This window comes from Camellia sinensis, chromosome 7 (genome assembly GCF_055761805.1).
Source record: "Camellia sinensis isolate YWXY chromosome 7, ASM5576180v1, whole genome shotgun sequence".
In the NCBI taxonomy this organism is placed as follows: Eukaryota; Viridiplantae; Streptophyta; class Magnoliopsida; order Ericales; family Theaceae; genus Camellia; species Camellia sinensis.
The window spans coordinates 168371749-168443837 of NC_138967.1; the positions used below are offsets into that span (position 1 = coordinate 168371749).

Sequence of the window (72089 nt, forward strand, 5' to 3'; positions counted from 1 at the left end):
CTAACCATATCATCACAAAACTTGATTAGTTGTGATGCATCTCCTACAACTACAATCAGAAAAAGTTGTACATGTTTACCACAACTTCTTACACATTTCACTGTTAAAATTCAAGATATACAGAGCCCAACGAGGTCGAGAAAATCACCTCACAAGAGCCAAGAAGTAACCAGCATTGGCATCTACTTCAGTATTAACTCTATGCATCCCCACTATAGGATTATGATCAAGCTTTCGAATAGAAACACGACGGTTAAGGTTTAGATTAAACCTCCTCATCCACCATCTTCCACATTTATAGCTGATTCAAAGAACGTTACCTCTCATGTGGATGGAATATCTGACAGTGCACACGATCCAGCCCTTAGTTGGATCCGGCTCATGCTAAGCTCCATACTTCTCTGAACCATGTCTTGAAGCAACCTCTTGGCGGTTTCGGCAGCTTTCTCCGCTCCGTCTACCCGTGTGGCAATGTCAAAAACAATTCTCTCCAAAACCGAGGAAGCCAATATCTTTTCCGGAGGAGAGTCCCTAAGTAAGTCCAAAAGCGTCCGAGCTCTCTCCTGAGCTTCTGGTGTACCCTCAACGGTTAATCGCAAAAGGCCCGGTATTGCACCTTCTTTGAGAATGAGTTCCCGATATTTGTCTCGGCAACTTTGGCATAAAGTGAGTAAAGCTCCGACTGCATGTTCGGTGCTCGCAAGAGATCCATCTTCGACTGTTTCGACCAAGGTTAAAATCCCACCTTCTGAACTTGAAATTGCCAACCGACCTTCTTTGGTTTTGGAAAGTATTTCAAGTAGGACCGTAGTTTTCTCGGCAAACTTGGAATATTTCTTGCATTCTTTGAGAAGGTTGATGAGAGGGGAGACTGCTGTAGCGTCGAGGACGAGACTGGGGTTCTCAGAATCTGTGGACAGATTGTAAAGGGCAGTGACAGCATCAACTCTTCCTTGAACACTTCCCGAGCTAAGGATCTGAACGAGAAGAGGGGCGGCTCCGGAAGCTACTATTGTTGGCTTGTTGGGCGTGGCAGCTGAGAGTGACAAAATTGCGGCGGTTGCTAGTTCTCTTAAACTGCTGTTCTGCAGCTTGAGGAGCTCAACAAGAGGGGGGATAGCACCACATGTCACTATCCTGACCTTGTTTCTGATAATACATGAACAAAAAGGAATGAATGACATCCATCAACCACAGATATGCAGCTCAACACCACAAAAAGGGTAAAAATAATAAATGAATTGGCAACACTAAGGTAGTAAGTTGACTGCAAATAATTATAGGCACCAAACATGTACAAGGAATAAGTTCTATATCTAATTAGGACAGCACCATCATGAGAGGTATCAGATTCACAAAATAATATCATGACAAGGACAAGATTGAAATCACCCTTACTTTTTCCTCATTTTTCATTATTTCATAATTAATGACTGCTGCAAAAACTCAAAGTGACTTCAATGTTGCGTGCCTCCATTATCTAAATATTTCCTAGAGCTTCACACATTTTAAAGTCCACTTTGACCCACACATGGGAGCTCTCAGGATATGTTGATGCTTCATAACTTGACAAGAATACATGCTACCTTTATATTGGTGAGTGGTGGAAATATTGTGTAATACCATTATGATTGCCATCCTAAATTTGCAAATATTTGATTTCTTTGCCTCTCCTTTTTGCTCTATTTACCTTATTTGAATTTTCATTTTTTTCCCCCTTGAAGAATACAAAAGAAGCTATGGCCTTCAGATGGACCGTTTGGGAGAAAAACAATCATGTGTGATTCAACATCCATGGAGACTTTTAAGTATTATGAAGTAGAGTGAAATTTTGAGAAGGCCTTCTTAGCAAAGATGTAACTATCAAAGTCATGCCATGAAGCCAGACTCTACCCAGTCTTAAAACTCATGAATCAGATAAAGATGTAACTATTAAGTCAAAATTCCCTTCAAGGGAGGAAGCTTCAATGCTGTGTCAGGTATTTAAAAATACCGTATAACCTCCTCACCCTGATTTTGTGCCAATTATTTTGCATTACGCATTTTAATACTATCAACAGATTCAATTAGTATATATTCTTTCCAATCATTAATGTTTTGTTCCTCGTTAAAAGAAAAAATGGGAAGTGTATCAAGAAAAAGTCAAGGCAATGAAAACAAGAAACATAGTTTTCAACACAACAATTATTTTAAAATTAAATAAAACTGAAACACACAAGATTATGGAAAGCAAGCTGGCCAAACCAAAGCAATACCACATATTTTAACTATTTTAAAAGAGGAAAAAGTGCATTTAAATGGGAACAACTTTAAAAAATTGCACTTTCATGGAGGTGCAAGTGAACATATGTCGGGTGCAAGTGAAAGCTGTGACATGGGACGCAGCTCTTACTTGCTCTGACTTGCATCTTCATGAAAGTACAATTATTTTAAGTTATTCTGACTTAAATGCATAAATTTGTATCTAAAAAATGAGTTCATATTCATCTTTCAAATTCGAGTGACTCATATTCAGCTTTCAAATTACAGATCAGACTTACCCAAAAGAAAAGAGATAGTACCAGAAAAAATTCAAGTGACTCATATGAAGCTACACCTCCATTTAGGCATTGGATTCTGCTTATCTTTCCAACCCTGTAAAGCAAACTTTGTAGCCACAAACCCAACTATTAAAGACAACCCAAACAAAACAAGCTTCACTATCGCAATCGGAACACAATCAAGATCTTCAACCACTCATAAACCCCTACAGTTCTCGGCGTGTGGCTCAGCAATAGATCGATTGTGGAAGTCGCGGGGACTTCAAGAGGCCTAGCACCAAGAAACTCAAATGGGTTCTCAATCCCCAAATGGGTATTGTTTGGAGGATCATTTTGAGTTTTGGGTCGATTTGGAAATTGGTTGAGAGATTCGGAACTCTGATCGACAGTTATGCTCACTTGGGACTCATCCAATCGCCACAGTTGGAAGGTTGTGGTGGAGAAGAGGGATAAGTTGGATGGGTTGTCAGAGACATAAAAAAATAAATAAATAAATAAAGATTCGTTTTGAATGCACTATAAAGAGCATTACAGGAAAGAACTATAGGGAATCCGAACTCTTTACTTTTACCAGGAAATGACGTAAAATGTTTTATGCTCCGTTTGAATTTGTGGAGTTGGGCTAGGTGGATTTGAAATTTTGAGCCCAAAAACCTACATTATTTGTTTGGATTACTAATTGATTTAAGGAACGAAACCCAAACAAATCCCTATGTGGATCTTAATAATAGAATCTGTTGATTTTAAACAATAGGCACTATTTCCTGAATCCACTCAACGGTCATTTTTAGCACTCACAAGAGACCCAACAGTTGATTTCTCCAGCTCACGATCTCTATCAGCAACAAGCCGTCTCCATCAAAACCCATATAAGCTACCACTATCTCCAGCCTCTCCTCTCTATTCTCTCACTCCCCCTTAAGTTTCTTTGCAAGATCCAAACAAAACTCTTTCCCTATCACATACGCACACGCGCACGCGCGCGCACACACACACACACACACATATATATATATATGTGCATATGTGCGTGTATGTCTTGTGTTCAATGTTGTGTGAGTAATGTAGTTCAGTATGATTTTCCTATTTTAGTAACTGCATGCATGCTTACATGACATAAACAAATATGTGTATACATGCACACATAACATTTTTCAGGGGTTAAGCGTACACGTATTTGTATGAAATTCTGGCCATCATTTGCATGAAACCATTTTTCCAAAACCTAATCTTTTTATTATCTAATCAATTTTTCAAAACCAAATTAGACCCGGGTTCCTTCCACAGAATTGATGTAGCTTGTTTGCACAAAAACCCTAGTTGCCTAACTATTCAATTCCAATTCCCAGCATAATCAATCAATTCCTTTACAAACCCCCAAACCCTTTCACAAATAAAGGTCATATATATCTGTTTTAAATCTAAATCTTTCATTTTTTCTAGTTCACAAGAAATGAATTCATTACTTTATAGGTCCCTCAAACAACAAATTCCTAATAATTTAACAAGCAATTCATTTCGTTTCCATCCGTTTCTTGGCATCCAAACAGAGAGAGAGAGAGAGAGAGACTGACCGTTCGTTTCGGGCGGCGAGATTGAGGAGGGCAAGGAGGGAAGCTTGACGAGCGTCGAGATTGGGAGAGAAGAGCATGAAGACGAGAGGTTGTATGACTCCGGCGGCGGCGAATTTGGAACGAGTCTTGACAGAGGACTTTCTCACAAGCTTCCTGATATCTCTGGCGGCTTGAATCTTCACATCCAGATCGCCATTGATGAGCTTCTCTGACACTTCTTCAATTAGGGTTTGCTTCTTCTGATTCCATATTCCCTCTTCCTTCTCCATCACTGCCTCCTCCTCTCTCTCTCTCTCTCTCTCTCTCTCTCTAAACTCTATACAGAAGAGAGAGACTAATCTTTTTTACTATTCTGTGTTTGGTTACAGTGAGTCCAGTCCAGGACAAACACAAAAAGCAAGATGGACACCATTTATGTTCGTGTCCGCGACTTACCCACTGTCTGGAGTGAACTCGTGCAAAATATCGCCTAATTTATTAAAATTGTATTAATTTGTATTGTTTTATTTGTTAATTATGAATTAAATTTTGAAATTTATAAATTATTGCATAATTCGTTAAAATTCTACTGATCGGTGTCAATTTGTACTGTTTTATCCGTTAATCGCAGATTAAATTTTAAAATTTATAAATCACTTTTGAGATCGTTCCGTTCCGCTATAATTAATACATATATATATATATATATTTTTTTTAACTTATAATGAAATATCAAAGTTAAAATAAATGTGAAAAAAATTAATATGTGAAATTTATTACAAATTAATAGTTATATATATATAAAATATTATGTAAAATTAGTTTGTGTTATATATATAAAAAAATGTTATGAAAATTAATGGTATATATTATGTAAAGACTTAATAATTGGTTAGAATATTTTTTAATTTACCAATCCGTTTAAAACCGTTCAAATTACAATTTGTTAATTTGTCAATCTACTAATCCGTTATTCAATTTATAATTTTACTCTAAAACTATCTGAATCGCACCGCGCACATCCCTAATCAAGAGTGTAGATTGAATCTCCGCTTATGTACAAATTTACAACTTATTATTATATATGGTTACTAATATAACATTACTCTCTGACGCCTTTAGATTTTTAACATCAGTGATCCCTGATAAGGCCTTTTTAGGATGAAACCTTTTTTCTTTTCTTTTTTCAGATTCTTTAAAATGAAGTTTATAATTTTTAATTCAATTTAGTAAAAAATGATTTAAAATTTAAGAATAATAACAGGGCCACGAGTTTGTGGTTTAATTTTAAATTTTTTAACCCGAGTTTGAGATGGGATAAGACTTATATATATATATATATAGAGAGAGCCTTTGCATTTTCAATCGAGACAAGGGCTTGGGCGGGGTGTACTAGGAAGGGAAAATGTTGTTAGGATAATTTAGAATCATAAGAGATAAAATCATTAAATATATATATATATATATATAAGTTTGCTTTTTCAACTTAATAATTTGTATTAAGTATTTAGTTAATTAATAATTAAAAAACATATGAGAGAAATTAAGTTTCGTTAATTGATTATTACATCATTAGATTTGATAAATAAATTGAGCTTTTGAGCTAAAATAGCAATGTGCAACTGGAAAATATGTAAAATAAGTGTAATAATTTAATAATAATTATATTATATTTTAAATATAAGTCGCAAGAAAAAATGTACCAAGTAAGGAACACGATGAGGAAGCTAAGAACTCTTGTCTAAAAGTATTTTTAATAAAAAATTAAATAAGTTTGGAATAATAATTTTATTGAAAATTACAAGAAAATTTTCACTTTCGTTGTGTTTGGTCGGAGGATTTAAGGAGGGATTTGGAAAAGGAAAAGGAAAAGTTAGGTGAAATGTAAATAAAATATACTTACATTTCACCTAGTTTCACACACCTTTTCCCTTTCCCTTTCCAAATCCCTCCCCAAATCCTCCAACCAAACACAGTTAAGATTTTATTCAATTTTTAAAATTTTATGACATATATTTCACATCAACTTAAAATATATTTTTATGAGTTTTCTTGCCTTTATTTTATTTTATTTTTGTTGGGGGGGGGGGGGGTGGGGTTGAACATTCATTATTAAGTTTTTAAGGGATTTTAGAATTTAGACTAAAATGTCTTGAAAAATAATAAATTGAATATTCATTGAAAAAAATGTCACTAAAGATAAAAAAAATTAAAAAAATTAATTAAAATGTATTTTGTCTTAAAAGTTTAGAATGTTTAAATTTATTTAGCATTAGAGGTGGGTACACATTGCATGTATATAATTTGTAATTAGATTAATAACTATAACAGTTATTTAAAGTAATTTATGAAAACTATTATATTCTGGAAACACTTTTAGAAGAAAAAAAAATGTGATATGTATCCTAAGAAAAGTATTTACTTTATATATTAGTATAGATAATATAAATGATCATAAAGGTAAATTATAAAAAAATATAATAAGCTTCATAATTTTAACATAATTACATTGTCATTTTTAGTTAAATTAAATAAATTAAAACTAATGCAGATGTTTGAAAAATACAAAAATAAAAAACGTGAAGTATTTATAGTTGTGTGTAAAAGAAACAACATTATTTTTTTATTCACATAATTAATAAATTATTGATAAAAAATTAACTATTATACAAATTAAAATTAAAAATAATAATAATTTAATTATATTAAAATTGTAAAATTTATTATATTTTTTTAAAAATTTTAGCAATTCCCTCTTCTTGTGAGTATTGTAAAATAAATAGTTGGTTGGGACTGTATAGTCATGGGATTGCAAATATTTGTCATCATGTGAGACCACGCGATAGAAAATTGAGGGTGTCACCATGCTAGATGATGAGAGAGGTTCACATGCAAATTTGCAATGGGTGGCCCAATGCTAGTGTAGTGTAGTGTCTTGACACGAAAAAAAAAAAAAAAACTCGTTTGTGCATTTAAGGTTAGAGTGATTTGACAATCAAGGCCACTTAGCAAATCAAAAACTGTCAACCAATTAATTTTTATTATTCTATTGCAGGCAACCAATTAATTAATGGATTAAGGTTTTATTTTGCTATGGCTAAAAATTTTCATCTTATTAGTGTTTGGCAAGTTGGTTTGTGGTTAAAATAGTCACAAAAGATAAAATAAATTATTTTAATTACAACAAATAAAATATTACATTCAATTCATAATCATTACACTCTCTCTCACAAAAAAAGTCAAAAAAATCAAAAAGTCAAAAAACTTTTTATAAACCAAGCTTTTTTGCTCAAGTTAAAATAGTTAAAAAAGTCAAAAAGTTAACCCACTTTCTAAATTGAGGCTTGGTTGGGTTAATTGTACTAAAATATTTGTAATTATTAACAAATATCACTATATTCTTTCATTTATGTATCTGTATATTTTGACATTTTTAATTATAAAATGTCACTTTCATTCTCTATAGACTATCTCCAAACGGAGCATAATTATATAATTTTTATAGTTATAGGGTTAAAATTTTCATAGATAAAAGGACAAAGTTACATTCGCTAATAATTTACGGATTCTTGATGTAGTTAACTCAAAAATATTAGCTCAGAACCCCATTTTAACCACCGTAAAGAACCATTAAAAAAGTCAAAAAAAACCAATATAAAAAAAAAATTAGTATTTTTAGCTTCAAACTTTTTGTAAGCTTATTTTTAGACAACTCTCTCAAAGGAAACCTAATTCAATTGATCAAAACTCTTGCACCTTCATAAGAGGTCAGTTTTAATTCTACTACTCCCCTGTTGATCTTCTTTTTCACTTTTAGGGTCGGATTTGTATTCCAATGTACTAAAAAAAAAAAATTAAAAATCTAACGTGTTAATATGGTGCTCTCGAAACATTAAGATAAATAATAACGAAATAGGTAGAACTGACTTGAACCATCTCGATCAAATTGGTGGAAGACAAGGTTCACTATATTTATCTCCTTTTGATTTCTCCTATTTGGTATGAAGAATTAAGATTATTGATTGTTCATAAGATGCATTTGAATCATATATTCAAAATTTATTGTTATCACAAACAAAGATTTTCTCACATAATATGGGTAAAAAGTAGCTTTAGTTTCTTCTTTAATCGTACTCATCAGCATATAGATAACATGAAAAGAGACAACAAGATGATGTTCAAATTCTCATCTAAGAGATGAAAACATTGTCCATTTTTTCCAGGAAAGTGTTTTCCCTAGAAACAAACACTAAAAGTGACGAGAGGTGGAGGACGGTTTTGCATTGGAATTGCTGCCAGACTTTTGGTGATTCAGATGTAAGTCTTTGTCACAGAAACAAATCGACGACATTGTAGGAACCAAGTTTCAATTAGAACAGCGAAAATCATGTGATTTCTTCGGATAAGATTATAGACATATGTTCCCTTGTTTTTGTTGTATTTTAATAATTTTACAGACACTAAATAAATAAGTAAATAAAACAATGATAGTCGTACACATCTGACTTTGGCACCTGTCACTGTTGCACCAACTTATAGGACCTAGTTTGAGAATTCTCATTCTCTATCCAAAATATATTGTTGTTCTATTGTGACATGAAAATAATGAGGCATGGAATACACATGTATCGATAAGATTTTAAGGGATTTATTAATGATAAATTATAAGTACATAGAATCGGATACAATCTTTTTACATGGTTGGATCCCACAAAATATGTAGGTCGTACCCCATGAAAGAATAATGTCTAATTCTTTGTTCAAATGTTGTATACTTACAAAAACTATTCATTAATTGGATCCACTTTTGAAAATCTAATATGTCTATATTTAAATTTGTGATCGATTTCTAGGTTGGGTGCTGCTCATATGAGAAATGTATCAAAAATCAAACTATGCTTTCTGATATTAAAAAAAAAAAAAGAGAAAAAAATGTGTAATAAACAGGAATTATCAACATGTTCTGTTTGAATTTTTGTGAAGGCTCAAATCTAGACCCATCAAAATAAAAGAAAGCATTCAACAAATCAACAACAAAGCAAAATAAGCATCAATCGTTGGCGCCCTGAATCTCTCTGAATCCAAGTCACATGACACACACCTGCGTTACACTTCTTTAATTTTTTTTGGAGTCAATTATGGTTGGTATTGTGTCTGTAGAATTACTGTATACATTTTGCAAGAAGAAAAATGTTGAAGAACAGGTGGGGGAGTTCTCACTTCCTAACCCAGTTCGGGAATTCTCACTTCCTAACCAAAATATGTTGTTATTCTACTGTGAACATAGAAATCAGATATAGAATACATATGAATCGTCAAGATTTTTTAAGATTTATTAATGAAAAATTGTCAGTGTACGGAATCGGATACAACTTTTTCATATGACTAAGTCCCACCAAATATGTAGGTCCTACCATATGTAAGAATATTATGTCTGATTCTTTGTTCGGATTTTGTGCATGTACAAAAAATGTTTGTTTTAATTGGATCCAGTTAAAAATCTTATATGTCTATGTCTGATTTTGTGACGGATTTCTATGTTAGTATACTTATTTGTTTCAAACCCATCAGCTAATCAATGTTTTGAGTTGGTTCCTTCTTTTTGGAACCTGTTTTGTTAAATTATATGTTGGGTGCTTCTCATATGAGAAATGCATCAAAAATCAAACTATGTACTTTCTGATATAAAAATAATAATAATAATAAATAATATTTTTTTTTATAAAATGTGCAATAAACGGGAATTATCAACAATATGTTCTTTTTGAATTTGTGTGAAGACTCAAATCTAGATCCAAAGTCTACAACATACTTGTACGCAATAGATAATAATGAGTTGCTCTGGACTAACTCTGCATTTGCGTTTTGACTCTTCTTCGAACTTTTTTTCAACAACATATATGTGCTATTATTGAATCATGAAAAAAACCGGAAGTCTAGTTAATCTGTACAGAGAAAAAAATTCAGATTAGACCCATCAAAATTCAACAACACATCCACACACACACCAAAAAAAAAGCATCAATCGTTGGCGCCCTGAGTCTCTATGATCACTGTCAGTGTCGGGTTCCATGTCACCATGTTCCGTACCCTCCTTTTCCCTCCTCCATGCTGACTTTCCGAGCCCTTCTTTGGATTCTCCTCTCCACCTCCCTTCTTCTCCATTGAAATCGAATCCGAGTCATGCTTCGTATCAATGCCAAAGAATCGCACGCGACGAACCCGAATACCAGTTTTTTCATTACTTTTCAACGTTGCGACGCTTGAAATACCAATATTACTTTGTTGGAAGGACTTGCTAGAAAAGTCATCTTTCTGACGGGAAACAACCTCAACTGAGACATCAACGGAAGATTGGGAGAGAGAGTGAGTCCAGCGCTCTCCGCTGCCGGGCTTCCGGATTCTTTTCCGGAGCTTCTTCAACGTCTGGCGAGGAACGACGAAGAATTTTTGACCTGGGACGAGGATCTCTTCTGGCCGGACCACTGCATCCCACGGCCGCCGGAAAACATCCGGCCGGGCAAGTATAAAAGAAGGATACTTAGCCGTAATCCGGTTTGCCGGGATGGCCATGTAATAGTTCTCAACACGGCCTCCGGCATGGATGATCTTCAAGGCCGAAGACCTCTCTTCTACTGCCGGAGTGGCGGCAGGTTTTGCCGGAACTAGGCAGCGCGATGATGACGGTGGCGGCTTATGCTTCCGGATGCCGAACAATTTGTGTAACATGTTTGGAGTGGCAGTTTTTAGCAGTTGAAATATGTAGAGCAAAAAGTGTTGTACGAGAAAAAAAGCTTAAATTCTTTATAGATTCAACCATCGATGGATTCGAGAGGTGGCTTTTTTAATGAGCCAACTAATATTATAATAAAAAATATAATATTCAGAGGAAATTTGAAGATAAAATCAAAGCAGGCGAATTAGACGAGACTCCAAAGAGCAGGCCATGGATTTTTGTTGTTTTGCTTTTGTAGGTATGTTTTTGTTTCCAACAGAAGAATAGGCCAACAATTTTTTTGAAAAACATATGCCCAATTTTCATTTCACAGACCACACCACTCACATTAACCATTACAGAAAGGCAAGGAAAAGAAAAGAAAGGAACGGAAAAGAAACAGATTCTGAAAACTTCCCTCTTATTGAATTGACTCACCTCTCTGTGTCTTGATCGGTAAAAATGAACTTCCCTCTGATTTAATCGACTCACCACTTCGCATCTTGGTCGGTATAAATGAGTACGTCTCTAAATCATACCCTGCAGATCGGATATTTACTAATTCAGGGAGGTAAAATAAATTAGACGTTAGAACAGTAGAAATAATATTTGATTTTTGTTGGATCAGGAACAATTTACAATCTCCAGGTTCAACCAAAAAATAAATTGAGAAATAAAATTTCAAGCAAAATCTCAAAATCAATTGGAATAACTGAAGGAGCTTTTGCTTATACCAAAATCAATTACAACAATTAAAAGTACATCCTTTCTTGCTATCAAAAATCACTTTACAGGTAAGACAGCGAAAGATGAGAGAACAAAAAACAAGAACCAGAAAAATCCTCTAAAAAAACCCTAATCTTACCTTCCACAGTCCTATAAAAAAAAACCTCAAATCAAAGGGAGGGGGAAAAGAAAAGTAAAAAAGTTTCTCAAAGTGGACATTTCTCTAATAAAGTTGGAAATTACAAAAATGCTTCGCCATTGTGAGCGGAAAAATGGTAAAACCACATACACAGCAGCAAGAAAGGGAAGACCTGAACATACCCCTCTGATCAACTAACTTAAAATGGTTGCAAATCAGTTACAGTAGGATTTCACCTTAAATATGCTCCACCCAATCAAATCTTTCTATAGATCGACACTCAATCCAGGCCTATCTTGTACCTTTCCGTTGTTTTTGTCCATTCCAAGTCCCAAAAAAATCTCTATATTGGGCATTGCAGTTCTTGATTTAGCTTGTTCTGCAAAAAAAATAAATAGCTCCTTCCTTCAGTAGTTATTGCGCCAGTTAATTTGTGCATGCTGAGGTTGCTGATAAACACTGGATGTGGGTCCCACAATATCGGCAGCTGAAGCCATGGTCTGAGACTGTTGAAGAAGAGGGTGAACGGTCATTGCTGAAACTGCTTGAGCGGGGTGATAGATACTGGTGAAGGTGCCATGGCCAGCCTGCGTTGGGGCAAAAGTCACTTGACCCTGAGGAAGATTGTAGAATGAACTAGGCTGTAAGCCAGAAATGTCTCGGGCCGGCGCAGCGATCCATACTGCTGAACCTTCGCTCTGCCAGAGAAGGAAAAAAAGGAGGGAACAAATTTACCACTACTGAAAAATAAATCTTCTTTCAGCTCTAGAACTTAGTTGGAAATACCTTAAAATATGCAAACATATACGTGTATGAAGAGATGGAAAAAAATGGCAAAATCATTGAGGTAACAGCTTGCATCTTCTTTCTTTTCTTTTCTTTTTCTTGGAGAGAAGAGGAGGGGTTGTGGTTAATTTAAGAAGCACGGACACTACCATAGAGGAAGCATGTCGTGTCCAATAATCGTGTCAGACACCAATACTCTTCAAACACTTCTAAAAGCATGTTTGACACCTTTTCAATGTGTCTTAATTAAAAATTCAAATTCATCATATCAAACACTTTATTGAAACTTCACAAATACATTGGCAATACTTAAACTCTCTGAACAGGTCCTCTGTGGTGAATCTCTTTATAATAACAATATTTTGTATTCTTCATAACACAATTTATGAACTCTAAACATGTTTTACAAAATATATACATCATGTGAATTATAATATTGTTTTATAATTGTTTTGCATTCTTTAGAATGTAATTGTTACATGAATGATGTCATGATGTTTAAGTTATGAAATATATGCCTGTTAATGTAATTAGTGATATGTTACATGTTTTTCATGATCTTTGAATAAATTATTCATATACATGACATAATAAATTTGTTTCAACCTAATTTTTTTTTGAAAATCCACGAATACAATCATTTCTAATTTATAATCTCATCTCACCTATACTCATTTTATGCACATGTTATTTATTAGTTGCCCACCAGTTTTCAAAACCAAAACAAAATAATAAGCTTAATCATGCAGTGTAATTAAAACCAACCTGCTGTCCTGTAATGTAGACATTATTTTCCTTGAACTGGGCTGCAGCAAGATCCTCATTGGCAGTTGAGTTTCCGGCTGTTGAAGCGGTACTGGGATTATAACCAGCTGGGGAGGAGCCGTATGGTCCATAGTTTCCCACCACTCCACCATGGGTGGAGTTTCCCGTATTACTTCCCACTTTGTATTGTGAAAGTGAATATTTAGCAGTAGCCCCTGGAGGAGCCGGATATATGCCGCCAGCCTGGGATTGCTGAGGGAACGCACCGTTGCTTAAAAATTGATGGATGGCCGGAGGGGGAACATAAAAAGGCGAGAAATAATGACCATATGGAATGTAGTTTGGAGGATAATGAGGTATAGGCATCCCTGTAGGCTGTCGAAAAACGGGGAGCGGTTGCTGTGTTACGGCTATTGAGCTCTGCACAACCCCACCAGCTTGAGTCACATGAGGAGTTGGACCTGCCATAGACAAAACCATAGAATTCCCACCCTGCAATTGGACATATGTAAGCATTAGAAATGTACATGAAGATATTAAAAGATAAGGCTCTGTTTGGTTGTGAATTCAAATCATGATTCCACACCTTAATTCAAGTATGGTGTTTGGTTAGTGTTCTCAAACGATGATTCCAAAACTCTGCACAGAACACCTGCGGTTTTCTGTTTTGACAGATGCGTTTTTCTTTTTTTTTTTGAAAATTTTGCCTAACGGGATGTCCGGCCGGTTGACCGGAATAGTGATTTTTTTTTTTTTTTTTTTTTTGCAATTGATTTATATAATCGAAAAAAATATTTTCTGAAATTTTAAAAAATTTTATGTACTTTAAAATAATTTTGAGTTGTATGTTTAGTTATGAGTTGTAAATTTTTGTATCACATATCAAAGGTTACATCAACAATTTTCCACTCAAATCAGAACTCTTTTCAAAAATATTTTCAAAACTCTTTACCAAACAAATTTTCTACACTCAAATCATAATTTCACAACACACAAACTCCAAATACAACTCATACTCTCAAATCACATTTACAAAACTCTACCAAACGCTACCTAAATTTCTAGTACACATTTAATGCATATAAATCTCTTACACACTAAATAGAGAAACCAATATAATTTGATCAAATCCTTGTACTCTTGTTAATGTATTTTAATATTGTTTTTTTTTTTTAAAAGTGCACAAAACATATCAGAGCACAAGAGCTTGCAGAGTTGATCCAAATGATTCCCACAAGATGCTTCTTAGTAAGGAGAAAATGTAATCCTCAAACTCAACCAACTATATTTCCAGGCATCATGACCAACAACAGAGCAGCCATAACCAAATTCAGATTTTTAAAAACAAAAAACACTAGAATATAAAATGTTAGGAGCACCTTCAAAAGATTAGCGAAACAAAAGGAAAGGACATTCTCAAAAGAGAAAATGTCATAGCATTCCTTAAAAGCTAAAAAGATTGATTACTATCAACCAGTGTTTTTTAAGGCGAAAAGCGAGCCGAGGCGACAATGTCTCCTAACGCCTAAGCGCGAGGCGAGGAGACGAGGCGAGGCGAGGCGAGGGCTTCATCAAATCGATGCGACCACAAACGATAATTTTTTAAAATAAATAGTATAGACAAAAATATAAATAATTTCAAAAACCATCATGCATTTATCATTCCAAATACTATATATCCATATCCAACAAAAATATAAATATTTTCAAAAATCATCATGCATTTTTTTTTTTCCCCAGTCAATTCTTCTTTCTGGGCAGGGTATGCATTAATAATTAAAATAAAGAAATTTGAAATTTAACATAAATAAATTTTTTCAGCAAAATAATTAAAATTTCAGCAAAATAATTAAAAATTTTCAGCAAAATTAATTGAAATTTTTTCAGCAAAATAATTGAAATTTTTCAGCAAAATTGATTGAAATTTTTTCAGCAAAATAATTATACAATTAACACAGCAAAATAATTGTAAAATAACACAGAAAAATAATTAAACAAATCAATTGAAAAAAAATTTCGTTGGAAAAAAAATAACACAGAAAAATAATTAAACAAATTAAAATAACTAGGAAAAAAAAAAAAAAAAAAGCGGTCCGACAGTGTTCTTGAAGACGTAAAAAAAATGAAGAAATGAAGAAGAAAAGAAAAATGAAGAAAGGACGAAGAAAAGAAGATGAAGAATCAGCGACAGCAGGAGAGGACAAAGGGAAAAAAGGAGAAAGGAAGAAGAAGAGCAGGAACTCGCCTCTGATAATCGACTGGAACGATGTCCGAAGAAGGAAGAAGAAGACCCAGGTGAAGTCGACTTAGGGTATACCTTTCAATGTCGACTGGAACGAAGTCAACTTAGAGTTTCGACTTCTTATTTAGTAGAAAACAATTATAAGGTGCAAAGCAGGTCCACAAATTGCACAAAAGTCATCCAAATGAAGGGCCCAGATCATTCGAATTGAAATCAGGCAAAATCTGGTGAAGCGTCACTTCATATCGCCTCTCGCTTCATCGCCTAAGCCTCGCTTCATGCGCTTCTCCTTCGCCTCACCATTTCGCCTCGCCTCAGTGTGTATGAAGCGCTACACCCTCGCCTCACCTCGCTTAGCGCTTAGGCGCACCTTTGATAACACTGCTATCAACCATGCCAAAGCTTAGTTCAGCAACAAATTTGATGTGTAGCAATATTCACCCCATTAATATCTGCTCCAATCAGTGAATAATCTTATTACACTTCAAAAAGATAGAACAACGTATGATCCAGGCAATCAATTTGATTTTTCACCAATTTAAGTAAAACTCTTTAACTAGTTGCAGGTGTATTCAGATCTCCTACGTGATGAGCCATGATGGATCCACATCATGTTGCTATCTCAAATACTTGGGTTCCACACGTAAAACCTCCTTCAGTGAAACAAAGACCAACCACAACTCCATATGCTCCTCTCCAGGGTATCAGGCATAATGCATTTTCCACTAAGGCATTTCTAGAGCTGCTCATGAAGACACACTCGCAACAAAGCCCTTCTGCTTGAGATCTAGGGCCAGTAATCCAAGATTGCTTTGCAACACCCCCTCAGCTCAACCAGAGATTCTTCACTCTAGCGTATCACCTCTGCGAGTGGGGATTGAGATCAACAAACGTGTCTTCCATTTTCGTCCCTATTACTCGAAACATATTATTCAAGCTTTTAGAACAGTCATGAAGCTTACGAGGGAAAGCCATGAGATCTTAAATATTGTGGCCTGCCTTTCTACTTTGTTCATAAATAGTCTAGGAATGTGAGATTCCCATGGGAGTGTGGGACAAGATTCCCACACAGTTTGGGAACCTTGTGCTGCCTTGAATGGCTAACTATAATAACTTCCCATATCTACCCACCAAAATGACAGAATGAAGGAGATATGAAATAAGATTCCCACTACTCTACATTCCCTCCATCCAAACATAAAATAAGTACACCTTCATGATAAGTATCTAGGAATTCTTGTATATGCTTAAGAGAATTAAATTCTATTGGAACTATACTTCTGACTTGGAGCTCTCCTGAACAATTTCTTATATCATTAACGAACCAAAATATATATACGACATGAGATACAAGAGATGTGCGTCGTGGACAAACATATGTAACATATGTATCACATCATAACTACAGATAATGACAGTGTACAGGTTTTTGTCACCCAGAAAAACAAATTCTCCTACATGTAAGGCAGAAAGACATCAGCAGCACATTAACAAGTCCAGAGATTCGAAAGTTGTAAACAAAATTAGCATGGTACTCACCGAACAGACAATATATATATATATATTTTTTTTTTTTTTGGATAAATAAGCAAATATTATTGAGAAAACATTAAGATGATGCAACAAATACAGGGAGACCACCCCAGATTGGGGAGACCACAAAAATAAAACAAGCGCTAACCAATCACCTCATCTAAAAAGTCTAAAAGCACAAATAGATCCGGATCCACCCTACCCTCCAACCAACTATATATAACTAAAAGAAGGCAATTCTGTAACCAAGAGACACCATGAAGAACCTCTAAAAAGGTGCGTCTATTCCACTCCAACCAAACTAGCCACATTAAACAGAATGGTGCCAATAACCACACCCGCTGACGTCGACGCTGAGCCGGACGCCACGCCAAGCCCAAAGCAAATCCAACACCCCTTTCGGTTGAACCGAAACAACCCCAAAAAGTGAGCAGACGAAACCCCACAAATACGAAGCCACTGAACAATGAAGAAACAAATGGTCCACCGACTCAGCATCATCACAACATATGCAACATTGATTCACTAAAACGTGCCCCCTTTGCATCAAACTATCCAATGTAAGATTCTGACCTAATGTTGCCGTCCACATGATAAAGGCAACCTTAGACGGAACCCCCGGAACCCAAATACTTTTCTATGGAAAGATCCTACTACAATTCCCCACTAAACCCCAATAAAATGATGCTACTGTGAACCGTCCCTTTGTCCCCACCCCATTCCACACCATGACATCTTGTCCAACCCCAACAGTCCCCAAACCATATAAAAAATCCCACAACTCCACCAGCTGATCAACCTCTCAATCTTGGACCTCCCGCCGTAATTGAATATCCCAAACCACCGCACCTCCACCTCCCATATAAGAAGCCACCGGAGCATCCCGATCCGTCACATTATGAAAAATCAAAGGAAAACGAGTCTCCAACACCACCTCCCTACACCACCTGTCTTTCCAGAACCTCACCCTAATCCCATCCCCCACCTTAAACCCTATCCACTTCCAAAACTCGACCCTCCCCAGCCAAATCCCTTTCCACAACCCACACCCATAAGTACAGGACACATCCCTCGAAACCCAACCCCCTCTTCCCACCCCATATTTAGAAGCCATCACCTGCCACCACAATCTGTCATTCTCCAAAGCAAAGCGCCATAACCACTTCCCTAGCAAAGCTCTATTGAAAATCACCAACCTCCTCACCCCCAAACCACCAGCCTGACAAATCCGCCCCCAATCAACCAAGTGATACCTAAAATCATCACCACCACTACCCCACAAAAAGTCCCTTTGAAGCTTCTCCACCCATTGCGCCACTGACACTGGTATAATATGAACCGACATGAAATAAGTCGGAATACTACTCAGCACACTCTTAATCAAAGTCAACCGGCCGCCTTTCGAAAGATATCGACACTTCCAACTCGCTAATCGACATTGAACGCGTTGCACTACTCCATCCCACACCCCTTTCGCCTTAAAGGAAGCCTCTAACGGCAAAACCAAATATGACACCGGCAAAACCGAGACCTTACACCCCAACACCGCTGCCATAATGGGCAACCTATCAACCTCCCCAACTGGAATAAGCTCCAACTTCTGCAAATTGACCCGAAGGCCTCAAAACAAAGCAAAACACATCTCAAATAACCAACTTGCTCCGCTTCCGCCCCACAAAAATCAAAATCCGCATAGAGCAAATGCAATACCCTAATAGGATTCCCAACCAACGAACCCACAGCAAATCCGTCCAAAAGACCTTCGCACACGGCTCTATCTAACAATCTACTCAATGCTTCCATAACTAAGATAAATAGCAATGGCGACAAAGGGTCCCCCTGCCGAAGACCTCAATATGTCTGAAAGAATCCCACCGGAGTCCCATTAATCAACACATACATCCGCACTGTCGATATGTAGAACTTGATCCACCGACACCAAGTCTCCCCAAAGCCCATCCGAACCAAAGCATACAATAGGAACTCCCATTTAACGTTGTCGTACGCCTTCTCAATATCCAATTTACAAATCAAACCAGGACGCCCCTAACGAATCCAAAAATCCACACACTCATTAGCAATCAAAACTGCATCAAGAATCTGTCGCCCCCCGACAAACGCATTCTGGGACTCGGACACCATAGCTTGTAAGACTCCTCGAAGTCTATTAGCCAATACTTTAGCTAATAACTTATATACACTCCCCAACAGACTAATAGGCCTAAAATCACGAACAACCTCAGCCCCCCTTTTTTAGGAATCAAAGCCAAAAAAGTAACATTGAAACTTTTCTCAAATTGCCCAGACACCAAAAAAGCCCCCAATGTGGCCATTACATCACCCTTAACCACACTCCAACATTGCTGGAAAAAAGCCATTGTGAAACCATCCAAGCCTAGAGCTTTATCCCCACTCATAGCCCGCAAGGCCCCAAACACCTCCTCTTCCATAAAAGGATGCTCCAACCTCTGCCTATCCTCGCCCAGGATCATATCAAACTGAACACCTTCCAGCCCCGGCCTCCATGCCCCTTCTTGTTGCCAGAAAAGATACTGATAAAAGCCCACTACCCCCTCCCAAATATCCACATCTATGTGCAGCTCTCGGCCGTATCCTACTGATCTAATTAACCCTCCGATGAGCATTCGCCATCCAATGGAAGAATTTTGTATTCCGATCCCCATCCTTCAACCACAGACATCCATACTTTTGTCGGAAACAGACCTCCTCTAAACGAGATATATAAACAAAATCCTATCTAGCCGCCTCCTTTCGGACACCATCATCTGTAGACATCCCACCTTGAACCTCTAGCTCATCCAAGGATTGAAATAAGGACACCACCGCTGCTTTTTTACCCTCTAGCCGACTAAACACGTCTTTATTCCACTTTTTTAATTCTGCTTTCAGCAACTAAGAGAACCAAGAAACATGTAACTATTCCACCATCCACAGACCAACTCCAAGAGGCCCTCCTTTTGCAGCCACATATTCTCAAAACAAAAATGTCATGGGACCACGACGAATCCCCCCACTATCAAGCAAAATAGGCCAATGGTCAAACACAGGCCGAGGTAAACGGATTTGAACAACCTCAAAAAAATGCGCCTCCCAGCCCCCAGTAACCAGAAACCAGTCAAATCGAGACAAACTCTACCTATTTGACCAAGTGAAACTGCCTCCCTAGATAGGTAAATCAACCAAGTGCAATTCATCAATAAAATAACAAAAAGCCCTCATTGCGCCCGAGCTCCTAATAGTCCCCACCTTCTCTAATGGCAAACAAACAACATTAAAATCACCCCACACACCATGGTACATCCCAGCAAAACGCTATGTTCTCTATCTCCTCCAAGAACATACCCCGCTCAGAATTTTGCACATGCCCATACACCCATAGTTATCAGAATCCCGATCCGGATCTTACGATCCTACGATCTTACGATCCATTTGAGTACAATCGATCCGGATCATGTAAAAATCTCCTTATAGGTAGGATCTTTCGATCCTGGTAGTGGGATCTTATAGGATCGTGGAATCCCGATCCGAATTCGATCCAATTTACAAGCCTTGTTTTGTATTGTATGACATATTTTATTGTAAATTTTATATTTGTTGTCTAAATACCAATTTATGTGGTCAAAATAAATAATAAAAATTAAGTAGTATTGAATCAAATAGACTAAGAACAACAAATTAGGAAACAAACATTCAAATATTGCAGTAATTTAAGAAAATTAAATAGTCGAAAAAACAAACTTAGCTTTAGCGGAGTCTAAGGAGGGTAAGATGATTGAAACTTTATCCCAATTTTTCGAGAAATTATTTTTGTAGCTCGAATCCGCTCCACCAGGGATGCTAACGACAAACCTTATCATTCGACTAAGCTACTCTTTTGAGTTCTCAATCTATTTTCATATTCAACTTTGTTAAATATTTTTTCTTCACTTTTTATGCATTATTGTAGATTATAAAGTATTTTGTTATAGAATTCTTCTTCTTCAAATTCTTTTTTGATGAAATACAAAACGTTTACCGTTGAGTTTTCTATTGCATAATATTATATGTACATTATATATAGAGTATTATATTTTTCACATTATCTTCACTTCTTTTTAATAGAATATAGGCTCATTTTGTGTATACTTTATAAGAAATATTTATTTAAATTAAATTATTATGTAATTTGTCTTTTTCGGTAGGATCTTACGATCCTCGATCCGATTCTACGATCCGATCCTATAAACACTTCCAACGATCCAACGTAGGATCCCGATTTTAACAACCTTGCATACACCCCAGTAAAACCCCATCGAAAATTATCCTCCACATATCGAAACAAACAGGATACAAAAAAGCCACCAACCTCCTCCTCCTCCTCCCCCTCCCTCACCACCACCCTTCGATCCCAACAAAGAACCCCACCCGCTGTGCCCAATGAGGGCAGAAATGTCCATTCCACAAATCGCCCCCCCACACCTCGTGAATCAACTCCGCCCCTACCACTGCCATCTTCGTCTCTTGTAAACACACAACGTCAACTTTGGCACTCCGCAACACTACCTTCACTGCCACCCTCTTATCCTTATCATTCAAACCCCGCACATTCCACGATACGATTTTTAATTTCATTTCAACAGCAATGGTCCCCTTCGATCTCTCCTTTCACTCTGTCCTGCATTTTTCACTCTATGATCATAATTCACAATACATTCCAAATTTTTCAGCTCTCAATTACCTTTACAAGGGGTCACAGAGGCCATAGACACCCCTTGACTGAGTGGCCCTTGTCGCCACGACGCCTCTACTGCTGCAAACAATTGCATTGCCTCCTCTTCGTGGCCTTCAAATGATAAACCCAAACAACGGCTGACTTCACTAATACGTTCCAACACCTACTCAGACACAACCTCAGCCGAAGGAATCTCATCCCCAGTCAATTCATCGCTAACACTGAACTCCCTCTGTTTCTATCTCAGACATACTGCCAGATCTCTTTCCTCCACTAAGGGTTGCAGCACCATGACCTGCGAGTCTCCACGACTGTCGTGCCCCTGCCCACCTCGATCGTCCCAAGTTGCACCTCTGGGCATCTCTGTTTCAGCCTGGGTCTCCCGTTCTTCCGACTCCGAACTCTCCGATTAAGAGCTAGCACCTTCCACTTCCGCGATCAACTGCAACCCTGGTTCAGCAGCAGATAGGTCTCGACGAACCACCAACTCCAACCCCGACGGCGACTCAGATCATCGGCAACGAGCACTAGCTTCTAGCGAATCCACCTAACCCATCGCACCTGGGTTTGTATCGCACAAAACACTACAACCCGCTCCACTAGCAAGCCAACCCACATTAGTAAAATCGGATTGAACTTTGGGCTTCCCAGAATGACCCAAATCACCCCTTATTGGGCTTAAGTCCAGCTAAAGAGCCTACTCCTTTAGCGTCCTTGGCCCACAAGTGATGCCCCTTATTATTAATCACAGCCCACCTGCATTGGCCCACTACGCCTTTACTAGCTTCCTGGGCCTTGCTCAAGCCCACCTACCCCCCCTTGGCCCCCCTGTGATAGCCCACATTCACCCCCACATGCTGGGTGTTGTAGCCCCGAAAACCCATGGACCTCTTATTCTTCCTAAATTTTTGCAAATATTCAGTCACCCCAAATCTCCACAAGACTCCATGCGTTGATGGCCCAAAATCCCTCCTTTCCATGTACGAACCTGATACCCCCACTTTCCCGGTCGTCGACGACCTCAGCTCCACCACCGACTCGGCCTCAATCCATACTGGCAACGCGAACTGCCACATCCCCCAGCGGAGGGAGACTTGCGCCGGCAAATTCTCAGAACATCGCACGCGTAGCTGAATTGAGCCCAGATCCACCGACGACACATCAGCCTCCACAAAGCCACCACACCGATCGCCGAGAAAACGATACACCTCTTCCCCACGGAGATAAATCGACAGACCCATCACCCGAATCCAAACACTCTTCTCAAGCCTCAAGTGCTGCCTTGAAGTACAGAGAGCCAATAGGGACCACCACACCAACAGTAGATCACATCCCTCCACCGTCCACCTCCGACGCAGCAGTGTGTCCGCCTCACCTTTGGAGGAAAAAACGAACTAAAAGGTTGTGTCTCCCAATAGTCGCACCTCTACCTTCCCCAAATGCCGCCACCAGCGCCTAACCCAATAGAAGATAGTCACGAAACTCAAACCTTTTCCACCCATCCCCCCCATCTTGCCTACCAGCAACCTATCCAACATCCGGAACCACTTCACCTCCACCCCAACACTGACGGCCCCTTCAGATTCTTCAGTGGTTGATGACAGTGACCCAAAGTGGAACATCACCTTCCTCGAAGCAATAGGTCGCGATACCCTCGCATCGGTCAACCCGAAGCCATCGATGACCAGCGCCACCCCTTCCCAACCATCACTGAACTCGGACATAGGTATGAAAATTTGGTCGCGCCGCTTCCCTGTTGTCACCACTACTTGAACCGACGACCCCCCTCCTTCCTCGCCTCGAACCTAAAGTGCTATAGTTCGATTACCCCCACTTAGACGACCCAAAAACCTGAAGTTACCTGGTTCCGTAGATGCTAACTTCAATCAGGCCACAATCCAACGAGCCTCCGAGTCATTCAACAGCACCGCCTGTCGAAGCCCCTCCCCCCTCTTAACAATGGATAACTAGTGTTTCCCAATCACTCCCACTGACGTCTCCTCAAACTCGAACGACCGGCCGCCGAGGAAAAGTATCCGCCGGCATGGCCTAACTTCTTTCTTAACTGGGAATATTACCTTCTTAAAATCGCGGACCCATATCAATCTATGTTTTTTTGCCTAATATTAATAAAATTGGTTGGTTTTTTTCAATGACTCATCACTGAACAGACAATATAACCTCATGAATTCATGATATTAACAAGTTCATCTAACAAACATTTTCTGAGTAATTTCTCCACCACGTAAATATTTTCGTGAAAGAATTGGAAGGAATCTCATAATATTTTCTTGCAGTGGCTAAAAAAGTCTAAGGTTCTTGACATGATGTACAAACCTCTTGAGCAGACTGAGAAGTCTGCGGAGACAACACTGTAACATTCCCATTGTACTTGACTGTAACTCCAGGTGAATGAAAGGGAGAAATGCAGCCATCACTATCAGTGCCAGACCGATAAAATTGGGCATAACAGCTGGCTGCATCGAATGGTTGTGGAACCTATACACAAAGATATGGAGCCATTGCAAAACACTCTTAGAAGTAGATTAAAACTATAAATTAACATCCATAAACATAATTATATATCTTGAGAAATTTATAATTAGAAACTAAAAATTAATGTTACCATTTAGAAACGAAACATTACTTGATGCAATAACCCTTTTATTAACCAGCCATGAGCAAGTTAACGATATATAAAAATGAGATGCATTAAATATAGTTATCTTGAACAACAAACAGCAGAAGGAACACAAGAACTAAAAACTTACAACAAAGCTTGGGAGGCGGGGAACATCACGTGCTTGAGACTCAGAGCTTTCAAATGGTGCAAGCTGGCTTCCAACCATTGGCGGCATGAAACCAAAACTGTAGCTGGGAGAAGTATGAATCATTGAATATTGATGGTTTCCAGGCAAAGCAGTCTCTTGCTTAGACTCACTGTACTCTGGAACCGCAGTGGATGAGGTATCGCCCTCACCAGAGGATAAATTTTCCGGTCCATGTGCAGGTGATTGGGGATGATCAGGATAATCACCTTCCTCAGTAGTTTCGAGTGCATTTTGATTGCTGAATCCAATGATAATATGAGTAAAAAAATGGGGAAGCACAATACTTACAATTCAGAAGTTCACAAAATGTTAGATATCCGTGTACAGAATACACTACCTTAAGGGGACAAAAATTCAAAATCTTTATTAGATCTACACACACAGCTTCAGTAATCTAGAGCAAGGAATTATTTGTACAGTAAAACATCCTTGTCTGAAAAATCATTTCCTATCTGGCCACTGGTAGACTGTAGAATCATATAACCATTATGCAGAATATTGGAATAGATTAACTAAAGGCCAATCAGCACCCTAGGTTGGCAGGGATTGCCAGAGTAGAGAATTTTCTACATCAAAAAGCAAGGGGATGTTAACTAAATCCCCGAATTTCCACTAACCAGCCAAGAAAGACCAAATCCACATAGACTAGCAACTCCACTGCATCGTATGTGTATCATGTGACTACTCATTCCCAGCTCACAGTTATGATGATGTATCAGTAAGTATATAAAATTTCTTACATGACAGCTCAAACTAAAAAATACACTAATAATATCATTACTAATATAATATCGTAATGAAAAATAAATATTATTTGATAACTAATAGCAAGTCATCATTTTACGATGAGGCCTCTTCATTCTTGCCCGCCCAATGAAAATGACATAGTAGTGAATTAACTTGTCTTGGGCACAGCTTAAAATTCGGACATGGTGGGTGTCAAGTCAAAACGTAATTAAAACATGATAAAATTACTATAAAATTAGAGGTTCTTCCTCTGGTCTATTCAATCCCATGAGATAAGTCAAGGGTGTCCAGTTCTTCTTAGCTCCAAAGATAAAAGGGAATTAAAGACATTGACATCCATCATCTTAGCAAAACCAAATCAGAAAAGAGAAGAAACTAAAATTATCAAACCTGGAGGAGTGCTCCTCTGTCTCTTCAACACTCTCAGAAGTTTCAGATAGAGGTGTAGGGTTTCTGTCATTCTCAGACCCACTTATATTGCTTGGGTTTAAACTAAAAGTAGCATCAAAACTTCCAAAACAAAAACCAATTTTTTCAGTTTCAGGGACATGGAGATGATTTGGGATGATAACATGTTGAGCATCTGAGAAATGTAACTCCTCTAGCTTCCTCTGTAGCCTTGAAGTGGCTTCTTTTGAATCAAGGACACTCAAATCAGGGCATGACTGGGTATTAGCCTCCGCTGTGGTAGGAACCTCAGATGAACCAGCTGTCCCAGGCCCTTGAGCAAGATTTGAGTTTGTTGGCTTTGGTTTCCACTCCTTACTAGGGCCCACTGTTGGAAAATAAAGGAACTATTAGTTGATTGTGGACCTTGACGAAGACATCCAAGACATAGAGTAGCAATTGATATGCTTTTTTAACTTACTTAAATAACTTCTTTAATAAGATGATCCTCAAACTAATTGGCATACACTCTATGTATTCTTATTTTCCTATCATTTATAGATTGTTCCCATTTCACATTTCAATTACCTTAGAGCCTTAGGGTCAATAAGGAAATGGTTCACTGTTTTTTGGGGTTGCCAAAAGGATATGCCTAAACCTAAACAAAAGGGATGCATCTGAATTTAGTAAAGCCCCAAAGCAGCTAATCTCTCCCCTATGTAGGGGGGATAAAAACCCTTCAGTAGAATACTTGAATACAGATGCCCAGGGTAAATTTAAAACTCAGCTACAAACGCGACTTATTAGAATAAAGGGCTCATGAGTACAAGACTAACAAATGTTTAGATTAGAAGCTTTAAAAGGGTTGGCAAAATCTTATTATCTGTAAAAAGAAAATTAAGATAACAAGACAAAAAAATAAAAAATAAAAATAAAAATAAAAAAATAGAAGAAGAGGAAGGAGAAACTATCAAATTGTAGAGGAGAAAAGTCACATTCATTGTACTAATATGATGATGTGCTACTAAATTTTACGATTTGTATTATTCAAATATTACCACAAACCTTCCAAAGAATCTAAGTTAACAGAGGTGCCACCTCCAAACACCTTCAAGCAATACCCAATGTAGTAGTGGTAGTAACAGCGGAAGCAGTAACATAAAATGTGTCTAATATACAAAAGTACCTTTTTGAGGTCCAAAAACTTGTTGCAACCTGCTATTGTAATTAGACGAAGACCTAATAACAGAAGAGCCACCATGAGTAGAAGACGCAGGTTGTGTAGAATCTGAAAGTTGTTTATTTCCTGCCCCCATGGATTTGTTTGGCATCTTTTCTTGCATGGAGGAACTCCCAACCTCAGAAACTGCTGTTTCAGTCATTAACGAAAAAACAAAGGTCATAAGCTTCTATTTCAAGTCAGGTGAAAACAATGTGATAACAATATGCTTATCCAAACAAGATTTGCAAAGTCCTGACCAGCAATTGATTTGCCCTCAGAAGGGACAAGAGAAATCTGTTCAACCGGAGTTCGCTGGCTTCCCACCTCACGTTTAATTGCACCCATAGCACCGGGAAGTCGCGAATCATGAGATGGCACCAGAACAGGATCTGAAGCCGAGAAATAGTCTCCAGTAGAAGGTGCCTGAGTCCCAGCAGTTGAGCTGCCATTTGAGCTTGTCATGGGCTGCCGCTGTGTGTGCCCTGTTCCAAATTCAACGCTGGGGTTTTCCTTTGCATCAACCAGGTGCGGAAGTGGTGGTGGACCCCCCAACTTACTAAAGCCAACTGCTGAACTACCTTCAGACTGGCTAACCAAACACCCTGAAGACAAATTACCAGCATGCAGAACACCAGCGCTCCCAGGAGCCACGGCAGTGGGACCATTAGGTATGACAGAGAGAGTGCTGCAAAACATTAGAACAAAAGGCTTGTAAGATCTTTACCGCACACAATCCAAAACTACATTGTTTGTTGCAAGCACAAATGGACTTGAAAATTTTAAGGACTGTTGGGTCAAGTCAAAGTAAAACATATTGTAACATTGTTCAAACATTTATTGCAGAGAGTAGCACCTTGTGGCAGGAGTGATTTCTTTACTGTTAGTCTCCTGAGAGGTAGGCAAATATGACAACCCAACATCCTTATCTGCAACTTGATTGATAACATTTTCCTTTCCAGGAGCAGAGTTTCTGCCACCTCTAGCATCTGACAAGAGGAGTATATGAGAAAAAAAAGAGCTGATGTAGACATGGACAAATAACTGACAAACTACATAGGAATGTTGCAAGATATATGATCATTGCAAATTTATACATAAAAAATGCAAAACATTTATATAGGAGAAAAAAAATTAGAGGGATACCCCCATGTATGACACATTTTGTACCTATGTCTCATTTGGCATTGTATTTGTAGCTTGGAAGCACGTCTTGGCTGTCAAGGTAGTATATGTTGGTTTACATGTTAAAGCACTTCACAATGAAAAGAAAAAAAAGGCCAAAAGCTCTTTTTGGAAGCCATGGCAGGCAACCCTAATAGGCTCTTGGTAAAAAAACCTAAAGGATCAACCCTCTCAAGTAATGCAATTGTGGCTGTATGACCCTTTGTGTAGGATGATTGACAGAGCTATTCAAGAGGAAAGGCTTAAAGTGTCCTTCACCTCAACCTACATTGCAGATAATAAAAATGTGGCAGTTGTTGATTATGTTATTTTCGATGGCCAACATGTTTTTTGGGGCATCTCTTACTTAAGGCAACTACATTGGGGGTGTTCATGTAACCCATGGACCCGCCCAAACCACCCGACCAGGGCCAACCCGGGCTCTTATGGACAGTTTCGAGCATCAGCACAGGTAGAAGTAGTACACACCCAGCCAGCCTGTCCCGACCAAATAAATATTGATATATATTTATTTTTTATTGCCTTGGTCTTATCTCCTCAGCCTGTCAAACAGACAGGTTGTTACACTTCCTCCCACTTCCCACGGTAATACATTCTAGGTCTGTCAATTTTCTAGATCCATTAACACTCACCTCTCTCTTCATTCTAAGTATATTGATTTTCCATAACCATTAACATTCACCGCTCTCTCCCTATCTTTATTCTAAGGCCTCGTTTGGGAACACGCTAATTTAGTAACTTTTTGGCTATTTGGCTAAAATATGAGCTAAAAAAAATTAGTATGTTTAGGATGACTTTTTGGCTTTTTACGAAAAGATGTGCAAAAAGTAAAGAGAAAATAGAATTTTTGACTTTTTGGTATGGGTTGTTGGCTTTTTGGTTTTTTTTAGTGACTTTATGGCTTTTTGGCTAAAAAAGTCACTTTCCAAACGCGGCCTAAGTCTCCATTTTCCATAACCATACACACACTGTCCATAACTGTTCACTCTCTGTCTCTCATAAACCCTAAGAAGTCCAAAAAACGAAGAGACCCTATGTCCCTCTTCATTCTCAGATCTGGTCTCTTCCTTTTTCTCCTCTTCTTCTCTCCCTTTGAGATTCAAACACGTACTCATCTCTCAGTCTCTCCCTTATATCTGCTTCTCTCTTTTCCCTTCCAACTTCAACGTGGTGATGACGACGATGATCAATGGTAATGGCGGCTTCCATGTGTGGTGGCAACGGAGCCAATGAGTAAGGGTGATGGTGATGGTGATGGTGATGGTGATGGTGATGGTGATGGTGATGGTAAGTTCCCTCTCTCATCTTTTCCCCCATTTTCTCTCCTTTTTGCTTTCTTAGATCTATATATATATATACTAGTTGACATAGGACGTGTTACAATATGTTTAAGTTTTGTATTTTGATAATTTTTTAAAAATTTCAACTAGTGTTTTATGAAATTGAATAGAATAAATCATTAGATAAATGATAGAATTATGTGGCATGATATGTATCATTTTTTATTTGTTATACACCCAATGATGTCGACTCCAATTCTATTATCATATCATTTTGGGTGAATTTATTAGTTTTTAACATTTCTTCCGAATTTATAAAACAAAAAAACAAAAAAAAAAAACAAAATTATGGTGCATAGATTTTCTCAACAGATAAATATAAAACAAATACTAAAATAATTCTCCCATCTTAAAAAAACTACTAAGATAAGTCACTGAACCAATAAAGAAGCAAAAGAAAATACATACATACACAAATAACTAATTTTATTAATACATAAATCATACTTGCATAACAAATGATCAATTTTATTCATAATTAAATCATTAAGTAAATTAAATTAATATTATTCAGTTAACCATTTTGCTAATAAATAAATCATGAAGTCAATTAACAACTTTTCATGATATGAGAAATATTTTTTAATAAAAAAATTTGATAATTTATTATTGCATAGGAGAATAGTTTTTTTTTTCCCCTTGAGTACTGTGTTAAATTAAAATTTATAACAAACGATAGTTGTAATTTCTAGTATTATAGGACAGATTCATATTTTAAACAAATTTTATGGGTGTATTTGTAATTTGTTAAAAAATAAAAGATTTATATTTCATAATTAACCAAGAATAATTGCGTAATTACGAAAAAACCTATTTCATAATTGACCAAGAATATTTGCATAATTACGGAAAAACCTGTTGCATAATTGACCAAGAATGTTTGTATAATTACAAAAAAACCTTTACTCAACATGTAAACTACTATTAGTAAATTATTTAAAATGAAAGGGCAAAATAAGAAGAAAAAAAAGACGAGCCATGGGGAAGAAAGAGCTTCTTATATATATATAGATATATATATATATATATGTATTTATATTTGAGTTTTACAGTTTTTTATTATGAAATTCTTTTTTTCACAATTTTTTTTTCCACCTTTCTCTACCAGATGTTTGAAATCTACCGAACCGACCGCTAAACCAAGGTCTTTCATTCAGTCGATTTCGGACAATGAGTCGGTCAATAACGGATTACTGCTTTGCCAAATTGATGGTGCCGGTTCAAATGGCGGACCAAGGGTGTACCCTAGCCAAACCGACCCATGAACACCCCTAAACTACAAGAATGGGAGATTGGTGAACTTGAAGAGGTCCTTCCCTGTTACACAATCCAGATCAAGTGGAATGGGTCTAGGTCCAGCAGTTTGAAGTGAAGTCTTTCTATGAGCTTGTGTTGGGTGACAAGGGATGTGTCTTCCCTTGGAACGGTGTTTGTGGGTCAAAAGCTCCCACTAAAAGTAAAGCATTTTTTGCTTGTACTGCGGCACATGGGACAATTCTTAACATTGACAACCATAGGAGACAGATTAAGGTAAATTGATATTGCATGCATAAGAAAGATAAAAACCATCTACTTGCTGATTGTGAGATGGCCAAAGTCTATGGCGATTGGGCTGGTTGGGGTAGATTGGGCCATCCTAAACGAGGTGGAGGATCTCTTTTACTCATCGATAGGAGCAAGGGTTGAGAAAAGAAGGCGAAGGCCATTGAGCAAGGGTGTCGTTTGCTCTAATGTGGATTATTTGGCGAGAATAGAATAGGATGACTTTCAAAGGTGTAGAGATGTCATACTTCAAGCTTCAGAGTTAGCTTTTGTCTATTTCGTACATTTGGTTCTAGGATGGTTGTGAGCCCTCCTTAGATCAATTTTTGAATTTTGTAGAGTCTTTTCAGTGATACTTAAATAATGGTCTTGTCTTTCTTATAGGTTGAGTGGGCCTTCCCCTTTTGGTTTTGTGCACAGGTGTCACCTCCTTGGTGCCTTTTTAAATGAATGAAATACATACATACTTAAAAAAAATTACTAAATTTGGGTTCTTATGGAATCTGGGTTACTGCGGTGTTTGATAAAGATTATTTTTTTTAGTTTTAGACATATTTAGAATTAGCTTTTAGTCCTAACTAGTTTATAAAACCTATATTTAATAGAAAATAGAAAATCCTTTTCCTAGTAGGAAAACCACGTGGCTTCTATATAAGCAAGTCTTTGAAGTACAATTAGACAAGTTAGTAAATAATGTTTCTCTGCAGATTTTAGCACTTTCAATGGTGAGGTTAGACTCCAAACTTTCTTAATTTGTTTCATATAAAGTAGCAGAATTTCTTGCTGAAATGAAATGTATAACAGGTAAGCGAAAATAATAAAAATTGCAATGTCCGTATATATACACAAATACATGCATGCATGTGTATATTATATATATAGAGAGAGAGAGAGAGGAGACACAAACTTGCCCTTGAAAAATAATTACTTGGGGCATGGAAATAATGGCAATGGCTAAGGCTATTTTTCTATTTCTTTTGATAAGGGAGGTGACAACTTGTTACCCTAACTTTGGAGATATCAATTATGTCAGCTAAAAACAAACAAGTGTAATGTGTCCCTCAAAAGTTGAATATAGAATCATGAACAAAAGAGATTGCCAAGCTTTCAGTTTATATGGGTCAAGCAAAAAACACTCTGATCAATTTATAGTTATTTCAACAGGCAAGGGCATTTCAACAAGCTTGAATTAAATCAGGTTCAACAAAGCAATCACAAAAAAAAGCAACATAATTCATTTATAGTTATTTCAAAAGGCAATGGTATTTCTCAACAGGCAATGACATCAAAATAGTGGATTACCATTCAATATGTGACGAGAATAGTTCCCCCGCCCACCTCTACTCCCACGCCCTTGCATACCAGTTCTCCACCTCAATTCTGTAGGCTCTTTGTTGCTCAAGTTCTACAGGAAATATAAACACAAAGAGACCAGAACACATATGAAGGACAAAAACATGGATCAAAAGAACGTGACTAATATAAATACTTGTCATATGCACTATGTACAAGAGAAAGAACAATGGCATATATCTCTCTAAAATCCTATTTCTAGCCACAGTAATTCCAATTTAGGCATTTAATTTAGCATCATAATAGTATAGGGTCATGCTAATGACAGCCATGGCTGTTGTTAAGGTAAGGGTAATGCCAAAATAGTTAGAATCCCAATGCACTTCTCACATATTTCCAAACACTTTTACATATTTCTATATACTTTTCACACATTTCTATCCAGCAACTCAACTCTGCGTATGTAGTAGTTAAAGTCATTCAACAAAATAGAATGGGTGTTTTGCATCATAAACCATGGCTGCATGGCACCTTGACACTGTCAATTTATTATAAGAGAAAGATGGCAGATTGCACAGGATTGTTGCACTAGTAAAATAAATAAATCATTATTAATTAAACCAAACAAAATATAATTTTTAATTTAAGTCCTATAGACTAGGTGAAACCCATGCTCATTTTTGTCCAAGACTACATTTGGGCACTTGTCAAAGAATCAACAAAAAAAAAGGGCACAAAACCAGAGAAGTTCGATATAAAAAAATATGTATCATAAATAAAATAAAATAAAATAATAAAAAGGCAAATAGCTGGAGAAGTTTCATGATAAACTCATACAGAGACAGAAACATAGGCAAGTCCCTACGAATGGATTTTTGGACAAGATTACTTTGTCCATAATCTCGTCTATCTTAAAGCATGGCACTCATTTTTGTTTATAAATTATACATACATATTAATGGAAAATTTTGGTAAATTCATCAATATAAAATGCAACACTAACAATTCCACTACAAACTCATAAAATTATCATACCTCTTTTCTCCGATCACGTTTCCGTTTAACCTCATGGAACGTATCTGTAAAACCATAATATGCTTTTGTTATATTGCTTTAATGGGAGGATTAAAGTAAAAATAATATTAATAAAACAGGAATACCCATTACAACATATAATCTTAAATTCAATAAGATTCCCATTCAACGAAAGCTAAATAGACATAGCACAGTTTAAAGAAAAAGGAAAAACAATTGTGCCATAGGAAACATCAGAGTTAAACAATGCACAGAACAGTCTTGTAGGATGAGCACCCTATGTAACTATTAAGTGTTACGGGTAGTTTGGTCTTTATGTATTATTCTTATTAGTATATATAGTTGTGTGTAAGAGGGAAACCTATGTTTTTTTAATCAAATAATAGAGCTGTTGTTTCTCCCCCTCTCTATCTCGGTTGAATTTCTTCTTCTCCTTCTCATCTATACATTCAACACGGTATCAGAGCAATATCTTCCTCCTAGAAGATTGTTCCTCTCCTTCCTCCCTCCTTGAATCTGGTACGTTTCAAAAAAAAAATTTCCAATATGCTCGAAAATTAATGGGCATTCTTCCTATAATTTTATTTTGATTTTTTGATTATTATTAATTGTGTTTTCCAATTTTTTTTTGTTTTCTCGTCAAAAATGGGTATTTTTTTAAACTCACTGGTTGCACCCTTTTTGATTGATTTTTTCCCTCCCTCTCACATCCTAGGGAGCCGACTGCCTGTCTAGAGGGGTGTGATGTCCTTGTTTTGCTGTATTTTGGCTCTACCTTGGTTTTTTCCTAAGTTTTGGATGATCTGCTTCAATGTTTGGGCTCCTAGTTGACCTGGTTGCTTTATTCTGAGATTATTTTGCACCGTTTTAGCCTTAGAAGGTTCCTTCTTGTGCTGGTTAGGTGTTGTCAGGCTTTGTTTTGAGATACTGCTTGTGTTTCTACCCAATCTCTCTCTTTTCTCATGGCTGAACGCAAGGGTCAGTACTCTGAGGACAAGGAGGACAGTGGACTGAGTCGTGGTATGCCTCTTTGTGATAGTCCTTCTCTCTCTCCAAATTAGTCTGGTCAAGCTTAATGGCACCAATTACTTGATTTGGTCCCGCTTCTGCAGTCTTGCCATTGCCGCCCGGCGTTTGACTGGTTATATTACTAGTAGTACCAAGCACCCTACTAAGGACAGTGCTTTATCTGCTCAATGGATTTCTGAGAATGCTTTACTGATGACTTGGCTGATCAATTCTATGGAACCTACCATTAGTAGGACTTTTCTCTTGATGGATACCACTCACAAGATCTAGATAGATGCCTCTCAGATGTATTCTCAACAGGGTGATGATGCCCAGACCTATGAATTGAGGAAGAAGATTAGGGGCTTGGATCACAAGAATCGCTCTCTGGCAGGAGCTAGATTTCTACCAGAGTTTCCAGCCGGTTTGCTCCACGGATGCCACTAAGTTTCGGCAGACTGTGGAGAAGGAGCGGGTGTATGACTTTCTTGCTGGCCTGAATTTGGAGTTTGATCAGATACGAGTTCAAGTGTTGGGTCGCTCTCCGTTTCCCACCTTGCGTGAGGCTTATGCACTGGTTCAGCAAGAGGAGAGTTGTCGTAGTGCTATGGTGCATGCCCCTGTTCAAGATCGGTTAGCGATGGTTGTCGGCCCCAATTCACGTGATACTCCACCTTGTCAGCCTCAGGATGGTGGTAAGGGTCCATTGGTTGATCGGGACTGGTTGAAGTGTGATTATTATGGGAAAGATAGACATGATAAAGAAAACTGTTGGAAGTTGCATGGTTGGCCTCCTCTAGGCCGTGGTCATGGTCGTGGTGTTCGTCCTCAAGCACATGTTTTCGAGACTACTGCTAGTGCCTCGGATGATGTTGGTTCTATTTCCCAAGATGAGCTTCACACTCTCAGACGTTTAATTGCTCAACTTGATGCTTCATCCACCTTAGCTCCTTCCTCTTCTGCCTGTTCCAACTTTGCCCACACAAGTATTTCTGCTAGTGCACTTAGTACCTCTTCGTCGTCTCCTTGGATCATTGACTCCAGTGCTACCGATCACATGACAGGTTACTTCTAGTTTTTTCCATTCTTATTCACCTAATTCCGGGTAAGATAAGATTAGAGTGGCTGATGGCACTTTTTCTTCTATCTCTGTCAAGGGTTCTGTTCATTGCACCTCTTTACTTTCGCTTTCACCCATTCTTCAGGTTCTTAATTTTTCCACTAACTTACTTTCTGTTAGTAGCCTTTCAGGAACTGGCTACGGGGAAAATGATTGGCAATAGTAGAGCACAAAGTGGACTGTACTTTCTGGATGCCATTCCTACATCAACTTTGTCCTCTCGGGCTCTTCAATGCACTTCTGGCTCCTCTCTCTGTCTTGTTCATCAGTCGTATCGCCGCTTGGGGCATCCTTCCTTTAGTATTTTAGAGAAACTTTTTCCTTCATTAGTTCGAGATTATCCAAAGAACAACTTTGTTTGTGATGCTTGTGAGCTTGCTAAGCATAAACGTACTTGTTATCCTTCAATTAATAAAAAAAGTACTTTCCTTTTATGCCTATTCATACCGATGTGTGGGTCCTTCCCCTGTGGTTTCTACCTCTGGTTATCGGTGGTTTGTTACGTTTATTGATTGTTATTCTTGTGTGACTTAGATTTATTTACTTCGCACTAAAAATGAGGTTTTCTCATGTTTTAAACTTTTTTTATAAAATGGTATCCAATCTCTTCAATGCTACTATCAAAATTCTTAGAAGTGATAATGAGACTAAATATGTTGATGGAGCTTTCAGGGGGTACCTCCAGGAACATGGCATTCTTTATTAGACTAGTTATGTTGGCACTCCTAAATAGAATGGAGTTGTTGAACGCAAGAATGGCCACCTCCTTGAGGTTGCCCGCTCTCTCTTGTTTACCATGAACGTTCCTAAGTCTTTTTGGGGAGATGTTGTTCTTACAACGGCTTACCTTATTAACCGTATGCCCTCTAGTGTCCTCCACTTCCAAATTCCTCTTGAGCTTCTTCCTGTGACTTATCCCACTTCTTCCCTTCCGCCTCGGGTGTTTGGTAGTGTCTGTTTTGTTCATCTTCAACCTCGTACTCATGCGAAACTTGATCCTAAGGCTGTCCGGTGTGTCTTTCTTGGTTATTCTGCTACTCAAAAGGGCTACAAATGCTATAACCCTCACTCTCATAAGCTGTCTATTAGTATGGATGTCACCTTCCGTGAATCTGAGTCCTTTTTTCTTGTCCTCCGCTATCTCCTCGGGGGAGAGTGGTATTGATGAGATTGCGGATGAGACGGCATCATATCAGCATGAGTTGTCTTTTTTCCTTCCTACTCAACGGGCTATTATTTGTGGTGAGTGGGAGCCTAATAGTTCTATTGATGAGGAGTCGAATATCGGTGGTCGTTTGGACAGAGTTGATTTTAAGACTTATTCACGGCATCAGAAAGAGCAGGCTTCTTTTGTGCCACTAAGTCAATCATCATCTCTTATGCCAGTTCCACACCCAGTTTCCACTGACTCTACAGGTAATGATCCTCAGCCCATTACTTCACTTGTTGTTGATAGTCCTGTTGCTGATGATTTGAGTCTCCCTATTGCTCTCAGAAAGGGGGTTAGAGCCTGTACTCAACACCCCATTTCTAAATTCGTGTCATATGATTCGTTGCCTTCTCCATATCGTGCTTTTGTTTCGTGTCTTTCTTCTGTATGTATTCCGCAGGATTGGAAAGAAGTCATCACTGATCCTAAGTGGAAGGTAGCTATGGTAGAGGAGATGCAAGCTTTGAATAAAAATAACACATGGGAGTTGGTATCTCTTCCTAATTGGAAAAAATCAGTCGGATTTAAGTGGGTGTTCGCCATTAAGTACAAACACAGATGGGACGATTGAACGGTACAAAGCAAGACTAGTAGCCAAGGAATTTACCCAGACATATGGAATAGACTATCAAGAAACTTTTGCCCCGGTAGCAAAGATGAATTCAATCCGAGCTATTCTGTCGTGTGCTGCTAATTTGGGATGGCCTCTACATCAACTAGATGTGAAGAATGCCTTTCTTCATGGGGATTTGGAGGAGGAGGTACATATAGATGTACCTTCGGGATTCTCATCTTAGTCTACAGTTAGAAAAGTTTGTAGATTGAAGAAGGCCTTATACGGTTTGAAACAATCTCCTAGAACGTGATTTGGTAGATTCCTAAAGGCAATCCTGGGTTTGGGTATCAGCAAAGCAATGCAGATCATACCTCGTTTGTCAAACGCAATGTACAAAAGGTAAAAGTACTTATTGTGTATGTGGATGACATAGTTGTGACAGATAATGATGAGGAGGAGGTGACCCATCTCAAGATGCTGTTAGCCAACGAGTTTGAGATAAAAGATCTTGGTCCTTTGAGATACTTTCTTGGGATTGAAGTTGCCAGATCTGATAAAGACATCTTCATTTCTTAAAGCAAGTACATTCTAAATCTTCTTGAGGAAACAGGCATGTTGGGCTGCAGACCAGCTGAGTCGCCAATTGAGACTAATCATCGTCTTTGTAGTGGGGTTAGTGAGCTTGTGGAGAAGGAAAGGTACCAAAGACTTGTAAGAAGACTGATATATCTATCTCATACTTGTCCAAATCTAGTGCTAAGGCAGAATACAGGGCTATAGCACATGGAACATGTGAACTAATGTGGCTTCAATCTTTGCTAAGTGATATAGAGCTTGATTGCAGTGATCCCATGACTTTGGATTGCGACAACAAGGCTACTATTAGTATTGCGCACAATCCTGTTCAACATGGCCGGACTAAGCATATTGAGATTAATAGACATTTCATTAAGGAGAAGTTGAATAAGGGTGTGGTATGTATGTCTTTTGTTAAGTCTGAAGATCAATTGGCGGATGTTTTTACTAAGGGTCTTAGGCCTCGTTTGGGAAGCGGTCGGTTTAGCCAAAAAGTCAAAAAGTTACTAAAAAAATCAAAAAGTCAACAACCCATACCAAAAAGTCAAAAATTCTCTTTTCTTTCTACTTTTGCACATCTTTTCGTAAAAAATCAAAAAGTCATCCCAAACATACTAGTTTTTTTTAACTCATATTTTAGCCAAATAGCCAAAAAGTTACTAAATTAGCCTGTTCCCAAACGAGGCCTTAGTAGTAAAATCTTTCACCCTATTTGTTGCAAGTTGGGCATGAGAGACATCTTTACACCAACTTGAGAAGGAGTGTTAAGTGTTAGGGGTAGTTTGGTCTCTATGCATTATTCTTATTAGTATATATAGTTGTGTGTAAGGGGAAAACCCTATGTTTTTTAAATCAAATAATAGAGCTGTTGTTTCTCTCTCTCTCTCTCTCTCTCTCTCTCTCTCTCTCGGTTGAACTTCTTCTCCTTCTCATCTATACGTTCAACAGTAACAATAGTTTGATGATCCCAAGATAATCATGAGCATCAATTGCTCATATCATAAATGAATCAAAAACTAAAAATCATTTAACCCACACTTAAGAAGATTTGTATTAGAGAAGTTAGAACAATCCCTTAAACAATGCCCACTCCAAGCTAGAAAAAAAAAATATGATAACCGTGACCTTCATCTGATACCATCTTAGATAAGCATTGAACAAAGACCATAAGTATTAAGTAGTAATATGCCTGACTTTGAATTGAAACTAAAGCCTAAAAATCATGGTAAAACAGACTTCTTTGATCAACTATCGCCTAAAATTGCCCACCGAAACCCGCTACTCAAGCTCTAATTGGGTCCAGCTTGCTGAAAGCTAGTTCAAAATTGGATTTGTCATATACACAAGTCAAGCTTAAATGCATTTTGAGCCCATTGGTTTTCTGAGCCCATCTTGAACTAAGCTGGACAACCCTGCATATACCATAACTGTATAAAAAATAACCTAAACCAAGCTACCTGAGCTCGATTCGATTAAAGCTCCTTTGAGAATGACACAAAGATAATCAAACTAAGCTTGATCACTTTTTTAAGCTTGTTAAGTTTTCAAGTTTGAGCAACCCACTTGTTAGCTCAACTCGGCTAACTATCCTAATGTCACTTTTCCAAAATTGAACCAAAAAAAAAAATAAAAAAAGTTACCTTGAAAAAAATATATATCAACAAACTGTGAAAACCCATTAAAGCCAATCAAAAACCCAAATCAATAACCATTGAAAACCCAAATCAATTCACTCTATAATAAAACCAAATCAAATCGAATCGAATCGAATCCCCAAACAAATAGCACTAGTCAGTTAAATCCAGCAAACGCAGATCACAGCCCAACATGATTATAAATCAAGATCAAACCCAACAAACAAACAAAAAAAACAAAGAGCGCCAAACGAAAACGAGACGAAGAAACAAACAATCAAAGGAAGCAAACCCTGAAGGAGGAGCTTCTGGGCGGTCTCGTTGGGATCCATGGAACATTCCTTGAGCATTGCATATATCTCCTCTTCACTGTGATTGCCCGTGATCTCCTTTATGTTTTGGATCATCTTCCGAACACTGTTCGGGATTGAAACCCTAGCCCCACTGCTCATCTTTACAAACCACGAATATAGCTCTATATATATAACACTAGATGTATCAATCTATATATATAAAAGATTACATTTATGGAAATTGAGAAGAAGAGAGATAGAGATGGAGATGGGGAGGAGTGTGATTGTTTTGATGAATGAGATGTTGAAGAAAGGAAGAGCAGACTTGGAGGGGTTTTGAATTGATCTTTCTGTGTGAAGCATATGGAGAGAGAGAGAGAGAGAGAGAGAAGAAAAATGAAAAAAATTAAAAATAAAAATAAAAAGAGAATGGAGGAGAGGGGAGCAAATGGAGTGTAGAGCAGTAGGTTTTTTATTTTATTTTTTATTTAGGGTAAATTACATTGTCGCCCTAAGGTTTATATTTATTATAGTTCTCTCCTTTCTCTGAGATTTAAAGTTTCATTACAGATTGCTCCTTCAGTCAGTTGACAATTAAGTCAACTAACAGATTTTGCTGATGTCAACAATTTAATTTGTTTAAATACTAATTTTGCCCTCATTAGATAAATTACATTGATACCTCTCACATTTTAGAAATTACAATCCCCTCTCTAAGGTTTAAAGTAGCATTATCAATTGTCCCCTCGGTTAGTATTAGTTGAAAAAAAAATTATTTAAAAAAAATTTGTTAGCCAGATTTTTTAATTTCTATTTAAAAACCAACGTAAACTCATTTTTTGAATTTACTTTTTTTTTCCTCAAATTTACAAATTGAGACAATCATTTATAAACTAAAAAAATTATCAAACAAGTTTTTATGAAAGTTTTTAAAATTTTTGTAAATATAAATTGAAAATTGAAAACGAAATGCTAAACAGGCCTCAGATGGTAACAATAGCGTAAAATTAACAAATAATTAAATAAGTTACCAATATAAGAAATGACTTATCAAAAGATTCTTATGTTATATATGGTTTGATGTTTAGAATTTTTAAAAAAAATTAAAAATTAATTTGGTTAAGAAATAAAAAATAAAAAATAATTATCATTTTTATATAATTTTTATCTTTCGAGTGGTTAGAAATAATTTTTTACAAATTAAATATATTTCTTCATATTTATTTTTATTAAATTATTTTTTTTTTTAAATATCAAGGGGGATCCGTATTAAATTGAAACCTTAGGGGGTGTCAATGTAATTTACCCTTTAAAGTATATGTATAGGTTAAGGGCAAATATGTCATTTTAACTTAAAAGTTAACACCATCAAATAATTACACTGACAAGGGGGTCAATGTAATTTCCCAAATGTGAGGGAGAACTGTAATAAACATAAATCTCCAAGGGTGTCAATGTAATTTACCCTTTTATTTATAAGGGTAAATTACAAATACACCTCTGAAATTTTCTTAAAATATGAATTATCACATATAGTTTAGAAAATTATAATACGTCTCTGTCATAATTTTTTATTTAACAGAATTAATTAAAAAGGTAAAATTTCTAACTGCTCACCTATACAATAATAAAATTATCAATTGAAATAAAATTTTAATATTATTAAAAACCGTTAATTAACTTGATGATTTATTAATAAAATGACATGTTTGTTATAAAATTGAAAATTTTAAGAGGCATAATGTAATTTCTAGAATCACAGAAAGTAATTTGTAATTTAAGTGAATTTTAGGAGCGTGTTTTGTAATTTATCTTAAATATAAAGGCTTTTTTTGTTTTTAATGCAACAATTTTTTTATTTTTTTATTTTTTATTTTTTTCATACGGATGTTAAACCAAAAGAATTTTACCAGCTCGAACATCCAACCTACCTTTTTATATTGGGTTGGTTATTGCCCTATGCAATGCAACAATTGTAATAAATGATACTATGTAATGCAGTTTATCTAATCAGTCATTATTTCTTTTTTTTTAAGATAAATTATAAATACATCTTTTTAAATTTATTTAAAATACGAATTATTTTTTGTAGTTTAGAAAATTACAAATATTACTTTGTCATAATTTTTTATTTAACATAATTAATTGAAAAAGTGAAATTTATAACTGTTCACCTATACAATAATAAAATTATCTGAATTTTTAATTGAAATAAAATTTTAACATTATTAAAATTGTTAATTAACTTGATGATTTATTAATAAAATGACTTATTTGTTATGAAATTATAAATCTTAGGGGCATAATGTAATTTCTAAAATCACAGATGGTAATTTGTAATTTAAGTAAACCTCAGGGGGTGTGATTGTAATTTATCCTTTTTTTTGAATAATTTTATATGCATCAATTAGTGTACTAATTAATATATCAATTGATGATGTGACATAATTTAAGATATTTTTTATATTTGTAATTTGTATAATGAGTGGGGTCAATAATAATGTTATAATTAGTGTTGGTACGTATACTAATTGGTGCAAATAGCATCACTCTTTTTTTTTTTTTTAAAGGTTAAGGCACTATTTGGCATAATTATAGACGTGTACTTTTTTATTTTATATATTTTTTAAGTTATATCGCCTCTCTATTTTTTTGCACATCTTTTTTTAAAAAAATCAAAAAGTATATTTATTTAGATCATCCCAAAATCCTCTAAATTTAGGCTCTTTTTCTCAATACCAAGCCCTTGTTTGGAATGAGCTAATTAGCTTGACTTTTTTATTTTTTTATCTATTTAGTCTAATTTAAAAAAGTTGTGTTTGGGATAAATTTAGACTTTTTTGGGTAGTTTATTTGATGGTTTTGTGATAAAAAAAAGTACAATGATAATAGTTTAGATGTGACATTTTATTTTATTGACTAAATTAGTCTGTTTTGTCTCTATGATAATTTAGCCAAAATAGCTCATGCCAAACGAAACATAAGACATCTTTACATCTATCAATTCCGTATATATTGAACTCCTTAATTATGAAAATCGTATAAATATATCATTTTTAGAAATGGTCCAGAAAAAATGAAAGTAATACATTTTTATAATTAAGAGGATCAAAATATGCAAGTTCATAAATGAGGGGTAAACTTGCTAATGTTGAGGGCCCTTGTTGTAAATAACTTTTTTTTAAAAAATTTAGAGTCATTATTTGGTGCAACTTTTTCTTATGGTTTATTAGACAAAAATAACTTAAATAAGTTGAAATTTTTTTATTATCGCAGAGTTGGGAAATAAGTGCTTCTGGTTTCTATTTTTTAATTGAGGAGTGTAAAAATCCACATTTAATTATTCTTAAAAGAAAATTAATTAATTAATTAATTATATCCAAAATTTATCTAAATTTTATATATATATATATATATATTAGCGTAAAAGTTAGCTTTAAATTAATCTAATTCAGTCACTAACAAAGACATTATTAAGAATAATAATTTTGTGAGTATTCAATATTTGTTGTTTAAATTATTTTAATTAGAATTCAACATGATAATTATTCTTATTAAATACCTTAATTAAAAAGCTTAGTGTATCAATTTTGAGAAACCCATACAAATACAAATACAAAAAAAAAGAAATCAAAATCATATTGCTTGGTGACAGAATAATGCCACTTGTTAGTGTAAGAACCCTCACCTCATCATGCTTCTTGGAGTTACAAGATATGAAGTGACCAGAGAATGATGAAGAGAGAGAGAGAAAGGAAAAGCCTCAGCCCTCACCCTCAACATGTTTGAATATATATGCATACTACTCTTTGATTAGAGAAGGCAAAGGAGACTTGAAAAGAAAAAAAATATCTGCAAAGTGGAGTAAGTTAACAAGAAGAGAAGATTAAGAAAGTTTCATAGTTTCCTACCATTCCACTATCTCATTTTAACCTTACTACTAAACAAGAAAACCCTCTCAACCCTCTCATTTTTTTTAATTGTTGAAATTTTCAGATTATATTCATATGATAAATGACTAACTTATAGATAGAAATTTATATATATATGTATGTAAATTTTGTGATGTGTATATCAAATATTTGAAAATATTGATAGTCTTAAAGTCATGGTATTATTGTGGAAATAGGCTTGCATGTATAGTTTATACCATTAAAGAGAGGATTGAAGATTTTATTTGGCCCTTGAATCTGCCAGAATATTTATACGAATTTTTAGACAATTTTATACTCAAAATTTTGAGATGGAATTTCTTCTACAAAACTGTTTAGAATGATGTCTACTTCATCCATGCATTTTTGAAACAATTATTGCATTTTGTACGAATTTATACGGATTTTTAACCAAATCTGGAGCTATAGACAGATTTTACTATGTGTTTGAAAAATCATTAAAAATTTTATATTAAACCAAATCTGGTAATTTCTAAACAAAAAATGAAATTTGAGAAGTCTAGTTTCATAATAAATTTTTATATTATGGAATTGATTTATAAATTTAAGTATGGAATTAATTTAAGAAAATGTGATAAATTTGCGTCATAAACTTTCTTGGAATTTTTAAGAATTATTTATAATTTATTTTTGGAAAATGCTTTCTAAAAAATGACCATAACATATCTATTGAGTATTCTGTATATTTATATGAATTTTAGAGTAGTATAAGTAATTTATTTATAATTTTGTTTGCGAGATATACATTCTGAAAATTTTTGCAGATCAATGAGGAATAAAAAATTATCTCTTCAATTGTTTATTTGGACTGAAAATTTAATATTGTGTTAGTCTAATCTTGTAGATTAAAAATCCATACATGTGTGTAATTATGATTTATTTATTCTTTTTTTTTTTTTGTATCTAAATTATTATTTCATATCATGGTTTAAATAAATTGTTTATTTAAATTTTGTGCAATTATTTATTATTATGTGACATGTGTAATATTTTATGTTGAGAATTTTAATGAATTGATATAACATTATTTGTAATTAAAAATTGAAATTATTTGTGATTAATATCAAAACTAACTGAAATAATTAACGCCATATACAAAGTTAACAATTGACGGTTAATAGCAGTTGTTTAGGGTGAGCCCTGATTTTAAAGAGTGTACGAAATTAAGGGTTGACGGTTAATTCCGGTTGTTTAGGGTGAGCCTTGGTTTTGAGAATTCTCACGTAAATTGTGTCGCAAAACTCTAAGGTGGCACGGGACTTATTTGAATTCTTTTTGGTATTCGGTTTTGGAATAAGGTTGGATGTGCAAGTGGCACATGGGGAGGTTACGCACCCCTAGCAGACCGTTTTCTTGGGGCAGACCACGGATGTCACTACTTGGGTATATAACTCCGAACGTGGGCATCCTTGGTAGTTATGGTTGGTAACACTTGAATATTTGATCAAGAGAGGGTTTCAAATTAATCGTTGCCATACTTAGTGGTTGGTAAGTTAAATCTCGTCGGTGAGATTTCGAGTGTTACCTAACTTATTTAAATTATTGAAATTATTTTAATGGTTGTAATTTATGTTTACAGTTATACTATCATCTCATGTTTATAATCACATTATTTTTCTCTTAAAAAGAATGGTAGGTTAGTTACGTTTTCTTACTGTGTTGCAAAACTCATAGCGTATATTTTTGTTGCACTGGTGTTTCATGCCAGATTATGTCGAAGAAGGGGCTAAGGCTGAATTTGGAGCTGCTATTAATATTGAGTCTTGGCTAACTTAAAGTCAAGACTCTATCGAAATAAAATTTTATTATCCTTGCTATTAGTAATCACGAATTTTATAAAGTTGTTGTAATATTGTATGTGGACTCGTAATTTAGTTGTTAAGCTTTGACTATATGAAAATCTAAATTTCCCTAATTAGTTGTTAAATTTTTTATTTAACAAGTTATTTGTTATTTAAATTTTATGATGTTCCAAAAGTAAATTTGCGGCGTCACTAGGAGTACTTGTTTGGTGCAATTTTTTTTTTTTTACCATTTATTAAGTAGAAATAATTTAAATAAACTATAATTTTTTTATTATTGGGAAGTTAGGAGATAGATTCTTTTGATTTTTGATTTTGTGATTTTTTGTCTATTAGTTTTCACTTACAATAAAATACACCAATTTTAGAATGATTCCAATTATTCATAATGTTTTGGTTACTACCTAATATGGAAAATTTATAATTATTAATACCATGAGTCCCACAAAAAATCAGATTATTAATTCTAATTATTAGAAGTGTGTCACGCTAAATGATAACAAATTTTGATAAATATTTACCCTTTGTTATTTATTGATTGAACCCATATCCATGCCCTTGTTTTCTAACATTTGTTATAAAAAAAATAAATAAATATAAGAAGAAGAAGAAGAAGAAAAGAAAAAAAAGAGAGAAGTTAATTTTAGTCTAAAAATTATAAATTATAATTTAACCTCTTCAATTATAACTTAGGGTTATTTTGGGAAGATGGTTAAAATTTTATTTTTTAATTTTTTTTGACTTTTTTAAAAAATGTGTAAACAATGTGAGAGATAATGTGACATAAAATAAATTAAAAGTTAAAAAGTAATTTTTAACTCATTTCCTAAAAGAAGCCTTAGTAGTGTTAAAACAATCTTCTGTGTAAAATAAATAATTTGAAACAAATCAAACAAAAATAAATAAATTACTTACATAATTTATTACCGAAACAACTTTTAGATCAAATTGAGTGTATGACACTTTGTCTTTAAGACAGATTCGCCCCACTCTAATGCTTATGGATAAACGGAGTCCATCTCCCAAGATACAATAATCTTTACACAGATTGTAGTAGCACTCCAAACAATTTGTACGGCGAACTAGAACCGGTGTTCTATACTCTTTGAATTTTTTCTAAAAAACCAGTATGTAGAATGATGCAAAGAGAGCACAAAAGAAAGCAAGAAAAGGATTTTCGGAATGAACAAAATGCTAGAAATAGAAATGGCTTGGTATTTATAGACAGATAGGTGACCATTAGATTTGTCCGAACATATATAATTTGAATTAAACAGATGCTATACAACCTGAACAGATACAGATTCAAATTTGAATAGGTATGAACTTGAATTGAACCTGTTGAATCTGTCTGTGAACAGATTTGAATCTGTCTAGGTATAAACTGTTAAAACAGTTAGAAAACCTATTTTGAATTTGCTGGAAAGGGCTGGAAGAGGCAAAATTTTGGACATATAACTTGAATTCAAATTTGGCATAAAATTTAAATTAATTTCATTTAGAAAAATTAATTTTCCCGCAAGAATTTTTGAAAAAAATTCAAATAAATTTTGACCAAAAAATTAATGTTATAATCGATTCGACCCAAAACCCACACCCGGCACAGCATGGCTCGGCTGGTTGGTTGGAAGGACGGAGGCAGCACGCATGCACGCATGTGGTGGTTTGAGCCAAGGTTCACATTGTGCATAACTCCTCCCTTCTACAAACTTGGGATGTCCCTTAGGGCCCAACCCAAGTTTGTCCATCTAAAGCTTATAAACATATACAAGCTCTATTCAAGTTTCAATGTGGGACAATTCATTTCAAGGAAGCCCACATTTATTCTTTAAATTGTCCATTCTACAAATCTGAAAACGACTTCAACTTTCCATTCATTCATAAATGGTTTTGACGAATCGTCTTCACCGTGTGACTTGGCATACGGCAAGGAACACGTCACCTTGTGGACCAACTCCAAAAGATGTGTGGGACCCACTCAATTTTGGGCTCAAAGTTAGCCCAAAATAAGCCTATAAAACCAAATTTTCTAACAATCCTCCACACGAATGGAATTTGACGGAGAGAAAATGCAACAACATTATCTAATTACACAGAGTACAGAAATTAGAAATGTTCTGCAAAGGATAAGTAGCTTTTGGCTTTGAACCTTCTCTTGTGAGATATTATCGGATTTACTAGTTAACTAGATGATGCCTTGAACTGTTTAGCCATTTGTGTAAACCAAGACAATAGAACTCACACAATATATTACTAGACACAGTTTAGTTCTCACTATTGTGTTCATTTTGGCCCTGAACAACCTGGTTTTTCATAAGTGCTCTAAAAACTTGTAGCCCTTCATAAATCTCATAGAACTGGCCCAATTCACACTCATATAGGTGATTTTTATGAAGAGTATCATGCCATACTCCACTAGGTATTCCTAGATATAAGAATCATTAAAAGTTTTACTTAACCTAAAACGCTGCGGACATCATTATTTCATCATAGAAATAGGTAGGAGTTTTGACTCTCTAATGATCCTTATAAGTCATACACAACTCGGTTGTCCCTTTGAACCTAGATCTTGGGATCTCCAGTCAGCTAGGTTGGGTTCTCATTGTGGTAACTCGTATTTAATAGGCTTAAGTCTCATTCCCCTCAATGAATTCTCAACTAACTCTCTTGCTAACTGTTTGGTTAGTGGACTCGCTATGATGTCTTTAGACTACAAATATTCAATGGAAATAATTCCATTAGAGAGTAGTTGTCTCACGGTATTATGTCTACAACGAATGTGTTATGACTTACCGTTATAAATAAGACTTTGTGCTCTACCTATTGCTTATTGACTATCGTAATGCATACATATAGTAGGCACCGATTTTGGCCACATTGGAATATCTTCAAGGAAATGATGAAGCCATTCTGCTTCTTCCCCAACTTTATCTAAAGCTATAAACTATGATTCCATAATAGACCTAGCAATGCAAGTCTGTTTGGAAGATTTCCAAGATACAGTCGCACTACTAAGAGTAAAGACATACCCACTGGTGGATTTTGAGTCTCTAATATCTGATATCCAATTTGCATCACAATATCCTTCAAGTACTGCTGGATATCTAATATAATTTAACCCAATGTTACGAGTAAATCAGACATATCTTAGAACCCTTATAATTGTTTTCCAATGTTCTACTCCTCGATTACTCGTATATCTACTTAATTTACTTACTGCATAGGCTATATTTGGGCGAGTGCAGTTCATCAAGTACATTAAGCTTTCAATAATTTTGGCATACTCCAATTGAAAAATACTTTCCTGAACATTTTTACAAAGAAACAAATTAACATCCATAAGTATTCTAGATTATCATCTTCTTTGCTGAATTTGTCAAGTATTTTCTCAATGTAATGTGATTGTGACAAAGCATAACCTTCTAATGTTTTGGTAATTTTCATACCAAGAATCACATCAACAATCCCTATGTCTTTCATGTCAAAATATTTATTCAATATTTTCTTAGTAGTTTTAATTATGTCATTATTACTACCTATGATGAGTATATCATCCACATAAAAACATAATCGTTGTTTGTGTTTTTAATATAAACACATTTGTTACATTCATTAATTTTAAATCCATTTGACATCGTCGCCTTGTCAAATTTCTCATGCCATTGTTTTGGCGCTTGTTTTAAACCATATAATGATTAAATCAATTTACATACTTTCTTTTATTTTCCTAAAACAGAAAATCCTTCTAATTGTTCCATGTAAATTTCTTCATCTAGCTCACCATTTAAGAAAGTTTTTTTAACATCCATTTGACGAATTTCTAGATTGTACAAAAATCTAATGGCAATTAGCATTCTAATGGATGTTATTCTAGTAACTAGTGAGTATATGTCAAAGTAATTAAGACCTTCTTTTTGTCTAAATTTTTTGACCACAAGTTTTGTCTTGTATTTGTCAATTGATCCATCCGCTTTCATTTTTCTCTTGAAAATCCACTTGCACCTAAGAAGTTTACAACCCGGTGACAAATCCACCAATATCCAAGTGTGATTTTGCTGGATGGATTCAACTTCGCTGTTTACAGCTTCTTTCCACAAGTGAGCCTCGGGACTGGACATAGCTTCTTTAAAAGTTAAAGGCTCATTTTCTAACAAAAATGTTAGAAAATCTAGACCAAAACATTTTGAGGTTCTAGCACGTTTACTACGCCTAGGTTCTTCTTTTTCATTTTGATTTATCTCTTGTTCTTGTTCTTGATCATGACTAGTAATAGCATCATAAGATCTTTTATTAGTACTAGTATCTTGTCCAGCATTGTTTGGAAATATATGTTCAAAGAACGATGCATTCCGAGATTCAATAATAGTATTTACATGCATTTTGAAATGTTCTGACTTATGAATCAAAAATCGATATGTACTACTATTCTTGGCATAACTAATGAAAATGTAATCAACAGTTTTAGGACCTATCTTGTTTTTAGGACTAGAAATAGCCATTTTAGCCAAACACCCTCACACTTTTAAATATTTGTAGGATGGTACTCTCACATGCCACATTTCATAAGTGTAGACGTCCCCCGAACGCCCCGGGAGGGTTTAGGTCCCGTTCTGTTCATTTGGGGTCACTACAGCTCGGACTCTCAAAATGTCACGGTTCTAAGTCTGAACCAAAGAGTCCAAATCCGGCAAATCGTTTTGAGAAAAACAGATTTTTGAAAGAAGTGCCAAACATGGACTGCTTTGCCAGATACAGAGTCGCCACCTAAATATTTTATTTTGGGAAATTTAGGAAACCCTGACTCGGTGCCAAAAGGCCACGTGTCCGTCATCACCAAAGTTGCCTCGGCTCGGGAACTTGGGTACGATTGGGGAAGGTCACTTCGTGAGCACCCCCGCTCGCCCGGTCATAGACCGGCCTCTACTAACCATGATATCAATCTTTGAAAACATTGCGAGTTCTTATTCCGGTTTATTAGCCTAGGTTACTACGTGATGCTCACGGCATATAAATATAGACCGGGTCGCCCGAATTGGAACAAAACATTTTATGCTTGTTTTTGAAAATGGTTTGCTACTCGCAGGTAGGCTTTGAAACATTTTGATGATTCATTCCAATTCAGATAACCCAACCTTCACCCACAGGCATTCAGGCAGATATATCAGGTAAGCACATAGCCTCATGGTAAGCATGCTATTCATGGCAACACTCACACGCATGCAAGGATGCTAAAGCATAAAACTTACCGGGTACTCCAAGCCAAAACAAAGAATTACATTAGAAATCATGCATGAATCCTAAGTATACAAAAATGCTTAATGCAACACATGCAAAATGCAACTATAGTAGGCTCGGCTATTCTAAGATGGCGTATGAAATGCTACAACTAACATGTATTCAACTTTGAAATTGAAAGTACAATGCAGTTAATATGATGTGCCGAGCCTGGTGCATGCAATACGGATGAATGAATGCAAACATGCTGTCATACTGTATGCTAATTTAAACATGCCCTAATCTAACCATCATAAGCGGATAAATAAAAGGGAGAAAGACGTGGGGTTGGAAGACATACATCACACTCACGCACACTTATTACAGCTGTGCCCTCACTCGGAGGGTCCGAATTAATAATACAGTCCAAATATTATAGTCCCCAAAAAAAAGAATATTACAGTCCAAAATATTACAGAATTCTAATTAATTAATGAATTAACTAGAAAGCAAATAAACTGGCGTGCAAGCCAGGGACTGTCTTGCTTCTGATGGATGATGCATGTCCGGATTGTCTTGCGCGGAAATCCACCGGAATGCCCCAATTAGCCTCTGTTTACACCTGTTCTTGAAATGCGTGCTGAGCCCAGAAAAATTGCTGATTCCTGATTTCGCTGCAACAGAGAGCAGGAAAGGGGCATAGCAATGTATTTGCACAAATATATGCATGTCTCGATCCTCGTGCCACCAATCACGCATACCGAGGCATGATGGTCGAGGAGTCGAAATGCACAACTCAATATAGGATGAATGCACATGAAATTACAGCTAAAACCTAACTCCATCATGGATAATCCGGAGTGTCGGTGACTGGGGAATTGACATACATTCCGTCACTCGGAGCACGAAATGTACCTCGTTTCCCGTGCCCGGGCTAACTCCTATTCCGAGCATAGTGCAATATGCATGATATGCATGAAATGCAACTAATATACAACCCTAACATACATAATGCTATGGAATGACATGTCTCGAAGTGCGTGCACACGGGCACGTAAACCGAGGCGATGATAAATGCGATGAAAATGAGATGCCTCGAAGTACGTGCACACGGGCACGCAAACCGAGGCGATGACAGATACAATGAAAATGAGATGCCTCGAAGTACGTGCACACGGGCACGCAAACCGAGGCGATGATAAATGCGATGAAAATGAGATGCCTCGAAGTGCGTGCACACGGGCACGCAAACTGAGGCGATGACAGATACAATGAAAATGAGATGCCTCGAAGTACGTGCACACGGGCACGCAAACCGAGGCGATGATAAATGCAATGAAAATGAGATACCTCGAAGTGCGTTCACACGGGCACGCAAACCGAGGCGATGCTAAATGCAATGAAAATGAGATGCCTCGAAGTGCATGCACACGGGCACGCAAACCGAGGCGATGATAAATGCGATGAAAATGAGATGCCTCGAAGTGCGTGCACACGGGCACGCAAACCGAGGCGATGATAAATGCAATGAAAATGAGATGCCTCGAAGTGCGTGCACACGGGCACGCAAACCGAGGCGATGATAAATGCAATGAAAATGAGATGCCTCGAAGTGCGTGCACACGGGCACGCAAACCGAGGCGATGCTAAATGCGATGAAAATGAGATGCCTCGAAATACGTGCACACGGGCACGCAAACCGAGGCGATGCTAAATGCAATAAAAATGAGAAATGGGCTTATACCAACATGAGTGAGCCTCAGCCACACTCACATCGGATGCCGTCGGATAAAAAATGGAGTGCCTCGAAATGCGTGCACACGGGCACGCAAACCGAGGCGATGTCGAAATGACATGGAAATGACAAATGGGCTTATACCAACATGAGTGAGCCTCAGCCACACTCACATCGGATGCCGTCGGATAAAAAAGGGAGTGCCTCGAAATGCGTGCACACGGGCACGCAAACCGAGGCGATGCCGAAATGACATGGAAATGACAAATGGGCTTATACCAACATGAGTGAGCCTCAGCCACACTCACATCGGATGCCGTCGGATAAAAAAGGGAGTGCCTCGAAATGCGTGCACACGGGCACGCAAACCGAGGCGATGCCGAAATGCGATGCAACATGGCAAAAATGATATGCAAGCATACTAACAGAATTTCAGCACTAAAATATGGGGGAAAACAGTCCCGAAATGAAGCGAAATGACATGAAATGCAAGGAAATGCCCCGAAATGCAACATTAGGCACCCGAAATGGCCTATAGCTATGCCAAACATGCACAATACGGACATGCAATGCAAATACAGAAGCTAGAAAGTCCCAAAATATGCACTTTCATAGTTATAAACATGGCCAAACAGCAAGTATAGGTATGGCAAAAATAGCATGCAAGAATAAGGGCCAAAAGAGAGGTAATGAAGCAAGTGGTATAAGTAAAACTCAAACTGAAAAATTTCCTTCTATAACATTGAAGATGAACCAAAAATATGAATATTTACAGTATATGGAAGTCTCAAAATCAGTATACAAATATGCTAAAAATGTGATGTAAAATGAAGCTCAAAAGGTGCTAAAACATGAAGTATACAAAATAATCACCAAAAAGGAAAAAAGTGTGAATGAAACATGAAGTATAGGCCAAAACAAGGCCACTTTCAGTTCGGACCAAGGTCCAAAAACAGAAGTAAAGAGGGCTACTAATTTATGCAAAAATTGGGCCAAATAGGGGATATAACTACAAGTGACATATGGAAACACCAAACAATGTTGAGCCCTTCTCCAATGTTGAAGAGGGGCTCAAAATATGCCTCATATCAGTTTACAACATGCTCGAAAATAAATTGCTCATAGGTCAAAAATAGCATGCAAAATTGTGGCATACAAGATGGTCAATGAAGCAAGTGTATTATGGAGGGCTCAAACAGGGTTGAGCCCTTGATGAGAAGTGAAGATGAGCTCAAAATATGGCCCTTTTCAGTTAGGGCCGAAGCTCAACACAAAAAGCATGCATGGCTTACATATTGATTAAGAAAAAGGGTCAAAAGGGTAAAAGTGTAACTTACCCTTGAAGATCTAGACTTTGGTTGCTTCTTGGATGGATTTGCTGCTCCTTTGGCCTTCAAGAACCCTTCTTTGTTGCTGGAAATGAGATAGTGGTGGTAGGGCTTGGTGGTGTAGAAGAAATGAAGGTTAAGGAGTTAGGGTTTTTTGAAGTTTTGAGAGTTATAACAATGGAGTTTAGGGTTGAGCCTTGGAGATGAATTTTTCTAACCTAGAAGATGAAGACCCTCAGCTGGTTATAAGGTCAAGAAAGGGGGTGTAAAAGGGGGGTGAAATGGAGAGGAATTCTCTCTCCCAAAATATCCCCCGGATACAGAAAATATCTGGGGGATATTGCCCCACAGCTGGAAGGGGCACAGTGAGGAGAGCACGGCCGGCCGCTCACTTTTGCTGGAGGTGGCCGGCCGGCCACACCCCCTAGCCGGCCGGCTAGGGGTCAAAAGGGTCAACCAGCTTTTCTGGCCGGCCAGGTATTGGGGAGGTAGGCCTATGTGTGCACAACACAACCATGTAATTGAAATTCCAAGAAAGTGGGCCCAAGGGGTTCAACAATGGCTCGGAAAGAGGGGGTCAAAAGGGTCAAGTTGACTTACTGGCCGGCCATGAACTTTTAGGGGCCTCTCAGATGTGTACATCACAGATATGTGGTTCAAAGTTTGAGAAAAAGGGTCCAAGGGGTTCAACATTAGCCCGGAAGAAAGGGGTCAAAAGGGTCAGGTGACCTTAATGGCCGGCCACCAACTTTTAGTGGCCTCCCAGGTGTGTAGATCACAGATATGTGGTCGAAAGTCGACAACGCTAGCTCTAAGGTATTCAACATTAGCCCGGAAGTGCGAAAAACGGGCGCCGGGAGGCTCGGGAGGAGAGATAACTGGCTGCTGCAACAATTGCTGGCCTCCCACCCTTCAGTGACCTTCCCTGTGATAAAACAGAGGTACCTGCCAAAAATGAGCGAAAACCGTTGCAAAACGAATGTTCCGGAGCCAGAATACGCAGTTCGGGGTCTCGGAAATGGGCTGTTAAGCACCGAAAATTGTATTTGACCTCGAAGTGGGTTTCTCAGCCCTCAGTGTCCCTCAAAATGGATGAAATAGGATGTATGCCAAAAATCAGAGCAATAGGAGATGGTTAAGCGGTCCCGAACCGAGGCACACGGCCTGACGGCTCCGAAAACCGGGAACCGGACTCCGAAATGGGCAAAATGGCCTACGGCCACCAAATGTAGCCTACGGACATTGAGAGATGGTCTACGGGACCTCTCCGTCCCCTTAGGAAAAGAAACAGAGAAAACCGAGTCTGGTTCGCAAACCGAGACAAGGCACAGAAAAGGGTTCGGAAGTCCGGAGACAGGGCTTACGGCCGCGACCCTGAAACTTCTGAACGAGCACATTATGCAACATCACCAAGCGCTCAATCGGTGACGTCTGAGTCTTAAGGTCGGTCAAAAATGGGGTGTCTACAGTTGCCCCTCTTTGACAGAACTCGGAAGTCACAAGTGACGGGAGTGAATGTCAAAGCCCAGAGACGACCTATTTTTGACAAGGCCGAAGACTCAGACAAACATACAAGATAGACAGAGATGTGCCCGCAGGCATGCCCGCAGGCATGGGGCAAAATGCAAATGATATGCAAGAAGCCGAAGGTAACCCAATGATTATGCAAATGCAGCAAGCTGTAATGAAGCAAGTATTCGCAAATAGACGCAACAGTTTTAAGCAATAATGCAAAGCAACAACTACATTTCATGCAGTTAAGAATGCGGAGGATTATTCAATCTCCGCCATGTCTCACACGGAGAAGATACGATACCTGCGCGATTCGTCTGGTCGCACCAGCCTCGATTGAACCGTACATACAATATCGTGCCTGCAAAAGAGAGAAATTGCAACAAGTACAATATGCTAACAACATATATTTGATGTGATTCCGAAAGTTCGACACACGCAGTGCCGGTGAGTGAATGTATCGCAATGCAAGAACGGATCATGCGTGACAACATATGCTCAAACACGGAGGTATGCCAATATCAAGAAACGTACATGACAATGCGAGTATGCCTATGAGAATGCAAGATATGTGCATGATAGTACAAAATGAGTATGAATCAGGGTGTTCATTTGCCGTGAAACAACGAGTACGGAAAAACGTGTTTCGGCAACGGTAACTCGATCACGGCCTCCGATCTGCTTCTTTGAAAGGTTACAACTCATTCAAAAAGAATACACTTTGATTTTGATGAATGATGATGAGACACATGTCAGAACTTGAAACCGACGTCCCGACGGAGCAATTTCGCGGCCGGACATGTACTTTTCTTGAACTTTTTCAGGTCCCGGGAACTCCGATCTTCCTCAAAATTTGCAGAGAGCTAGGTGAGCATGTGGAGAGCATGGCCGGCCACTTATCTTCCCAAGGGGGGGTGTCCAACCGGTTTCCATTAAAGTAGATGGCTGGCCGGCCATTTCTGCAAAAAACAGATGGCTGGCCAGCTAGAAACAGGGGCCGGCCGGCCATGCCCTTTTTCCGAGGGCATTTCGGTCTTTTTGCCTCCTTTTTGCATGCCTTTTCAACCAAGGCTTGAGGCCTATAAATGGCAGCCGATCCTCACTTCATTTCTTGCCTCTTTCAACACTTTTCTCTCCAGTTTTGAGTTTTACGCGCGTTTTCCAACGCCTCGCGCAAATTGTTTTCCTAAAAACACTTAGTTTTAAACACTTTGGAGCGATTAAATTCCGGCTTCGGAGCTTCTTTTTGCATTTTCACCACTTGAGGTAAGTTCATCTTAATATTTAGAATATTTTCTCGGGAGTTGACTTTTGTTGACTTTTTCATTTCCCGAGAGTTGACTTTTGTTGACTTTTTCCAATTTTTGCTCATTTTGCTCATTTTTGCTCCCCTTTTGCAGATTCTTGAAAATGGCAGGCAATTCTCCTCACGGTGGAGGTTTTCTGGGCGCTGGGGACGATTTCGATCCTATGACTCTTCCTCCGAGGACTCGACCTTTCATGCCCGAGAGGTACCGTCCAGCAGTGCACGCCCTCCCTCGTGCTGTTTTCCTTCATTTTACCAGTTTTGACGAGAGAGCACCCGCAGATCTGTTTCTCAGAGAGCCGGAGCAGTATCTCTCTCACGAGGCCCGAGAGGTATTTACCTCATCTTCTGTATTTTACAATTCGCACCCTTGCCATGTTTAAACATTCAGCTTGTGACATAGTACTTTCCTTACATCTTTGAACATGTAGTTTCAACATTCAAACTCCCGAACACTCGGTTCATTAATTAATTGCGAACACACAGCCCACATTAAAACACATGGCTCAAACACTGATTTGTTGAACACACAGCCTGAATTCGAAGGTGAACACACAGCCCACACTTTAAATGGAAGTTTGAACACGCAGCCCAAAATTCAAATTTTCTGAACACACAGCCCAGATAGATAGTGAACACGCAGCCCACAATTCAAATTCTCTGAACACGCAGCCCAGGTAGATAGTGAACACGCAGCCCACAATTAAACTGAAAGTTGAACACGCAGCCCAAAATTCAAAATCTCTGAACACGCAGCCCAGGTAGATAGTGAACACGCAGCCCACAATTAACTGAAAGTTGAACACGCAGCCCAAAATTCAAATTCTCTGAACACGCAGCCCAGGTAGATAGTGAACACGCAGCCCACAAATTAACTGAAAGTTGAACACGCAGCCCAAAATTCAAATTCTCTGAACACGCAGCCCAGGTAGATAGTGAACACGCAGCCCACAAATTAACTGAAAGTTGAACACGCAGCCCAAAATTCAAATTCTCTGAACACGCAGCCCAGGTAGATAGTGAACACGCAGCCCACAAATTAACTGAAAGTTGAACACGCAGCCCAAAATTCAAATCTCTGAACACGCAGCCCAGGTAGATAGTGAACACGCAGCCCACAAATTAACTGAAAGTTGAACACGCAGCCCAAAATTCAAATCTCTGAACACGCAGCCCAGGTAGATAGTGAACACGCAGCCCACAAATTAACTGAAAGTTGAACACGCAGCCCAAAATTCAAATTCTCTGAACACGCAGCCCAGGTAGATAGTGAACACGCAGCCCACAAATTAACTGAAAGTTGAACACGCAGCCCAAAATTCAAATTCTCTGAACACGCAGCCCAGGTAGATAGTGAACACGCAGCCCACAAATTAACTGAAAGTTGAACACGCAGCCCAAAATTCAAATTCTCTGAACACGCAGCCCAGGTAGATAGTGAACACGCAGCCCACAAATTAACTGAAAGTTGAACACGCAGCCCAAAATTCAAATCTCTGAACACGCAGCCCAGGTAGATAGTGAACACGCAGCCCACAAATTAACTGAAAGTTGAACACGCAGCCTAAAATTCAAATCTCTGAACACGCAGCCCAGGTAGATAGTGAACACGCAGCCCACAAATTAACTGAAAGTTGAACACGCAGCCCAAAATTCAAATTCTCTGAACACGCAGCCCAGGTAGATAGTGAACACGCAGCCCACAAATTAACTGAAAGTTGAACACGCAGCCCAAAATTCAAATCTCTGAACACGCAGCCCAGGTAGATAGTGAACACGCAGCCCACAAATTAACTGAAAGTTGAACACGCAGCCCAAAATTCAAATCTCTGAACACGCAGCCCTCAAATTAACTGAAAGTTGAACACGCAGCCCAAAATTCAAATTCTCTGAACACGCAGCCCAGGTAGATAGTGAACACGCAGCCCACAAATTAACTGAAAGTTGAACACGCAGCCCAAAATTCAAATCTCTGAACACGCAGCCCAGGTAGATAGTGAACACGCAGCCCACAAATTAACTGAAAGTTGAACACGCAGCCCAAAATTCAAATCTCTGAACACGCAGCCCAGGTAGATAGTGAACACGCAGCCCACAAATTAACTGAAAGTTGAACACGCAGCCCAAAATTCAAATTCTCTGAACACGCAGCCCAGGTAGATAGTGAACACGCAGCCCACAAATTAACTGAAAGTTGAACACGCAGCCCAAAATTCAAATCTCTGAACACGCAGCCCAGGCAGATAGTGAACACGCAGCCCACAAATTAACTGAAAGTTGAGAGTTGATTATATTGAACACACAGTCCGTACACTTCACTTCTGAACACACGACTACTTCATTTTATTTGTATGCAACTTATTTCACTTCATCGGCACTCAGCCCATTTCATCTTATTATTGACACATATATTCATTCTGAATGCAGGGTGGTTCCCGCAGTGTGCGAGGATATGGTTCCACCGCGGCGCGGGATTGATATGCTGAGCTCCCGGAGGGCGTCAGGGATTTGGTAGACTTGGCAGGGTTTGGGCCTTTCTGCGCCGGGTTGTCACGATGTCCTGCCAGGAGGACCTTGATGGCAGCCCTAGTAGAGAGATGGTGGGACACCACCAATTCCTTCCATTTCTCTGCTACCGGGGACATGACCATGACCCCTTTTGACTTTGCTGTATTGACCGGCCTTGATGTCGGAGGTTGGGCCATCCCATACGATGAGGATATGGGCGAGTGAGAGGCCGCCTGGATGTATTTGTTGGGGGCTCGCCCACCTGTTGATAGGGTTTCAGGGAGAGTCAGATACACTTGGTTCTCCTCCCATTTCCGGCGGGCGGAGATGGTGCCCGAGACTCCTGAGGAGACAGAGCAGTATGCTCGTGGTTTCCTGATGTTCCTCTTCGGGACTACCCTGTTCGCCGACAGAGGGAACACCATTGGGCTATATCTGCTAAGCGCTCTAGTCGACCTATCACAGGTCAGTAGATATGATTGGGGTGGCGCTGGCCTGGCTACCCTCTACTTTTACATGAGCGCGACCTCCCGCGGGCGGGGCGATTTGCTTGGCGGCTACTGGAGAGCTTGGGAGGTACTTTCTGTCTCCTTGATTTACATTTCTGCTCTTCATTACTTGTACATTGCACATACAGCACACTTTTACAGTCTGCATTTTGCTCTCATCATTTCGTACTTACATTCTGCACTGCTTTTCTCAGCTATGGGCTTATGTATACTTCCCATCGTTAGCCCCAGTGTTGGAGGTGGTGGGGATTCCCGTGACCCCATATTCATTGATATTTGAGGGCCCGCACCGGGCGAGGCCTCGAGAGACCCTGGTTCGCCTGCGAGAGTACTTCGACACTGTGCGACACTCAGAGGTACTTCAGAACTTTCAGTTCTTTTTATTTTCATCTTTGATTTGCTCTGTATATTCTCGTTCTCTGATTGGTTTATACATTTATCATCCGCAGATTACTTGGCAGCCTTGGGCACCTCTGGGTGATGATCTCCTACTTCAGTATACCGGAGCATCAGGCATCTCCCGGTATAGGGTCCTGCTCGAAGGGCCAGTTGGCAGAGTCTGGTTCCTGGGGGAGCGCTTTCTGTGCCAGGTACGGGGATATCTTTCTCAGGATGTTCCCGCGGTACCTCCAGCTAGTATGCGGACCGCTGACAGGCTCTCTTACTCAGAGGTAGTCGGCGCCATGCTGGGCAGTGATGCTTTGTTATATGTTGCGGAGGGGGACTACGCCACCTACCGTCACATATATTTGATGCCCCCATTGACAGAAGCTCGTATTCCGATGATGAGACCTGCCGGTATGTCATCCTCGGATCAGGCTCGGGCTCGAGCTACAGACATCCCTTCTTCTAGCCGGGCTGGCACATCTAGAGGTGGGAGTAGACCAGCTCCCCCGGCTCCGTCGATTCATCCTCATGTCGGATGGCCAGATATGCCCACTGAGTTGATGGCGTGGCAGTACGGGGCTAGCTCTCCGATTCCGATTCCACTAGAGCCTCTGACGCCCAGTGATCGATACGCCATTGATCCGGACTCACCGCCGGTATGCTCCACTTTTCATTCATCATTCAGATGTTTAGACATTCTTCTGTTCACTGATGATTATGAGCTCATTTTTGCAGCCATCGCGAGGGTATATGGAGGAAGTGGTTGGGCTGGTGGCCACGCTCGAGGGCATGGTCCTACGCAGGGAGGCACAGTTGTCTATTGCAGGCATTCGGGTATCTTTCAGTTTTCCTGGCATTTATCATACTTCTGATGGCATGCTGATTTCTACTGCATTGATAGACTATTTGTGTAGAGCACATCTGACACACACCTCACTTGTACACTGTATTTACATGCACCCACTTCATGTAGCCTTTGCTTATATCTGTATCCGATGTACATGTTTGGACTGATGTATTTGATTTGAACTCCTTATTTCCAGATGCCTACATGGTCCGGTCAGCCGCAGGCCAGGCCACCTGGGCCTCATTGGGGAGCTGGGCCATCTGGGCCTTATCAGGGAGCTGGGCCATCCGGGCCCTATCAGGGGGAGGGGTCATCTCGGCCTTCCCGAGGAGCCGGGCCATCTAGGCCTTATCGAGGAGCTCGAGGGGGGCCTGTCCGCAGACGCAGAGCTCATGTTGTGGAGGAGGAGCCTGATGAGGAGGAGGAGGAGGCTACCGACCGTCAGTTCGAGACATCTGTTGAGGAGGGAGGCTCCGGTTTTGGCTCGGGGAACAGAGGCGAGGCTGAGGAGGATCCTGAGGATGACAGCTCCGACTCTGATGATGGTGTGGAGGTTGTCCCGCAAAAGAGGACTAGGCGTGCTTCTCGTTTCCGCTCCCGAGGATTTTGATGCTGCTATTTCCATGCTTTATTTTTCTTTTTACTAGTAGTTTGTAGCACTTTGCACATTGTTAGGCAGTTTTATTTTTGTAAAACTTGTACCTTTATTTGTTGTAAAGCATGATGAAATGAAATAGCTTTTGGAAAGGTGCTTGTATTTTGAACTTTTAGCATCATATCGCATCAATTACTTTGCACAAAAATGAAATTGAATGATAATGCGCATTGTGTAATCACCAAGTCAGGTAGTGAACCGACGCAACAAACTAAACAACTCAACTTACTAAGATATAACAGAATCTTTAGCAAGTTTACAACTCGATAAGAAAAAGCAATAACGTAAACAAACAAGACTTTAACAAAATTTGCTTAAACAGAGAGCAATGACTCAAAAACACAAAACACGTCCGCTCGACAAACAACTCGATAAGCAAAGTACAACAACTCGATAAGCAAAACTCAACAACAAAAGGTGTACTTCTGACGATCTGGGCATCGGAACGCGTCTGAAATGAAGGCCTTCGACTCTCCTGTTGTATGGCAATGCTTGGAGTTCTCCTTCGAAAAGCAAAACAGGGCCGAGGAGACACACTGTAACATTGCCAGCCATCCCTGGGAGCTGGCCGGCCAGAGATATGCCACGGCATGGAGGACTAGAGAGCTTCTGGCCCCTGCTTCAACCTTCAGTTGCACTTTGTCAGATGAATGTGTGGATTGGCTCTAAGAGGAGGTACAAGTTGGGCCCAGCTTGGCATCAGATGCTCCGTCCAGCTCTGGAAGGGGACACAGAGATACTTGATTCAACTATGCCCCTAATTTATTGCTTATTAGTATTTTCAAGTTTTCTTTATGATTGTACTAAAAAGCAACCTCGATTGTAATGCAAGAGCAGGAGAACTCTATTTTGAAATCGATGAAATTGAAAGTTATGGTACTGAAAATTTTCCACTTTTGGTCCAAAAATGGTCTAAGTCGTAAAAAGATTGATTTGAACAAAGTCAACTTTTATTAAAACTTTTCAAAACTATTTTTGATATGGATCAGAATTGGACATGCCGAAAATCTGTCACTGAGATGCACAACCCCAGATCCCTGCAACTGGAAAGTTGCCCCTAGTCTGAAGAACAATGCGGCACTCCAAAGCAACGGAAAGTTGCCCCTAGTCTGAGTAACTCTGCACCGTCGCGGCAACGGAAAGTTGCCCCCAGTTTGAACAGCACTGTACCGGAGATCACGGTAAATGCTGATAGATAAAGATGACTGAGATGATCCAAATGGACAAAGTCGATCGGGGAAAAGTTTATGACTGAACTTCAAGACGAAGCTGCCTACGTATCCCAAAGATGGGAATCAAGTCTTACGTAGTTCAGGCTTAGGTTCGCTCGAGTATTTTCACTCTCCTTTTGCGCTCTAACTTTTGCCAAGGCCGCCCTTTGCGGGTTTTCAACCTTGCGAGCTCAGTTTTTATATTTTCTAATTTTTTTTGTGCTCTGAATTTTGCCTAGGTCGCCCTTTCGGGTTTTCGGCCTAGCGAGCCTCTCAAGGATAGTATTTCTTCAACTTGTCCATATTGATCGGTTGTGAGAACTCCAAACCATCTAGATCCATCAGAACCACAGCTTCACCTGACCAGATAGCTTTGATGATATAAGGACCAGTCCAATTGGGTTTGAACTTGCCCCTTGGGTCGTGGATGGGAGCTCGGTTGTCTTTGAGCACCAAATCTCCCTCTTTCAGATTCCTGGACTTAACCTTCTTGTTGAAAGCCCGGGCGATTCTGCGTTGATAGCCTTGGATGTGGTACAGTGCTTTCAGTCTTCTTTCATCAAAGAGCATGAGTTCTTCGAATCTGCTTTGCTGCCAATCTGCTTCGGCTATCTGGCATTCAGCCAATACTCGTAACGATGGAACCTCAATCTCAATGGGTAGAACAGCCTCCATTCCATAGACTAATGAATATGGAGTTGCTCCAGTAGAAGTTCTGATTGAAGTCCTGTAACCCCACAAAGCAAATGGCAGCTTGTCTGGCCAATCTCGATAGGTTTCCACCATCTTCTGTAGTATATGCTTGATATTCTTGTTGGCGGCCTCAACCGTTCCGTTGGTCTGCGGCCTGTATGTAGATGACTTATGGAAAGCCACATTGTATTTCTCCAACAAGTCTATCACTTCTTTCTTGAAGTGGGAACCATTGTCTGAAATTATTTCGTTTGGCACCCCGTAGCGACAGATGATGTTGTTCCTGATGAACTTTGCGACATGCGACGCCTTCAACACTGCGTATGATTGGGCCTCGACCCACTTTGTAAAGTAATCTATCGCTACCAGGATAAACTCATGCCCGTTTGACCCCTTCGGGGTAACAGCTCCGATCACATCAATTCCCCAGACTGAAAAAGGCCACGGCGAAGTTATGTTGTATAGTTTTGACGGTGGGATGTTCATGCGATTTGCATGAATTTGACATTTGTGGCATCGCCGAACAAAACCAATGCAATCTTCCTCCATGGTTGACCAGTAGTAGCCCTGTCTGAGGATCTTTCTGGCCAGCATTACTCCATTCATGTGTGCACCGCACTCCCCCCCATGGATGGCTTCCATCAGGCGTTTTGACTCTTCAGATTCTACACAGAGCTTATGCATTCCCAGATGGCCCCTTTTGTACAAATTTCCCCCGCAGATAATGAACTGAGCAGCCATTCTTCGGACAGCCCTCTTATCCTTGGCATTTGCCCCCGGTGGATATGCCTCCTTTTCCAAGAAATTCCAGATGTCGTAATACCAGGGGTTGCCGTCTTGAACCTCATCTATGGCGGAAATCGACTCATATGCCGGCGCAAACTTCTGATCGATAATAACTGGACGCATCCGGACTCCGGACGGGATGTCTATCATAGAAGATAGAGTTGCTAATGAATCTGCAAACCTGTTGTTCTCTCTTACGAGGTGGGTGAAATTTAGCTTCTCAAACCGAGGAATTAACAAATCCAAGGTTTGGTGGTAGATTATCATCCTTTCCTCTTTGACCTTCCAATCTCCTTTTGCTTGAGACACAACAAGGTTCGAGTCCCCAATGACGTCCACTCGTCTTGCCCCTAGTTCCAGGGCTGCTTCCAGGCCAGCAATACATGCCTCATACTCTGCTTCATTGTTGGAAACTTTGAACCGGAGCTTGAATGCTAAAGGAATACGGGAATCATCAGGCGCTATCAGCAACACCCCTATCCCATACCCATACTGGTTTGACGCTCCGTCAAAGTACATTGTCCAGGTTTCATCTTCAACGTGCAGAATGGCTTCATCTGGGAATAGATACTCAACCGCTTCATCCCCCTCAACCGGGTGGTCGGCAAGGAACTCCGCTACCGCTCTGCCTTTTACTGACTTGCGCGTTACATACTTCAAATCAAATTCGGAGAGCAACAGCAGCCATCGAGCTAGCCTACCCGTAAGTGCTGGTTTCTCGAAAAGATATTTGATGGGATCCAATCGCGAAACCAACATTACAGAGTGAGCTAACAGGTAGTGCCGCAGCTTCCTGGTTGCCCATACCAAGGCCAAACAAGCCTTTTCCAGCGGTGTATAGCGGGTCTCGTAATCTAGCATCTTTTTGCTCAGATAGTATATGGCCCTTTCCACTTTGTCTTCTGACTCCTGCGCGAGCATGCAGCCCATGGTGGTCTCAGTTACCGAAAGGTACAGTATCAACGGTCTCCCTGACTCTGGCGGTGACAACACGGGTGGGTTCTGTAGATACTCTTTGATCTGCTCAAAAGCTGCTTGACATCGGCCGTCCCATTGGAATTTCTTTCCTTTCTTCAGGAGACCAAAAAGTGGTTCACAAGTCAAGGTTAGTTTAGAAATAAACCGCCTTATGAATTGCACTTTACCCAGAAAGCCTCGCACCTCCTTTTCAGTCCTTGGTGGTGGCATTTCTAAGATGGCCTTGATTTTGGAAGGGTCGACCTCGATGCCCCTTTGTGTGATCAGAAACCCTAGCATCTTCCCTGCTGTAACACCAAACGTGCATTTCTGGGGGTTCAGTCGCAGCCGAAACTCTTTGATCCTCTGAAAGAATTTTTGTAAGGCGGTGTAGTGGCCCTCTCTATCTTTGGACTTGACAATCATGTCGTCCACGTACACTTCGACCTCCTTATGGATCATATCATGTAATATTGTAGTTGCTGCCCGTTGATACGTAGCTCCAGCATTTTTCAACCCGAATGGCATCACTCGATAACAATATGTACCCCACGGGGTAGTGAACGCAGTCTTCTCCCGGTCTTCGGGTGCCATCACTATCTGATTATAGCCTGAGAAACCATCCATAAACGAAAGCAAGGCGTGTCCTGCCGTGAAATCCACCAATTCATCGATGTGCGGCAAGGGGAAGTCGTCCTTTGGACTGGCCTTGTTCAAATCTCTGAAGTCTACACAGACCCGAATTCTGCCGTCCTTCTTTGGCACCGGGACTATGTTGGGCAACCAAGTTGGATATTCAGACACCAACAGGAACCCTGCGTCAATTTGTTTGGTGACCTCTTCCTTAATCTTGAGGGCCCAGTCCGGGCGAATCCTTCTGAGTTTCTGTTTGACAGGGCGGGCCTCTGGATCAAGAGGGATCCGGTGCTGTACAATCTCAGGATCGATTCCAGGCATGTCTTCATAGGACCACGCGAAAACATCTTTGAAATCTTTTAATAAAGCGACTAAGCGCTCGCGCTCCTCTGAAGACAACGTGGACCCGATCTGGACCAGCCGCGGGTCCTTCTCAGTACCAATATTCACAGAAGTGATTTCATCGATTAAAGGTTTAACAAATCTTTCCTGCTCTTGATCAATTAATCGTTGCAAAACTGGAGGAATTTCATCCTCACTATTTTCATCAAAATTTTGAAAATCCTGATTTAAGCAATAAATCAAAGGCACAGAAAAATACTCGGAAACCACATCCACATCATTCTCATTAAATACTTCCAAGCCGTCAGATTCCTCTGTTACAACAGACTCAAAAGAAAATGAAAAAGACGACCTAGACAGGACTGTGGTATCCGGGTTATCACCCCCAGGAATACCGGACTCAGACTCAGTCGAGCTGGAATCTGATTCCGACGCAGAAGATTCGGTAGAATCAGATTCCGGCTCACTACCTGACCCGGAACTGCTAGATAAAAAGCCTTCTTCATACTGCCAGATGAGAGAAGGTGCGATAGATGCATCCAAGATCGGTGCTGGAAAGCCCGCAGCTATTTCATCTCCAATCACAGAAACCGAAGAGTTATCCCCCAAGCACTCTTGGCCGATCGGAGGATCTGATAGTAGACTCGCCAGTGCTACCCCCATTTCCAGCTCTGTACTCTCAGGATCCACTGCTTCACATTGCTCAACCTCGGTTGGTGGGTCTGTCTGCGCCTCGGCAACGTCATCCCCAGATAATTGTATGTCGAAGAAGATTTCAAAACCAGGCACGCGCTCCCCCTTTGCGTTTAGCCATGGCTCCGGGAAGCCGCAGAATGGAAAATCTTCCCCCTCCCGGACGAAACGTCCGTTTAGGGTACCCCAGATGGGCCTGTGCATTAAATCAAATGGCTTCCCGGCCTTCTTTGCTCTGGCCCTTCCGGCCATTTCTTTCCCTTTCCTCACTCAATCCTCCTTGGTGGGCAGATAACCCAGTCCAAAGGCGTGGGGGTTGTGTGGCACTTCGGCCAACACTGAGACGCCCTTCCGGCCGCTTCTCCCTAATCCCATCCCAGGGGTATGCTTCAGCTTGTTCATAAGGTATATGGATTGTGCATTAACATACATGCCTTCATTCGCAGCCATGACATTCTGCACCACTTGAGCCTCGGCCAAAGTGAACCCCGACAAAAACACATCCTCCGTGCCGTGCTCGATCTCCAAGACGGGTGTAGACACCTCCGGCGGGGGATGGATCGATGAATTTCCAAAAACGATTGCTACCCCTTTCCCGTGAGGGTATTTCAGCATTTGATGAAGGGTGGAAGAGACTGCTTTGACCTGGTGCAACCACGGTCGCCCCAAAAGTAAGTTAAAGGTTGCGAGAACGTCCAAGATATGAAATTCGATACTGTGTTGTCCTGGACCAACCTTAGTTTGAATTTTAACAGTCCCCATCACCTCTCTGCTGGTATTGTCATATGCCCTGATCACTTGGGTGGTTGGGACGAAATCTACGGGCTTCAACCCGATTGCATATGCCGTTCTGGTCGGGCAGACGTTAATCGCAGACCCGGTATCAACAAGTACCACCGGTATCCACTTATCTCTACATTCCACAGAGATGTAGAGAGGCTTATTATGATTTGCGCCCTCAGGCGGTAGCTCCTTGTCTGAAAAAGTTAATGCCGGGGAACCTCCTCCCGGAAAAACCAGCCCAACCAGCTGTTCAGGCGTGGTGTCTATAGAAAGTTTCGACTTGTCCATGGCAGATAGGACGGCTTCCCTGTGCACTCGTGATGCCATTAGCAGTCCCCAGATGGAGATGTCTGCTTGTATTTTCTTTAATTGTTTCAACACAGCCTCGTCTTCAATCTGCTTCTCCTTCTGTCTCTCTACTTCTCTGTCTTTCCCGGATGTTTCGGGTTGGTCTAGGTGTGGGGGCTTGAAGTACCGCCCACTTCTTGTCATATGGTCCACTTCATCCAGATACCAAGTATCATCCGGTTGGTTATTCCCCCAGTCCTCATCGGTGTGGGCAAGACACAAATCGTCATCTTCCCACCACATTCCACTGGCAGCCAACAGGCACCTGTCTGGCTCCGGTCCACTCGCACTTTCAGTGCTCTCTGTCCATATGCTCGCAGCATTGCTTGTCTTTGTGCGCACAGAACTTTCGGTCCCCTCAGGGCCCTTCGCCTTTCTGGCTTTCTCAGCTTCCTCAAACTTTCCTTGTTCCAACTGCGTCAGTACAGTTGTTTGTTCAACAGTTCCCACATCCGTAATGCCCATGTCCTGAGCGGAATTCTTAACACCGGCGCTCTCCGGCGGTACAACTTGATTTTCGGTCGTTCCGGCCACAACTGATATTTCTGCCCCTGCCGGGCTCTGTTTTGGTTGCGCTTCCCCCACTGCATCCGGTTGATCTTCGAGCCATCCCGTGGCCTCCTCTGATCCCTCATAATCATTCCAGTTAATGGACGCATCCTCCAGCTCCTGATCATCGAGAAATTGCAAGTTAGCAAAGTCCTCTTCTACGGTTGTCAGCTCATCTGCCCATAACTCAGATCCCTCCCCTCGGATCATGCATAGTTCTCCTGTCTCGGGAAATTTTACACTTAGCCCAGTTCGGCTCGTTGATAGGATGTACTCGCTTGGATCATAAGCCCTCTCAGCAAAATTCTGCTCAGTTCCAGATTCAACAGACTCGGTCTCTCCCAAAATCTGCCCTGCCCTGCCCTGCCTTCGACGGTCACCACCATCGGTTCTGGTTGGGTTTTGGAGGTGTCCACCATGCACAAGAAGTTAGTGCAATCAGGGAGGAGCACTTCCGGCTTGGGTAGGTGGGTGGGAGTAATGTAGATGCTAGGATCGTAAGACGCGACCCCAGTCTGGATAAAGTTAATTCTTTTGGGAGGAGGAGCTTGGTTATGTGATGGGAGAGGGTTGGTCGTAACATTGGGCCGGTCGGGAGGTGCGATCACCTGTTTGTCAATAAGATCTTGGATCTCATGACGCAGTCTGTAACAACGGTCGGTGTCATGACCGTGTTGTTGGTGGTATGCACAGTATTTTGACGAGTCATATGAGGGGGGAAGTGGATTTGGTAATGGCTTTGGTTCTAGGGGTTTTAAATGATTCTTTCTGACCAGTATTCCTAGAACTTTGGTTAGAGGCATATATAGTGGAGTAAAGGTTCTTTGGCCTCGGGGTTGGAATCGGTTGTTTTGTGAGTTACTTCCGGACGCGCCGGAGAATGGTGTGGCAGTCATGGGCCTTGGAGAGGGAGGGGGAGTGGTGGTGACCATACCAACTTCCGAGGCTCTTGTATTAGCAGCGCCACTCGGGCCTGCATTGTTATTGCGATTGAAGGTCCTCCTCGGTTGTTCTCTGTCCTGGTCAAGCAGTCCTTGCCTCATAGCATCTTCTATTTGCACCCCCATATCATGTAAATCTGCGAAAGTAGGGAAGGGGACCACAATCATTCTTTGCATTAACTTGGGGTGGAGATTGCGCACAATCATCCGAATTTGATCTCTGTCTGTGGGCCTTAAAGTCATCGTCGACGCTTTTGCCCTCCATCGGATCACAAAGTCCGAGAAAGATTCCTTGGGCTCTTGCCTCGTCGTTTCAAGATCACGGGTTGTGATCTCGATCTGTGTGTTGTATGAATATTGTGTGACAAAGGCCTCAGCCATCTCGTCCCAATTCTTCTTCACCTCATCCGATAATCTTGCGTACCAATGGGAGGCCACACCCGACAGGGTTCGGCCGAATAGTGAGAGCTTTTGCTGTCGCGTTAGGCCCATTGGCCGTAAGACATCCGCAAACAGTCGGATATGGACCATGGGGTCACCAGTCCCGTCAAAACGGTCTATTTGTGGCATTTTGAACCTATCGGGGAGTGTCACGGCCTCCTCGGTATATCCATCTCCGATATCCGGCATAGCCTTAGCCCCTTGGGATTTCTTAAAGAGTTTCTCCAATTTGTTCAATTTCAGAGCCGTATGATCAACCTCGTCCTCGGATGGAGAGTCCGGGTGATTGGATGTATGAGCCTTGGACAGTTGTAATGGAATCGGGGGCAGTGTCGGCCCCGTTGGAAGACTCGTGTCCTCTTGTAAATTTTGGACAGTCGGTACAGTATTTTGGGTGTTCAGAGGAACGTCCTGAATAGCAGGAGCCTTCTCGGGTAATGGGACTCCCGCTGGAGGAGGGATTTGTTGTGAAGCAGACGCTGTGTTCTGTTGTTGCAACCTGGTAATCAACTCAGCCTGTTGGGCCATGACTGTGGCCTGCTGTTTGGAGAATTCCGCTTGACGGACGGCATCATCGTGCATCTGTTTCATGCTTTCCTGCATCTGGCGCATTAGAGCCTCCATCCCTGATGTATTCTGTTGCTCCATCTGTCTAACTGGTATGTCTATTTCTGCAGTAGTAATTGAGACCTCAGTCCTATAGTCCTCTGATGGAGTAACCCACTGCCCTGACAACCTCTGTTCTGACACACTGCGCCTTTTCGGCTTCCTTCTGATAACAGGGGGTAGAGAATAGAACACTGGCTGTCCGTCTATCAGATCCTCAGATCGGTGGAGTCGACGACCTCGTGTCCAAGGTGCTTGGGGAATGCCTGTTGGGTCGGAAGCAATCGTGCTAAAACTGACCCCTAGCAAAAGATAAATAAAGCGAAAAGGAAATAAATAAACAGATAAACGGGCAGCATAACAGCTTAAAACAAAATGCAAGACACATAGTCGGGCATAATCAACACACAGTCAATAAGCTGAAATATACACTGTCCTCAAACACTGATTATCATCCCTGTATCATTGTTCCCTAAAACAGAATCTGATATCCGCAGATAACCAATTCTCAAATACTGGCTGATGCCTGCAGGCTTGATACCCGTAATACAAAACTGATGCCCGCAGGCCTGATGTCGACAATGCTGAACTGATGCCCGTAGGCCTGATACTGTCAATACTGAACTGATGCCCGCAGGCTCGATACTCAAACTCATATACTGATCTGATGCCCGCAGGCCTGATACTGCCAATACTTGAACTGAAGCCCGCAGGCCTGATGCCCAAACTCATATACTGATACATGCATTCCTGTAGAGACGCACTCTAAAGCACATAACAGATAAGTGAGAGCCAAAAACACCCCTATGTTGGGGTAAGGTTTCCCTGTCCTATTTTGTCAGGAGCTAGGGTTTCACTATGCACACAGCGGTTTCAAGCAACCTATAAACGGGTAAGCAACCTGTCCTAATTTGGAATAGTCACTATGGAGCCGAATATGCACTAGGCCGAATGGTCAAAGAGGGTGCCCCGGTAAAACCGGGGTTTGTGTTCCCATACTGGCAGAGCCCACAACCGGTCAGCCTTATGGTCATGCCTTGACAAGACAAGCCTCCGGCAAACCGTTCAGGAATAGCAGATGGCAAACACGGTGTCCTAGGCGCACCAATGCAAATGCAATGCAAAGAAACACGCAAGTGTAGTCAAAAAACAGATATCATGAGTTCGAGTCAAGTTCTCTAATTCCCCAGCAGAGTCGCCAGAAACTGTAGACGTCCCCCGAACGCCCCGGGAGGGTTTAGGTCCCGTTCTGTTCATTTGGGGTCACTACAGCTCGGACTCTCAAAATGTTACGGTTCTAAGTCTGAACCAAAGAGTCCAAATCCGGCAAATCGTTTTGAGAAAAACAGATTTTTGAAAGAAGTGCCAAACATGGACTGCTTTGCCAGATACAGAGTCGCCACCTAAATATTTTATTTTGGGAAATTTAGGAAACCCTGACTCGGTGCCAAAAGGCCACGTGTCCGTCATCACCAAAGTTGCCTCGGCTCGGGAACTTGGGTACGATTGGGGAAGGTCACTTCGTGAGCACCCCCGCTCGCCCGGTCATAGACCGGCCTCTACTAACCATGATATCAATCTTTGAAAACATTGCGAGTTCTTATTCCGGTTTATTAGCCTAGGTTACTACGTGATGCTCA

General features: G+C 39.4%; 2 protein-coding genes across 5 annotated transcripts in view; both read right to left on the minus strand.

Annotated features, from left to right (window-relative positions):
• LOC114318945 (uncharacterized) overlaps positions 1–4579 on the minus strand; it is a 4604-nt gene extending 25 nt beyond the window's left edge. The window contains exons 1-2 of the mRNA XM_028265925.2: positions 4115–4579; positions 1–1149 (exon numbers count right to left, since the gene is read on the minus strand). The exon at positions 1–1149 is cut by the window's left edge and continues 25 nt beyond it. Coding sequence (XP_028121726.2) covers positions 324–1149; positions 4115–4383 — 1095 coding nt within the window. The 5' untranslated portion in view covers positions 4384–4579 and the 3' untranslated portion in view covers positions 1–323. The remainder of the gene's footprint in view (positions 1150–4114) is intronic.
• Positions 4580–10039: 5460 nt separating this feature from the next.
• LOC114318943 (uncharacterized) lies at positions 10040–40157 on the minus strand. 4 transcript variants are annotated; one of them, XR_014336381.1, is made up of 12 exons: positions 39707–40157; positions 33311–33354; positions 32285–32387; positions 27772–27904; positions 27176–27603; positions 26883–27062; positions 25700–26084; positions 24503–24800; positions 24069–24230; positions 13225–13716; positions 11976–12371; positions 10040–11348 (listed from the first exon to the last, which is right to left on the minus strand). XR_014336381.1 is itself a non-coding variant. In XM_082879746.1 (11 exons), the coding sequence occupies exons 1-11, from the start codon at positions 39864–39866 to the stop codon at positions 12081–12083; spliced, it is 2676 nt and encodes an 891-aa protein (XP_082735872.1). In that variant the 5' UTR covers positions 39867–40157; the 3' UTR covers positions 11512–12080. The 4 variants fall into 4 exon arrangements, 2 of the variants coding, with proteins under 2 accessions (XP_082735872.1, XP_028121724.2); XR_014336380.1 differs by having other exon boundaries at positions 26883–27065; positions 39707–40156; XM_082879746.1 differs by lacking the exon at positions 10040–11348 and having other exon boundaries at positions 11512–12371.
• Positions 40158–72089: the final 31932 nt, after the last annotated feature.

Coding starts and splice junctions, on each gene's coding strand:
- LOC114318943 (XM_028265923.2), bottom strand. CDS start 39,866: ATGAGCAGTGGGGCTAGGGTTTCAATCCCGAACAGTGTTCGGAAGATG. Junction 26,085..26,882: donor AGTTTTTGGACCTCAAAAAG/GTACTTTTGTAT, acceptor ATTTTCCAACAG/TGGGCCCTAGTAAGGAGTGG. Junction 24,231..24,502: donor CCCGCCTCCCAAGCTTTGTT/GTAAGTTTTTAG, acceptor CTTTGTGTATAG/GTTCCACAACCATTCGATGC.